The 70,474-nt window shown below is 47.3% G+C and overlaps 5 protein-coding genes across 16 annotated transcripts in view; 2 read left to right on the top strand and 3 right to left on the bottom strand.

Annotated features, from left to right (window-relative positions):
- Positions 1 to 7,983, top strand: part of btbd11a (BTB (POZ) domain containing 11a) — a 92,204-nt gene extending 84,221 nt beyond the window's left edge. For all 7 annotated transcript variants that reach the window (XM_028955346.1, XM_028955345.1, XM_028955347.1 and 4 more), the window contains 10 exons: positions 436 to 529; positions 1,632 to 1,767; positions 2,525 to 2,739; positions 3,229 to 3,407; positions 4,237 to 4,342; positions 4,569 to 4,671; positions 4,770 to 4,851; positions 5,228 to 5,296; positions 5,595 to 5,708; positions 6,053 to 7,983. In XM_028955346.1, coding sequence (XP_028811179.1) covers positions 436 to 529; positions 1,632 to 1,767; positions 2,525 to 2,739; positions 3,229 to 3,407; positions 4,237 to 4,342; positions 4,569 to 4,671; positions 4,770 to 4,851; positions 5,228 to 5,296; positions 5,595 to 5,708; positions 6,053 to 6,274 — 1,320 coding nt within the window. In that variant the 3' untranslated portion in view covers positions 6,275 to 7,983. The remainder of the gene's footprint in view (positions 1 to 435; positions 530 to 1,631; positions 1,768 to 2,524; positions 2,740 to 3,228; positions 3,408 to 4,236; positions 4,343 to 4,568; positions 4,672 to 4,769; positions 4,852 to 5,227; positions 5,297 to 5,594; positions 5,709 to 6,052) is intronic.
- Positions 7,984 to 12,895: 4,912 nt separating this feature from the next.
- Positions 12,896 to 21,669, bottom strand: LOC114764458 (endothelial PAS domain-containing protein 1-like). 4 transcript variants are annotated; one of them, XM_028954128.1, is made up of 14 exons: positions 21,565 to 21,669; positions 20,771 to 20,958; positions 20,261 to 20,406; positions 19,377 to 19,461; positions 18,952 to 19,049; positions 18,006 to 18,169; positions 17,728 to 17,834; positions 17,324 to 17,471; positions 16,129 to 16,304; positions 15,477 to 15,559; positions 14,746 to 14,990; positions 14,617 to 14,673; positions 13,576 to 13,647; positions 12,896 to 13,133 (listed from the first exon to the last, which is right to left on the bottom strand). In XM_028954128.1, exons 1-14 carry the CDS (start codon positions 21,588 to 21,590, stop codon positions 13,007 to 13,009), a joined length of 1,722 nt encoding a protein of 573 aa, XP_028809961.1. In that variant the 5' UTR covers positions 21,591 to 21,669; the 3' UTR covers positions 12,896 to 13,006. The 4 variants fall into 4 exon arrangements, with proteins under 4 accessions (XP_028809961.1, XP_028809962.1, XP_028809963.1 ...); XM_028954129.1 differs by lacking the exon at positions 12,896 to 13,133 and having other exon boundaries at positions 13,594 to 13,647; positions 14,771 to 14,990; XM_028954130.1 differs by lacking the exons at positions 12,896 to 13,133; positions 13,576 to 13,647 and having other exon boundaries at positions 14,523 to 14,673; positions 14,771 to 14,990.
- A 910-nt stretch (positions 21,670 to 22,579) lies between these two features.
- On the bottom strand, positions 22,580 to 44,418 carry LOC114764399 (protein kinase C epsilon type-like). 2 transcript variants are annotated; one of them, XM_028954015.1, is made up of 15 exons: positions 43,856 to 44,418; positions 36,780 to 36,843; positions 30,805 to 30,970; positions 30,610 to 30,644; positions 30,441 to 30,529; positions 29,493 to 29,622; positions 29,265 to 29,407; positions 28,773 to 28,869; positions 28,498 to 28,706; positions 28,237 to 28,410; positions 27,462 to 27,616; positions 25,259 to 25,397; positions 24,797 to 24,985; positions 24,568 to 24,714; positions 22,580 to 23,867 (listed from the first exon to the last, which is right to left on the bottom strand). In XM_028954015.1, exons 1-15 carry the CDS (start codon positions 44,201 to 44,203, stop codon positions 23,721 to 23,723), a joined length of 2,232 nt encoding a protein of 743 aa, XP_028809848.1. In that variant the 5' UTR covers positions 44,204 to 44,418; the 3' UTR covers positions 22,580 to 23,720. The 2 variants fall into 2 exon arrangements, with proteins under 2 accessions (XP_028809848.1, XP_028809847.1); XM_028954014.1 differs by having other exon boundaries at positions 28,498 to 28,869.
- Positions 44,419 to 55,595: 11,177 nt separating this feature from the next.
- On the top strand, positions 55,596 to 57,269 carry LOC114764904 (homeobox protein SIX2-like). Its single transcript, XM_028954874.1, has 2 exons — positions 55,596 to 56,746; positions 56,820 to 57,269. Exons 1-2 carry the CDS (start codon positions 56,187 to 56,189, stop codon positions 57,079 to 57,081), a joined length of 822 nt encoding a protein of 273 aa, XP_028810707.1. The 5' UTR covers positions 55,596 to 56,186; the 3' UTR covers positions 57,082 to 57,269.
- Positions 57,270 to 61,915: 4,646 nt separating this feature from the next.
- Positions 61,916 to 64,757, bottom strand: LOC114764759 (homeobox protein SIX6-like). Of its 2 annotated transcripts, none has more exons than XM_028954654.1 (2): positions 63,938 to 64,757; positions 61,916 to 62,318 (listed from the first exon to the last, which is right to left on the bottom strand). In XM_028954654.1, exons 1-2 carry the CDS (start codon positions 64,553 to 64,555, stop codon positions 62,034 to 62,036), a joined length of 903 nt encoding a protein of 300 aa, XP_028810487.1. In that variant the 5' UTR covers positions 64,556 to 64,757; the 3' UTR covers positions 61,916 to 62,033. The 2 variants fall into 2 exon arrangements, with proteins under 2 accessions (XP_028810487.1, XP_028810488.1); XM_028954655.1 differs by having other exon boundaries at positions 62,009 to 62,318; positions 63,879 to 64,757.
- Between the last annotated feature and the right edge of the window lie 5,717 nt (positions 64,758 to 70,474).

Below are 70,474 nucleotides of genomic sequence, written 5' to 3'. Positions count from 1 at the left end.
ACATGGTTTAGTCAGGTCGCTTAACCACATTAGAACCCGTTTATCCCCCAGATTTCTTCTTGTCAGCACTTTGGTTATTGGGAATAATGAGGGAGACGCCATGTTTTTTTGTTTTGAATTTTTTCCATATAAAAGGCATATCTTTCATATCAGATTAAAGCTCAACCGTTATGCCTATGCGGGTCACTCATCCATTTCCCATCGTTGCATCCACCATTACTCATCCTCCACATCCTGGTCAGAGATGAGTTTGTGCTTGAGGCATGGCTGAACCGAGCAGGCGCCGGCGCCCTCACGATCTCGTACGACTGAAGTACGGAAGAATTCTGGGGAATGTCGCGATGTTCGGAGGGACAGTTAGGCCGTAGGCTGGGCTCTCACGCCCCGCTACCTCGGATTGTAAGGCATCTTCTGTTCACGTCCACCCCGCCTCAGCTGCTGCTGGACGCCCGTGCCAACGTGGAGGGGGCGCTGCAGGAGGGCGTGGAGAACTACGCCGAGACGCCGCTGCAGCTGGCGTCTGCTGCAGGTGAGGCCACGCCCTGGGACTCTAATCTCTCCGCAGGGTCTCATCAAGTCATTAAAAATGTTCCGTAATTAAAAACTGTTAAGTGAGTGTTCAGTAATGAATGTAGTTTTTAAAACGCTCTTTATATGCAGCTCGCCGCCAGCAGCGTTACCCACAGTAATTGTTTCGGGACAATCAATCCGTATCGTAATTTATTCAAATGACGGGAGCAGCAGTTACGGAATGTGAAGCAAATTTATTTCGATAATCTTCACATCAGGACCATTCAGAAGCTCACGTGAGCTTTTATCTGAACATTGACCAGGGTGTCCACATGGCCCATATCGGACAATTTGACCATTTCTGAGTCATAAAAGGCGCTAATGATTAGATGAGACATTCAGGATCTGAGCCAATCAGAAGCTGAGTCTCTTAGTGGAGGGCGGAGTCTGATAGATAGTCTGATAAAGTTTGTTGGCGAGTGCTTTCGGTGGCCCTGCTAGTTTTAATATAAAACGACTGTCAGTTCTACTTCCGTGAGCAATTGGCTATGATAAATTATGCAATTATTTTGTTTTATGTCAGTTGAAAATAAATGACTTCAAATATTGAGGATGAATATTGAGTATGTAATATTTTCCCGAGACCATGGTCTAAGTTACGCTTTAACACATCTGGTGCGTCACCTTCCACTTGATATGACAATTGACAGCCTGCATATGAAAAAAATGAAAAAGAGCAGCACTGCAGGTCTATTCTACTGGTGTAGACCAGCACTGCTAGACACGGCCAGACCCCAACACAGGTCCACTTGGCATTCAGTGTAGGGAGAGTAAAGTTTTGGCTGAAGTCCTCCTCAGGGAACCTCATTATTGGGTCGAGCCAAGTGCTGTTTAACTCGGCCGAGCTTCCGGGAAAAGCGATCGGTGCTAATGTTCCGCCAGGGATTTAGACCCGGTGCACAATAATTATATGGTGTCGGATTTGATCCTGGAACTTGAAAGGTTTGCTCAGCATTTTGTTCATACCTAGAAGGTCCTGGCTGGTGGTAGAACACAGATTCATTCTGAGATTCATTCAGCCTGCATCGCCTTCAGCTTTACTTACAAGGGATGTTCCACAGGGAACTTCGAGCTGGTCAGCCTGTTGTTGGAGAGAGGCGCTGACCCCCTGATCGGCACCATGCACCGCAACGGCATCACCTCCACCCCTCTGGGAGAAATGAACTCCTATAGCCTTGCTGCAGCACATGGGCACAGGTAAGACAAATGCACATATGAAGGTCTGCACACATCATGGGCACGTGTTGATTGCGGTTGATGTCTTTTTCATGCTTGAATCAGGAACAGAAATTAGAAAAATGAAATATGAAATGTTTTATCTACACACATTCAGAGTCCCCAGTGTGTAACCAGTGTGTGTTACTCGTCGCTACTCACATCACATGCTTCATCGCTGGCACCATCCTGATGCATCTCTGGCCAATAAAGTCTAATAGGCCTTCAGTTTCCATCAGCAGCCAGCGCCACATAAGCTACTTCAAAACTGGATGTGGGTTCATGCAGGTTCCAGACTGGTTTACCGTAGTTAGAAAGCCTTATAAACCTTGCTGGTGTCACCGATCTTACAATGTTTTTTTTTTTCCATTTATGCATTTTTTTTATGATGCATTTGTCATTTGCCAACATAAGAATTCGTCAGAATCCGTTTGGCATATTTTTTTAACAAGGTGCAGATGCATGATGCTCTACTAACTTTGTAAATTGAACGATTATCATAATTTTCATGGACTTCTTGTATTAGCTTTTGATAATGAGGGCCATTGATCAATGTTTTACATTAATGATAGATGGCGATTGGGAATATTTCATCACTGGTTGTGCGAGATGAGGAAAAAATGCAATTGCAGCTTTTCATGATTATCATGTTGTGTGTGGCTGTATTTAGCTGCATTGTTCACCAAGTTATCATTCTGGTTTCGGTTGGAGATGATGTTTGTCTTTTCTGCTCCTCCAGAAACGTTTTCCGGAAGCTTCTGTCGCAGGTGGAGAAGGAGAAGGGTGACGTCCTGTCGCTGGAGGAGATCCTGGCTGAAGGCTCAGAGCCCGGAGAGAAGCGGGAAGGGGGGACGCTGCGGACGGGGAAGGTCAAGCTGCGCGCCCTTCGAGAAGCCATGTACCACAGTGCCGAACACGGACACGTGGACATCACCATCGACATCCGGAGCCTGGGTAGGTGACACCACGATGTGGAACCCTGAACACATTCGGTTTGTCTTAAGTAGTGAATTATATTCAAAAATGTTTTTTCTGTTCTGGGCCCTGACACATAAAATTCATATGTTGTTATTTTGCCTTTATGAAATGCTACTTGCTGCAGTAAAACCCCAGAAAATAGGCATGAAAGTCCAGGTTCCCCCAGAATTCAAACCCAACAGCAACTGTTATATGTCAAAATGAGATAAAAATATCCTGAAGATGTTAAAGAGGGAGAATACTCAGAAAAGACAGACAAGTGCCACGGAAAAACCAGTACGAGGCCTTCAGACTTTATATTACATGTCATTTTAATACCTGAGTGCCACAAAGAATGTTCGTAAATGTCAAAAAGAGATGGAAAATCCGACTGAATTCTGAGAAAAGACTATATTTCTTTCACACTGGACACTAGTCACTAATCCTACATTGTGTGTGTGTGTGTGTGTGTCCGCCCTCTGACAGGTGTCCCCTGGACGCTGCACACCTGGCTGGAGACCCTGCGGACCTGCTTCCGGCAGAACCGCAGGCCGCTGCTGCAGGGCCTTCTGAAGGACTTCAGCTGCATCGAGGAGGACGAGTACACCGAGGAGCTCATCAGCCACGGCCTGCCGCTGCTGTTCGACATCCTCCGAACCTGCAAGGTCTGGTTCATTAAGACCTCGTAACCTTGAGCTGTTGCAGGACGGGCGGTGAAGGAGTCGTCCCCTCCTCTCCTATTTCTAGTAATAATTAGTATCTGTCAACGGGGTCAGTTCCGCATTCATCCGCTTCAGATCAGAAAGTGAAGTGACGGTCATGGTGAAACACTGCAGCACAGCACACGGTGACACGGTGAAACGTGTCCACTGTATTTAACCCTTGGTGAGCAGTGGGCACCATGACAGGCGCCCGGGGGGAAGTGTGTGGGGACGGGACCTCAGTGGCACCTTGGCGGATCGGGATTCGGACCTGCAACCTTCCTTAACCGCTGGGCCACCGCTGCCTTGGAAGATGAATAGCTGCCATCGGAAGGAGCCTCAGCAAATCTAGGGCTGAATAAATGATAATATGTTTCCTTATTCATCGTGTGAAAAGGGGAGGAGCCTGTAGGCATGATTGACAGCTCTCGCACACCCTACTTCTTCATTCGGGGAGGACGTCCAGTCTTCACGTGACCAGAGTTAAAGATGAGTCGGGTGATTCTTTTTTTTTAGCAGGGACCACAAGAGTGCTGTTTTCCATTTTGACATTTGACTGACATTTCATTGTCTACCTGGGCAAAAATGCCCTCTGGCCTACTTGGTGTCTGAAGGAAATGGGTTCAGCACTGAGAAGGTGATGTTTGTCCTCAGGGGTGACATTTTCCTCGCTGATCGGCGTGTGTCCAGGTTTTAATGACAACTCTAGATTCATTTTAGATTAATTCAGGGCACTTGAGCGTCCTGGGTTGAAAAGAATGCTGGACCTCAGCTCTGACCTCTCACCCCGCAGAATGAGGTGGTCAGCCAGCAGATGTCGGTCATCTTCACCAAGTGCTACGGGCCCTTCCCCATCCCCAAGCTCACCGAGGTCAAGAGGAAGCAGTCCTCACGTCTGGGTTGGTCTTTTACTCTTTATCTCCACACTTTTGAACAGTATGCAAAATAACCAAAAGGTATATGTTCATGTTCATGACGTACTTCCATAATTTAGCTCAGTTCATATTTAATATTCAATGTTAACAGACAGCATCATCATTTGAAAAATGATATAATTATTATTGAGGCTAATTTGTGTATAATGTGTACAAGACTTATTAAACGTGCAGAATATGTGTCTCTCAGACCCGCACTTCCTGAACAATAAAGAGATGTCTGACGTGACGTTCCTGGTGGAGGGGAAGCCATTCTACGCCCACAAAGTGCTGCTGTACACGGCGTCGGCGCGGTGAGCACCACTGCCGTCCCCACGCAGCAGCGACCTCTACTGGCTGGTCTCCGCCACTGCCGGCTACACTCACGGCCTCTCTTTCTCCTCCCGCTCAGATTCAAGTCCCTGCTCTCCAACCGGCCGCCCGCTGAGAACACCTGCATCGAGATCAGCCACGTGAAATACGCCATTTTCCAGGTACACACAGGGTGGACATGGCGGAAACATCCAGCACCCCAGATTCCAAGTCGTAACCACGTTTAAACCGCGTTGGTCATGACCCGCAGTGTTAATAATTACTATTTAATATGTTCAGGCAGATGGAGTCGAATGAAATATTGCCAATTTGATTGACGAGTTGCTCGATCGGAAGAGTTCTGTTGTAGACCTGTACGGTGAAGAATTCCCTCAACTGTTAACCTTCACCGGAAGGCGGCGCTGGTTAAAATTCTTGCCACGTTTTATGATTAATGATCACAGTCTGAGCTTTCCCGCTGGTTACGTGTCCCCCGGATGCCTGTGTGCATTATGCGTCTGATGTGTGTGTGTGTGTGTGTGTGTGTGTGTGCCGCAGCTGGTGATGCAGTATCTGTATTGTGGGGGCGCCGAGTCTCTCCACATCAGGAACACGGAGATAATGGAGGTGAGTTGCCATTCTCACACCCAGGGGACTCGTTTTCACTTCATGGTTCAAGAGAACAGAGTGAGGACCGGATGTCCCCATTAGGCCTTATTTGCATGTATTGAAATATGTGTGTTACCGTGGTCCTCACAAAGATGTGAATGCCTGTCAGTCACACCCTATTCCAACATGATGAATGTAATAAAGGGCGTGGCTGGGGGACAGCTTTGTGCATGCGTGTGTTATCAGCTTCAGTTTGAATTTCCTCCTCTTGGCCCCTGTTTAACGTGCCTTAATGCTCGTCTTTGCGGCGCCAAAGCTCCTGTCTGCTGCCAAGTTCTTCCAACTCGAGGCTCTCCAACGACACTGTGAGATCATCTGTTCCAAGAACATCACCACCGAGACGTGTGTGGACATTTACAAGCACGCCAAGGTCAGCCATAACATGAAACCTCCTCTGATGGTGTTAAATACTTACTGATACGTCTCATAAACTTAATATATGGTAAGCGTTCATATATCGAATATTCATTAAAGATTGAGCTAAATCATTTTTGATTTTACGTTGATTACAGAAATGTAGAATATTTTAAAATGTGCTTGAATTTTGCACTGAATACTTTCATCTGTTTCATCTGCTGTGGATTCAATTCTGAAATTTGATGTGACCCTTACTTATGACCCTGCAAATTGACCATTTTGGAGAAGATGTACTCCAGTGATAATGTAGTAATAAATTAATAATTTTCACTGACAGGAAGTCTGCTTTGTCCTCAGTTCCTTGCTGCTAATGAGCTAGCAGCCTTCATCGAGGGCTACTTCTTGAAGAACATGGTGGTCCTGATCGAGCTGGAGGCCTTTAAGCAGCTGCTGTTCGAGGTTCCGGCCGAGAGCCCGACCTCCAGCCCCACCTACGATGTCCTGCGTGACCTGGAGAAGACGCTGGCCACCCGCATCCACTCCATCCACCTGTCCTCGTCCAAAGGCTCCGTCGTGTGATGCAAGCTCCTCCCCCCAGCCACAGTAACTGTAGCATTACCCCTGAACAGGCTCCGCCCCCCCACCACAGCACAGTAGCATTCCAGGGTTCCTCGGACCACCGCCGTCATTCCTGAGGGCTGATGATCTTTCGCTTTATCTTTCTAAACCTGGACTACTTTTAAACAGCCGATTTGAACAGAACTCTGCTTCACTGGCTCCGCCCACTAACAGGAGTCCCGCCCCCCTTTTCATTTCTTAACGACTTCGGTGTGACGTCTGCCTGTCTGCTACTCAGAAACTATGTGTTGGGGAAGTAAAATGAGCAATACCCTCACCATCGCTTAACCCGAACGCAACGAGCCAAGACCAAATTTTTACTGTGACCAAATCCTCGGCATTTCAATTATATGGAGCCTGCAGACAAATGATTCATTAAGAGCTCGAAAATTTAGGGAAAATTAATTTCTCCCATTTAGTTTTCGACTTTTTTAGCAAGCCCCCCCTTACCAACATGTTGAGGTTTCCATGGTGACGGGAGGAGCTCTTACTGTAAATGGTGTTTTGTAGCACAGCGTTGCCCTACTGAAAATGGCCAAAACCTCCTTCACACCTTGAACTGGTTCTGTCACGAAGACAGAATCCCAGATGGGACGTGGACGCTTCGTTCCTCCTGGCCTGCCGCTTCCGATTGTTATGGCACCCAAGATTTGAACCTTGTTACAGAGCTGCATGCGATGCTCGCGCTTTCCCTTTCCTCCGTGTTTTCGTCTGTTTGTACGTTTCGTCTCCACGTCCAACTTTGCCTGGTCGGTTGGTAGAATTTTTTTAATAGTTATTGTTATATTTTATCTGTAGTACTGCCAGCATGAGTCTGTAACAGACAAACAGGACAAGGCAGATCCTTCAGTCCCACTGTCCTCCCATCCTGACGTTACGGTGTTTCTGCGAAATTCAACACGAGTTTCGTTCGAGTTGACAAGCTGGGCTGTGATGGATCGTAGTGTTTAGGGAAGAGGAAACGGGTTCGATATGCATCAGGTAGAAAACTGTGAAAAAAATGCCGTTTTGGTCACCATCATGAATTTATTTTCTTACGCTATATACCATATTTTAGACGTGTTTTGAGTTGTCGGAGATATGCATTCACAGATATAGATTCTATGGCTGCAACAAAGGCCGTAAAACAAATATGAACATGGGGCCAAAAAAATAGGGTTTTTACAGGAAAACAGGAAGTTGATGTCGACTGTAGAGGGTCTGGCTTAAATGATTCTTTTTTATTATTTTACCAAAGAGAAAATGTCCATGTAACGTGGCTGCAGGTTTCCATTAATAATAGTTTTATTTTGGAATATTTGATTTGACGTGTAGTACAATAAGTGTCTGCTGTTGTGTGCGTCGTTTCGAATGCCTGGACTGCCTGAACACCCCCCCCCCAACAGTCAAGGATCTCCTGTGAAGATCACTGCCTACCGGGTCCAGACACTAAAAAAGAATATATGCATGATGATCCGTAGTCCTTTGCTACCTTTGCTACTCTATTTTAAACAATGTACATTGTACAAAAAGGTAAAACATATAAATATAAATATATATATATATAAATTTACCAGATGTAAATATGAGATGTAGCGGAAATGAACGATGGAAATATGAATAGTCTGTTACACTTGTGCTGCAGTGACATGCATATGTGTAAAATAAACTGGTCACCATGTAAGTCATGAGACAATGGTTTGCTTTTATTGGTCGTGGTCACTTTGGGGTTTTTTGGTGATGTTCTGGTTTCATTTTTTTTATGATACCTTGCTTTAAGAAAAAAACAACTATATAAATTTGTATGTTTTAATTTATTATGCTAGCCACTGAAATATCTGCATACATCCATATATGGTGCTGAAGGATCTACAATATCTTTCAGCTCACAGTCTTACATCTTACAGGACTTGCTACTGATACTACAACACACCTTCAGAGGTCTCGTGGAATTCATGCCTTGGACAAAAAAATGGGGACCTACTCTTACCGATGAATGTTCATGATGTTAGATCTGGAGGAGGCCAGGATGCAGATGAAGGCAGGAAAATTGGAGAAGTGAGTTGGTGGACTTGTTTCCAAGATGCATGAAGAATGGGAGATAAGTTCCACAAAAGTCAATTACTGATGTTAGAGTCATTACAACAGCACTGGAGCCCCCTGTTGGACCCATGCTGTCATTGCCATTGAGTTCTGTTGAGTTCTCCTTGGCCTTTTATTGAAGATTTTTATTTGTCACATGCATAGTTATAACAGTACAACACACAGTTAAATGCGTCCTGAATCCTGCAGGTCCTTCAGAGATGGAAGACATGACCTGCAGCAGCATTCCATCACACGGATCACCTTCTGTAATGTTCTGTGTCAGGATGCTCTCCATTGTCGTGGTTCCTTGTTCCTGGACCTTCACACAGTCATTGTTTCCTGTGTTACAGTGTTTTTCACCCATCATGCTTCACTGTCTCATTGCAAAAAATCATAATTATTCAGATAAAAAAGTTTCTTCATAGCTGCAGAAATTTCTGGACCTATTTTCTGGAACAGCTATGACAGCTGAGGAGCCGAAGAAGGAGCAAGACACCAGAGTTTGCCTGGAAACCATAATCATTTTCTTCTAGTGTTATTTAGTTTTTAAAAATAAGTGTCCTAGTCACATAAGTGTCACATACTGAACAAGTGTGTGGGGGACACAGGGGGAGTGTCCCTGTAACTTCTGATTGTAAGTTGCTCTGGAGACCAGGTGCTTCTGTCTTCAGACGACAACATAGATTCTACAGAAGCGGCCCCGTAATCTGGAGGTTGCAGGTTCGAATCCCGATCCGCCAAGGTGCCACTGTGGTCCCCTTGATGAAGGTCCCGTCCCCACACACTGCTCCCTGGGCGCCTGTCATGGTGCCCACTGCTCACCAAGGGTGATGGTTAAATACAGAGGACACGTTTCACCGTGACACCATGTGCTCTGCTGCTGTGTTTCACAATCACTTCACTTTCACATACAATCTATATAGCGCCACCCACTGATGGCAGGAAATTTTAGATTATCTCGCTTAGAGGCTTTTCGCCAGATTCTGGTTTTTAGGAGGTTTTAAGGAGGTTGTAATGTGAGGGTTTCCTAGTGGGTTAGACACTCGCCAGGTTCAAACCCCACTTACTACCGTCGTGTCCCTGAGCAGGACACTTAACCCTGAGTGTCTCCAGGGGGGGACTGTCCCTGTAACTACTGATTGTAAGTCGGATTAGGCCGTCTAGTAAATGCCGTAAATGTAAATGTTACGAAGTATATGAATATACTGTCATATTACAGGGCATAATTTCATTATGGGGCCACTCAGCATCACCATCTCATCAATGTTCATGCTAAGTTATATATTCATATAGTTTACAAAAGATAAGATAAGATAAGATAAGATAAGATGATCCTTTATTAGTGGGAAAATGACAGCAATCTGACATAAAATGGGCAATAAAACACAGTAAAATATCAGCATTAAGGATCTTCTGTCATTTCTGTCTGATTAAATGGCTCCCCTACTGGCGCAGCTCTGCTTGATGGAGGAAGCCGCGGGCTCCGCACGCCGTGGGCGGGGTGAGAGGTCAGAAGTTGAAGTTCCCACGAGAAAAGCTCAGTCGTGCGCCTCGCAGCGGAAGCTGCGGTTGCGGCTTTGCCTCAATCGGGGCCAGTGACCTACTGGCCTGGGATCAGTTTTTCACGCCTCTCGGCACACGTCGCGCCACTGGTCACATGACACTGTCAAGCGAATTTCCTGTCTGGTGCCAGGTGACCATGCTGACGCCACAAATGTCCCTCTAATACAACGTTGACTTATCGAAAAAGTCCCCGTGACAGTCAGGCCCCATGGCGAATCAGAACAGAAGCTGAGTTTTATTGCCTGGACAGGTTCTGGACAAGGTCGTCTGATAAATGCTGAAAATGTCCTCACCTTCGGGTGCTGAAACTTGGCCCCCATGATAAGACAACGTGTGGAGGTGTGGAAATAACTGGCTTGCGGTCTGTCCTGGAACATACATTTACGGTAGCAGGTCCGAGTTTCCCACGTCACGTGTCTGCTGGGTGGTATCAGGAGAGATGTCACCTTCTCGGCCAGACTCAGAGCATTGATCCCCAAGCTGATTGCTGAATTTCTTGCTCACATTTACATTTACATTAAATTACATTACATCTGTGCTCGTCTGGTTTGTAGATGTTTGTTTCACATGAGCTTGTCTTGAGATCAGTCTAGTCAGAATTCTGGGAAAGTCGGGGATTTCATTATCAGCCTGGAGGAACATCTGCAGGTAGATGTAGATTTCCAGCCTCTGTATGTCTGATTTCTCGCTCTGTGGGAATATGGATGGCTGAAGGTGGTGTGAACTGGGAAATTTATGAAAATGAAAGGCAATTTTTAAAAAATGAATATGCATGAACAGAGCAGAATAAATTCATGTGCTGCAGCATGTTTTCTTTTCATGCACAATTCCACAGTTGCGCAGCATGTGGGTTTGCAGCAGAGTCGTACAACTTGGTGGTGTGTTTGTGTGTGTGTGTGTGTGTGTGTGTGTGTTTGTGGGCAGGCTTCATCCAGTGAGACAAAGACAAAGTTTCTCACTAACCATTTGTCTGTTGCCATAGCTGCGGCAGGTTCATGGGATTTGGGGTTGAGAACAGAATGTTCTATTTAACGCTCCTTTTTATCGTGGGCTGGTTCCGTTTTTTTTTTTTACTCAGGATGTGGGATTCGGTACTTATCTCTCATCAGAGTTCATAAGCATTCTAATGAAGTGCAGTAATATTAGAACAAATAAATACACTATAAAATCTAATCAATACACTAATAATAATTACATCGTAAAAAAAGACATAAATATATTTGATATTAAAAGCATACTCAGGAAAGATTATTTGTGCAGTATAAAAATCTGTAATAAAAAAATTGTTATTGAAATAATTATGCCAAATGACTGTCATACACAGAAATAATGGATACATTTTTTTATTTTTGGTTATAAAACATTTGCATGTTAAAATGGCTCCAACAATGTAGACTTAAAGAACTAGAATGAAATCTTCAAATGAGGTTTAGACTCATGTTACAGCTGCTTGGCCATGACTGGGCAGGTCAGAAGGACCAAGTCACAGTATATTCACAAATAAATGTGCTTTAGAGAAGTGAAGAACAAAGATTTCATGGTGGTGCTGTTCTCAGGTCAGTTCTTTTGGGCTCATCAGGTCCAGTTTTGCCGCTCGTCTTTCTCTAAAGCTTCCAAATGATTCCTAAATCAAATGGTCAATCAATCAATTTTAATTTATATGGCACTTTCTTCCAATGTATAGAACAGTGCTCAAAGCCCCGAGTGAGCAAGAGGTAACACTGGCCAGGAAAAAGCTCCCTCTAACAGGAAGAAGACCTTGAGAGGAACGTAGACTCAGCAAGCGAACCCATCCTCCTCTAGTCAGCACTGGATTACAATAAAATAAATCCAAAAAATGACGGGACATGAAGGCTATTGCAGTCCACTTGTGTATAATGAATTAGCATAAAGTTTAAAGTTTACATTTACCAGACGCCCTTATCCAGAGCGACTTACAATCAGTAGTTACAGGGGACAGTCCCCCTTGAGTACCTGAGGGTTAAGTGTCTTGCTCAGGGACACAATGGTAGTAAGCGGGATTTGAACCTGGGACTTCTGGTTCATAAGCGAGTGTGTTACCACTAGGCTACTACCACCCATCCAGGTAGTGTGTTAGAGTCCCAGCAGGTGACAATCAGATAGGGTCAGCAGAGGGCCAAGTAGTTCAGCCCTGAAAATATTTTGAACGTGACAGTTAAATGACAAATCAGCATCACACCCAAATTCTTTACAGACGTACTAGGACCGGCTGAAGAACCAGCACGCTCCAATCTATATTCTGTCAATCCACATCCACAGATCACCAGGGAAACTACTGGTCATCCAGTCTCTGATGTCCTTCAGACAATTTTCTAGTTCAGGGAGGTGCTGAACTTCATCCGGCTTGACGGAGATGTACACTTGGGTGTCGTCTGCATATTACACTCTGGTTTTTGCAGAGTAATCACTGTCAATCAAGTCAAGTAGGTCAAGTATGTTTGACCTATAAAGCTCTAAAATGTCTCGCTCCACGTTACCAGAGTGGATGCGGGGTCACTCAAAGTACAGAAGGTCACAGCTGGGAGCAGATCCTTCTCCTATAAAGCTCCGCAGTTGTGGAACGGCTTGCCGGTCAGTGTTCGGAACTCAGACTCAGTCTCTGTGTTTAAATCTAAACTGAAAACACATCTAAATCCTGGTTCCTGGCAACTGCTAAACGAGGACTTAGCATGAAAGAAAAAACAGAGGGCCACCACAGCCACCACCACCATAACTCCTAAAGCTTCAGGGATCTTCAAATGGACCAGTAGCATCATAATGGACACATAACATACACCATGACACTCGACTACACCATGGACTTCTCCACCTGTACAACTGGACAAACCATCACCAGCCCTGCCCTGACACCTTTTGCAGGCTCACTCTACCCTGGAAGGGGGTCTCTGTATCACTCCTTCCCAACGTTTCTTCCCGCCTTTTTTCTCTCTCCTTGAGTTTTTTTTGTGTGGAGTTTTTCCTTGTGTGCAGAAGGGTCAAATGTGAATGTGTCAACCGTTGGGCCTGTCAAAGCCCATTGAGTCGTTCTGGATGTGATTATGGGCTTTATAAGGTTTGTAGGTTGTAGGTAGTAGCTCCTTCAGGCAAAGAAATCAAGTGATGGTGCTTATTACAGTTGTTGGCTCTTGGAGATTGTTCTTGTTTTCTTCTAGCAGATGACAGATGAGCAGCTCTGGCAAAAAGATAAGTATAAGTAAAAGGAAAAAGATATGAAATAAAGATAAGTAAAAGGAATTAGAGAAAAGAAACATTCTACAGTTAGAAAAAAGATGGAAGAAGAATCCATAATTTACAAGTGGATGCGTGAACCTGAGCTCCATATTCTCCATTTTAAATAATTCCATAATGGATGACCTGCATATCCAGTGTGAAAACGTTTAAAAGGAGTGTGGTCATCACTGTTCTGAATTAGAAGCTGGGCCACACCCCAGTGTTTAACCCACTTGCTGACTGGACAGAGTGCAGTAGTGAGTGTAATGGGACGCCTGTCCTGAACTGCAGCAGGCCGCCGTCTCCAACCGGAGACAATGATGTCTGGAAGAACCAAAAAAAAAAAAAAACAGAAATGCAGAGTGAAAGCAGGAGATCAGTGGGGATTTTTAAAAAATGAACACCTGAAACTTTGCTCATGGCGAGGCACTTCCTGTCTGAGAACACGCAGCCTTCCTTCGAACCTCGAGTCTGCACTGTTCACAGAAATACATGTTACAGGTTCAGAAAGTGAAAATTCAGACCGTCTCATCCATCCAATGTAATAATATCATATAGTAAAATACAAGGTGTAGAGTAGCCAAAAGTACAAATAGTACAAGTAAATAGTCATCCAAAAAATTACTGCAAAAGTATAAGTACTGAGTAACTGTTGCATCATTATATCTCATTTATGTTTTTAGAAATTATGTATTCAGACAGCAAACTATAAGTATTGTAATTCGGGGTAAATTTTAATAATCATCATCATCATAAAAATAATCATTATAACATATACATGTACGGTTTGTAGTAATGAATGGACTAAATCTGAGCAAACAAACTATCATATATACACTAATTATATGTGTTAGCATTGATATAATAAATAAATATACAGAAAATGTATACTGGTCTACCACTTTAGCTTAAGGCGCCATTTAACAAAATGTTTCCAAATGCAAAAAGTGTGGCTATGAAAGACTGGGATTCTGTATTCTTCCTGTAACCTTTGGTTCTAGCTCAGCATTGTACTGTCATGATCTGTCCAGAAGGGGTTACTCCGGGACTGTGATCCGGACCGGAGTTGGTCCTGTGTAATGTTTCCTGATGTGTTCACCTGTGTAAGAGTGTATAAAGCTGCCCTGTTCGTGTCTGTTCACCGTCGGATCGTTGTTACTGGACGTCTCCCCGGTCCTGTTCATCATGTATTAAACCCCTGTTTCGTGACGTTGCGTGTATGTGTCCTTATTCATTTTCACGTCCAGCCATCGTTCAAGATCAACTGCCTCGCCGTGTCAAACCAGCGTGACACTTATAAGGGACAGTCTACAAACTACTGCAGGCTGTTCAAGATGTGGACAGTTGGAAACTCATCTAATTTTCCTGTTGAGTCGGTCCTGGCCTTCCATAAATTTAATCCAACCAGAGTAATAATGCACACTGAAGAGATATTTGTTCTGCACCTGAGGGCTGAGCGTGAGAGGACCGGCCAGTCAGAGATCATAGAGTCCTCACAAGGCCTGCAACGCACACATACACACTCTGCTCACAAAATACACACCAAACGTCAACTCATCCCTCATAAACCGTACAATGTGATTGGACGCAGGATGCTACCAGTGCAGTGAGCTCGGTTCTGGTTTTCTTCTGGGTATGGAGCAGAGGGCTCAGGCAGCCCCAAAAGTTGCTGATTGGATGCTGGTCCGCTGAACATCTCTCGGCCAGACTGGGAGTCCGGTTTTGGACCCAGTGGCTCGAAGAGGCCAGCCATGCTGCTGAAGCTCCTCATCCTCCTCATCCGGGGATGTAGGGAGCCAAGGTCTCCAGGTCCACACTCCTGTCGTTATACACATACATTCACATCATGCCACAAACGATTATTTTCATAGTCAACTAGTCACCAATTATTTCAGTTTTTTATGATAATTGCAGCTTGTAGCAACAGTTTACAGTCCACATATTACCTGGATCCATGAACTCCTGCGTTATTATTGTAGCTTCGTTTGTGCTGAAAGCAAAAATACGAAACACTTTGGAACTATGGGGCGTGGTGGCCTAGTGGATAAGGAAGCGGCCCCGTAATCAGAAGGTTGCCGGTTCGAATCCCGATCCGCCAAGGTTCCACTGAGGTGCCACTGAGCAAAGCACCGTCCCCACACACACTGTCCCTTGGGCGCCTGTCATGGTGTCCACTGCTCACTCAGGGTGATGGGTTAAATGCAGAGGACAAATTTCACTGTGTGCACCGTGTGCTGTGCTTTACTTTACTTTAAGGAATGCACATAAGTTAACTTGGTTAAATTAAATTAACTAGTCGACTTACGATCAAGCAGCTGTCCTGGCTGAGCGTGGCACTGGACGTGTCACAAGGCAGGACGGAGTCGGCTGTGAAACGCTGAGATTGTCCTAGAGAGAAGAATTGCACAGTTTAGTACAAAGCAGGACAACTGAACAGCCAGGACAGCTAAATGTCTTCAAGGGGACGCCAGTGTAGAGGTTTACACAGTTCACGCACAAAACGTCTAATAAGCGTCCAGAACAGCGGCAGAAATGGAGATCAGAGGAGCGTCACCCGGAACGTGAGTAGCAACCCACCACTTTTTATGCCCCAGCAGATGTCAAGTCCCTGAACAGTAAAACAGAGCAATGTCCACAACGCACAGCCTTTCATCTGCCGTTTTTATTCACTCTTCTTGACGCGGGAGCCAGCAGAGCAGCCAATCAAGCGTTTGTAAAGCATTCAAATAAAAAAAAGACAGTGTTCCCATAATCCACCCTGATGCAGGTATATAGAACATTGTGGACATTAAAGGTGTGTGTGGGTTCAGGGGTAGAGGCGGAGTTAGTTGGGGCGCGGTGCTCAGGCATGCAGGACAGCTGTGCTCAGGTGAGGGTGGCCAGTGAGCAGAGGAATGGGCGTGGCCGCTGGTGCTGGTGGGGGAGGGGCATGGGGTGAGGCCGGTGGCTCTGCTGACCAAAATCCAGGGGAACGAAGGCGTCTCCGGCGGTGGGCGCCAACTGCGCCAGCTCCTCCGGCTCCGCCTTCATCCTGGCGAAGAAGAGGGACTCAGCCATGTCCACGGGGTAACGGGGCCTGAAGACGGCTTCCATCTGGGCCAGAGAGAACAGCACCGTCCTTTCCTCAACGTTGCTGCGACAGAGACGAGACAGACAGATTCTGGAACCTTCCCAACTGTACCTGCACTTGTCTAGTCTAGCCAAGTTTCAGGCGACTAAAAGTCTAGTTTGTTTACTTTTTGTCAGAATTATTATATTTCATATACAATATTATTCTATTTTAGTCTATTTTATTGTATTTTCTAGTAATGCAATTCTATTTAACCCAGTCAATATTCTTATTCAATATTCTTTTAGTCAAACTCATAATTAAAACAAGGTTATCTATTATTATTTTATTGATCCTCGACATCCACTCCAGTTTTCATTCGGTTTTCTTTTCCACTTCATTGTAAAGAAAGTGTCTTTTTCTCCCAGACATCTGGTGACCCACAGAAAGGATCCTGAAATATAATTAATGCTGCAAATGCATATTGAGGAAGTGACGTCATCTGTGTTACCGGATGTGAGACACAGAAAACTGAAATATTGCATAATAATAATAACAACGTGAAAGAAAACGAGAGGAAATGACGTCTTCTCTCTTCTTCTTCATCAATTTTAGTCTAGTTTTTATTTTGTAAAATTTGTCTCGTCTTTAGTCGTCAACACTAGTACATGATATATTTTGATACATCGTCACTGTTGCGTCCCGTGGTCATGTGATGTGTTTCCTTTTTGTAGGAGGGGCCTGCAATTTACGGAACTCCTCCCATACCTGACCCCTGACCCCATACCTGACTCCCGTCGGGGCGAGGCCGTTAAAGATGGCGTGGGTCTGCAGCGACGAGAGAGGGAAAAGGAAGAAGGGGGAAACCCGCTGCTTTTTCGTGGCCTGACTGTAGTTTTGTTTCAAGGCTTAATTTGTACTGTTTCGGCTTATTAAAATGACCGTTTCTGATTGTTCACGTTCCTGTCCGGGACGTAACAGTCACATGACCTGCATTTACGCCTCGTCTCCTTTCTGTCACGTCACTACGGTTTCTTTAGGGAAGTATTCCGTTGTGAATTCCGTAGTGTTCGGCACCAGGCCGGATTTGTACGTGGTCGTACCTCAGGACTTGGTTGATGCAGATGATGCCCTGTGGCTGCGAGGAACGCGTGGCGAAGATGACGGTGCCCTGTGTCTTCACCCACACGTAGCCGCCGCGCTTGGCCAACATCCGATACAGCGGACTCTCCACCTGTCCTTTACTGCACACTGGGCGGAGAAGGAAGATCAGGCCACAGAGTTCTACAAGAACCCGCTTCGTACGCTGGAATCGGGTCCAGGACCACAACTGAACAGGAACCTGACGGGCCAGATCAACCGATCATGGATAACTAAGGAACATCAGCGTTGGGAGATTAAAATGGTTACGTGTTGCCAGTTCAGACAGGAAGAACCCCGACGGGTGTTGTTACCAGCTAGGATACGAGTGTACGGGTGTGGCATGAGACTGCGTGTGTGTTCTTACTTGTGTGGTGACTCTTTATCATGCTACTGGTGTCCAGCGCGTGGTAAAGTTCGTAAGCTGAGCGCCCATGGAGGTCTTCTGGTTGATAGCCAATCAGGTCCCTCACACTAAGGAAAGGGACAACATCATCCAATCACGCGCAAATGACACAAATGACATCCTAAAATGACACAAACTCACCTGTGTGGCACTGCAGTCACCCTGAACAACATTCATGGCCGTCCTACACACACACACACACTGACGCACAAACACACCAACAAGCAACGAAACCACACCTGTCCTCGCAGTACACAAACTTCATGTCCATGCCGTGCTTGCTGATGAAGGCGTGTCCAGGAGGGTGTGGGTGGGGCTGAGGGAGGGGTTCGCACAACAGCACCGCCCACGGGAGGGTGGGGCATGAGCTGCACACCTTCAGCCGACCCCTGCAGTGCAGCACCTGCCAGTCATACGCGAGCGTTTTAAATATCCGTTCCACCTGTGTGTGTGTGGGTGTGTGTGTGTGTATGCGTGTGTGTATGTGTGTGTGTGTGCATGCGTGTGTGTATGTGTGTTTGTGTGTGTGTATGTATGTGTGTGTGTATATGAGTGTATGTGTGTGCGTGTGTGTGTATGCGTGTGTGTTTGTGTGTATGCGTGTGTGTGTGTATATGAGTGTATGTGTGTGCGTGTGTGTGTATGCGTGTGTATTTGCGTGTGCGTGTGTGTGTATGCGTGTGTGTGTGTGTATGTGTGTGTGTGTGTGTGTGTGTATATGAGTGTATGTGTGTGTGTGTGTATGCGTGTGTGTATGTGTGTTTGTGTGTGTGTATGTGTGTGCATATGTGTGTATGCGTGTGTGTATGTGTGTGTGTGTGTGTATATGAGTGTATGTGTGTACGTGTGTGTGTATGTGTGTGTGTGTGTATATGAGTGTATGTGTGTGCATATGTGTGTATGCGTGTGTGTTTGTGTGTGTGTGTGTGTGTGTATGTGTGTGCATATGTGTGTATGCGTGTGTGTATGTGTGTTTGTGTGTGTATATGAGTGTGTGTGTATGCGTGTGTGTGTATGTGTGTGTGTATGTGTGTGCATATGTGTGTATGCGTGTGTGTATGTGTGTTTGTGTGTGTATATGAGTGTATGTGTGTGCGTGTGTGTGTATGCGTGTGTGTGTGTATGTGAGTGTATGTGTGTAATTTTTTGTGTATGTGTGTGTGTATGCGTGTGTGTGTGTGTTACCTTCCAGCTGGCTGATTTCAGGTTGACTGTACGTCCTTTGTTTGTAACCGTACTCTTCATCCGCATGAAGAAGTTTCTCTCTGACCGGGTCTGGACGCCTGAGAGAAAGAAATCTGTGTTTTATATCAGAAACAACTGGTGAAAACCGCAGTATTACCCGAATTACCACCAAACCAGGCTGTCAATCACCCCGTCACACATGCATCGCCATTCATTCTGAAGACCAACCAGGGTGTCTAAAACAGAGATGTTTTTATAACCGGATTCAATGTATAATTTTTATATAAAGACTAAAACAAACCTGCAATTGTTGCACTATATAATGCATACTGTGCAATTACAAAAACAATCCCCTATTAATATTTTTTATAAATCTCTTATCAGTCTGGGATTATTTGCTTATAGGATGGAGTCCACACTCTCACCTGCTTTGACGCTGAGCATCTCTCGGATCTCCTCATGGTCACATGGGTGTGTGAAGTCGAAGATGCTGTGACCCATCAGCTCCACCTGTAAGAATGAATGAAGTCGCCGTACAGACCATAACAGCGACCAAAAGTGCTCCAGGACATCTACAGACCGGCCTGTCCATCACCATAACCACTGAAGAGTCTGTCCTCCTTGGACTCTATCCCCCCAGAATCTTGCACAAATATTTTACTTTGTACTTTCACTTGACTCATTTGCACACCCTCACCCTACACATATTTTGTGTTAAAAACATAAAAAAAATGTAATATTTGGTTATGTTTGCAATATTTTCATATTGGTTCACTGTATACTTGCAATTTTTGCTATACTGTGGTCTATATCAGTTGCTAAAGCATTTCACTGCATATCATACCGTGTATGACTGTGTATGTGGACATTTTTTGAACCGTGTCGGACTATTTGAAATCAACCCTGCTCTGACCCTATTGGACTGTTTTCTTGGACCAACCCCGCAGACCCTCACTCCACCCTGGAAGGAGTCCCTCTCCCACTCACTCCTTCAGAAGAAAGAGTCAAGGTGTGCTGGGTGTCAACTGTAGGGCTTGTCAAAGTGAAAGTGATTGTCATGGTGAGACACAGCAGCACAGCACACGGTGACAGTGTGAAACGTGTCCTCTGTATTTAGCCGTCACCCTTGGTGAGCAGCGTGTGGGGACGGTACCTTCATCAAGGGGTCCTCAGTGGATTCGAACCCACAACCTTACGATTACAACCTTCCCGTATTGACAGGAGGGTTTAAATCGTCCAGAATGAGGAAGTGGGCGGAGTTATTGTGTTCATTCTGGGTGTCCGTGTTGGTAGGTAGTTCCTGCTCTACCTGTGTGAGCCCCATGAAGCCGCTGATGTTGTCTGACAGGTAGATCATGGCTCCAGCTGAGGTTATAATGGCAACAAACCCTTCCAGGGATGGGAGGTAGAGATCCTCCATCAGCCGGTCGTCCTTCTTCAGCCTGGCGCCGCCCCCTGTGAGACGCGAGAAGGGACATTACGGTACAGCACCGGAGAACCGTAACGTGTGGGCCGGATGTCTGTTTCCTCTCTGATAAGATGCCGGGGCCACGCCCCGCCCCGCCCCGCCCACAGCCCGACTCCGACATCCAATCAGGAGCGGCTCACTGATGCACCGCCTGTCCGCCGCCGAGTGATCAAACCATCACCATCACGCTGTCAGACGGCGTCACTTCTAGAAATCACATATCGAATTCTCATAATAATTATTTACATAGCAAGTAATATCTAGTATTATTAGAACTGATATCAGTACGAGTTGCTTTTTAGTGCGTTTATCGCATTATTAAGTGTGGCGAAGTCGTGCCCGTGCGCACACCTGAGAGGAGTCTGCGAGTGCGCAGCAGGCTGAGGGACAGTCTCATGATGGACGCCTTGTCCAGGTGGACGCTGACGCCGCCGGGGACGGGCAGCTGCTGGGCCAGCTCCTGGAACACCTCCGTCTCCCTGCTGCGCCGGAAGCGGGCCGCGTCCCGGGATCTCTCCTTCCGCCGCTCAGAGGGGTGCCTGGGGGTCAGGGGTCAGCAGGAGAGGCACGTGAGGTTTGTGGCCTGTCACTCATCTGACCTCATTTTTTAACGCATGGATTTTTATTCAGCAAATGAATGAAGTTCTTTTAAGGGGGCAGCATAACGACGAGGAACTGTGAGCTCGAACTTCATGATGGTGCCAGAATCTGCGTCTTTTCTGTCCCTGTCTGATCTTTGGCTCTCGGAGGATGGAAGACGTTACATGAAGTCAGCCTGCGTTGTATTGAGCTTTTGCGACTTTTGGACCCCTGTCCTGATGTTCTCGGGGACACGGTGGAGTAAGACGAGCATGAAGTTCCAGTCTAATCATGCAGGACCGCACAAACCTTCCAGGGACCAGGCAATTCTTACAGTTACATTCACAAAATAGATGCACAATTCCATCAGTTATTACTGCTTCAAGGCTGCAGTGATGAATGAAATCAGAATAAATGTAAAAATCTGACTCTGGAAATATAAGCAGCCCGCGGTTCCCAGGAACGAAGATAAGTTCCATTATACAGATACTGAGATATCAGGACAGATATGATGATGATGATGATATTTTTTATACAATTTACTCGCCGGATGATCATTTTCTCACCTCCGTTTCTCCTTCTCCGCCGTCATTTTATTCCGCTGCAGGGATCAATTCTCTCAGCTTGTGTCTGCGGGGTCTCCGTTAGTGTCGGTGGGACGGAGGTCCGCACGCGCACTGCCACGCCCTCCCCGCGACCAGCCACGCCCTCTCCGTGACGTCCGCCCGCCCCGCCACGCCCTCTCCGTGACGTCCGTCCGCCCTGTCACGCCCTCCCCGCGACCAGCCACGCCCTCTCCGTGACGTCCGCCCGCCACGCCCTCTCCGTGACGTCCGCCCGCCCCGCCCTCTCCGTGACGTCCGTCCGCCCTGTCACGCCCTCCCCGCGACCAGCCACGCCCTCTCCGTGACGTCCGCCCGCCCTGCCACGCCCTCCCCGCGATCCGCCACGCCCTCCCGATACCTGCGTCTGCTCTGCCACGCCTTCCCTCGACGCGCGTCTGCTCTGCCACGCCCATGCTTATTCTGTCAATGTTAAACAATGTTAAAATAGAAACAAAAAAAATGTACGTATTAATAATATTTGGTTTAGCTCAGAGGAGCTAAACCGGAAAAACGTGTTTTTATCGTCGTTCCTTCAGCATCTCACCTCACCTCGAATCCAGCGGAGCTTCATCCTACAGACATCTGCTCCACACCTTCCACATCTTGAGACTCTTATCCAGAGACAAATTTATCAAGTGCATGCAGATCAAATATACATTTTTATATTATATTAATAATAATGCTCCTTATGAGGGGCTGGGAGTGGCCTAACACCAAGTCCCAGGTTCAAACCCCACTTACAACATTGTGTCCCTGAGCAAGACACTTAACCCTGTGTGTCTCCAGGGGGGACTGTCCCTGTCACTACTGATTGTAAGTCACTCTGAATAAGGGTGTCTGGTAAATGCTGTAAATGTAAATGTAAGCAGGAGAGGACCTACCAGACCCCTGTAAAGGTCTGGAGCAGACGTGTCAGACTGTGAAGTGGACCTGCATATGAAACTGTGGCCCACACAAAGACCAGGAGGACTTCTGATGCTGGAGATATTATTTAATGGGACCCATAACGTTCACATCACTTTCCATTCAGTACATTTGGCACATAAAATCCTCATAAAGAATAAACGCATGCCTCTGTGCACAGAAAGTGTCACCATACGAAACAAAAAATAAAATGAGTTCCATGGCAGAGATAAAGCACATCATCATTCGTACAGCATGATCATACAGAAAAGGAACGTTTAACACTGTACGCACTCAAGGTTTTATGTACAGCGCTCACACGTTTGCACTCAAAAGAGGTCAATTATTTCAGCAACTGTTGCTGTTGACTTTCTTAGCTTCATATTCACAATGATCATAAAAACCCTTCATGAAAAACAGAAACAATAATAATAACTATACAACATCTTTTGGCACTGGTGCTCGGGGCTGGGCTGTGATTGGCTACATGCATTGAGCGAGTACCAACGGGGCGGGGCTGGGGCTTATAAATAAATTAAATGCAATACTTCATGCTGTAACACTCCAACCTGTAATCACATGACTGTAATTGGTTCAGTGAGTCTCCTCGCTCACTTAAACACGGACAACGTGGAAAATGCTCGAACAACAGAATTACACATACTCACAGATTACACACAGTGTAAAAATGACATTATCGTAAATCCAGAAATGCAGGAGAGATAAATAACGTTGCTGCTCCTGGCCCAAACATGCAAAATTCATTCACAGGTTTTCAGGAGAGAGGGTAAAGATTATGTACAAATTCTGGTACACCGTAGTGTGTACTCTAGCACCCTAACTCGACCCCTGACCCCTGACCCACTGCTCTGTCGAAATGTCCAGAAAAAGAGAAACAGGAAATAAAAACATCAACCATGAAAAAGTGCAATAAATATGAGAAACATCCATGCAGAGTGTCCAGCTCACACCGATGCATCTACAGTCCATCCGATTCAGGGCGTGGTCTAATTAATTATGCGCGTGAGGTTGACAGCTTCTTTAGATCTGGACAATGGAGAGTCACTTGGTCGCCCCTGTCCCATGACGAATTCTGCAGAATTTAGTTTTAATTTTCCGGACGGAGTGTCGCCTCCCGCTCTCCTACTGTCTAGAAACACTGCGGTGGGAAGGACGAGGAAAGGGAGGAACCAGAAGAGTTCAACGGTGGTGTTTTACGGGCGAATCTCCTCGCCGAAGTAGGAGAAGCCCCGGAACTCGTCCTGGTTGATCTGCTTGACGATGGCGTCGTCGACCGGCGTGAGCAGCGGCTCCTCCCGCGTGAAGTCCTGGTCGAAATTATTCACGTCCCGCTTGGTTTTCTGCAGATAAAGGAGACGCCATTTACACACGCGCGTGCGGTGGCGGGCGAAGCCTCGAAACCAACCGCTGTGGTGGCACTCTAGGGGCGGTTAACAAGAGGGCACAAACGATGACCTTTCTGTCACCTTTCAGTGACACAGACACACACTCACACACACACAGCTCGTGGGAAAGCAGAAGAAGCCTAAACCACAGGCCAGATCAGACACAGGAAGAGGGAGCCAGCGTCTGCCGGGCTGCGGTTTGCGGTGTCCCTGTTCTGCGCATGTGTGTATATGTGTAAGTAATTGTGTATGTGTGTATATGTGTATGTGTGTGTATGTGTGTATATGTGTAAATGTATATGTGTGTAAATATGTATAAATGTGTGTATATGTGTGTAAATGTATATGTGTGTAAATGTGTGTATATGTGTGTATGTGTAAGTGTGTGTATGTGTGTATATGTGTGTAAATGTATATGTGTGTAAATGTGTGTATATGTGTAAGTAATTGTGTATGTGTAAGTGTGTATATGTGTATAAATCTGTGTAAATGTGTGTATATGTGTGTAAATGTATATGTGTGTAAATGTGTGTATATGTGTGTAAATGTATATGTGTGTAAATGTGTGTATATGTGTGTATATGTGTGTAAATGTGTGTATATGTGTGTAAATTTATATGTGTGTAAATGTGTGTGTGGGTGTGTGTTCCCTCACAATGCGAGGCTTGAATGGGGGTTTGACCCTTCGTTGCTCCAGCAGGTCCCAGTCGATGTCTCTGAAGAAGGGGTGGAGTTTGATGGCCTCCTCCAGACCCTGCATCACCACGCAGCCCAGACGCTTGCTGGGGTTCTTCGCCATGAACTGGGGACCGTGCGTGAAAGTGGACGTTAGAACTGTTCTAGAGATGCGGAACACGTTACTGGTTGGCTGGAAGCGTTCTCACCGACTTCAGGATGTTGACGGCCTCCTTGCTGAGCCACACGGGGTAGAGAACGTCATCGTGCAGGATGGACTCAAAAAGGTCGTCTTCGTTGTCCGCCTCGAACGGCGGCTGGCCGGCCATCATCTCGTACATGAGGACCCCCAGAGCCCACCAGTCCACCGAGGGTCCATACTCCAGCTCCTGCAGGATCTGGAGGAGGAAACGAGACGCCGAGACGTGAAGACGAATGGGAAACGCAGACAGGAAGAGAAAAAGACAAACGGAAGACTCAACGGGTCCCCAGCAAGCACATTTCTTCAAGCTCAATTCTTCATACAACCCCCCACTCCACCAACGTTCCAACGTTCTTCCATAAAAGACAAATACAGCCGATCAAGGAGGGACTCCTTTTTCTCCTGGAAGGTCCCGCTCGAGATGTCTTTTCCTGTAATGGTGTCAGTGTGAGAGTGGCCGTGCAGTCACCTCGGGGGCGATGTAGTCAGGAGTCCCGCAGAACGTGGTGGTGGTCACCCCGTCCAAAATGCCCTCTTTGCACATCCCGAAGTCGGCCAGTTTACAGTGGCCTTCAGCATCCAGAAGAATGTTGTCCAGCTTCAGGTCTCTGGAGGTGGACACAAACACAGAAGAGCGTTGAGTGCACACTGCCGACATGGACACAGGGTCACCTTTCACCGCAGGTCTGGATGGACGTCAGAGAACGTCTGCCACCGTCCCTCACTACCGGATCTCGGCACGTCGCCGGATGAAATACGTTTGCCGGTGGCGTCGTGCGTCAGCTTTATTCAAAATGGATTCATGTCAACGGTGAAGTTCTGAGAAGTTCTGAGAAGAAGCATTTAACACCGTCAACTTCAACATATAAACTGTTATAAAATGGCCTTTGAAATGCTGAAAATCAAGATCCCGTTCCGAGAGCTACGAACTACGGGAAATTCACGTAATCTATATATATACATATAATTACAGGTCTCCATAAGAGACGGTTGACGGTTGATTGCGTCTCCAGCAGCACCGTTCAGTGAAAGTGAAGTGATTGTCCCTTGTGAGACACAGCAGCACAGCACACAGTGCACACAGTGAAATGTGTCCTCTGCATTTAACCCGTCACCCTGAGTGAGCAGTGGGCGGCCATGACAGGCACCCGGGGAGCAGTGTGTGGGGACGGTGCTTTGCTCAGCGGCACCTTGGCGGGTCGGGATTCGAACTGATTACGGGGCCACTTCCTTAACCGCTAGGCCACCACTGGCCCAGAAGTACCAAGCAGTAGGTGTCCCTGTAACTACTGATTGTAAGACGATAATGGATAAGGGCTGATGGCCACTGTCTGGTAAATAATGTAAATGTAAATGTAAGCAGGACAGGGCGTACCAGACCCCTGTCATCCCAGTGGAGAGAGTGGACAGCTTCCGTTACCTCGGTGTTAACATCACACAGGACCCATCATGGTCCTGTCATATCAACACCATAAGGAAGCGGCCCCGTAATCAGAAGGTTGCCGGTTCGTATCCCGACCCGCAAAGGTTCCACTGAGCAAAAGCACCGTCCCCACACACTGCTCCCCGGGCGCCTGTCATGGTGCCCACTGCTCACCAAGGGTGATGGTTAAATGCAGAGGACAATTTTCACTGTGTGCACTGTGTGCTGTGCTGATGTGTATCACATGTGACAATCACTTCACTTAAATTTTTTAATTTTAAATGCTACCTCCTCAGACGCCTGAGAGACTTCAAACTGCCCTCCAAGGTGCTCAGGAACTTCTACTCCTGCACCATGGAGAGCATTCTGACGGGAAACATCTCGACCTGGTTCAGGAACAGCACCATGCAGGACAGGCGAGTCCTACAGAGGGTGGTTCCATCAGCTGAACGCATCATCTGAACCAAGCTCCCTGACCTTCAATCCATCTACAACAAACGGTGCTGGACCAGGACCAGGAAGATCGTGAAGGACCTCAGCCACCCCAACAATGGACTGTTCTCTCTGCTGCGATCAGGGAAGTCCAACACAGAGAGGATGAGGAGGAGCTTCTTCCCGCAGGTTATACGAGCTTCAACAACCACAAAACTACATAGAACTCCAGCACTTTCAATCACAACTTCACTTTACACATTTGCACACCTTCAACCTACCTGTTACACATACACATTAAAGACATGAAAGTGTAATATTTGGTTATGGTTGCAATATTTGCATATTGGTTCGTTGTATACTTGCAATATTTGCAACACTGTGGCCTGTACAGTCGCAAAAAGCATTTCAGTGCATATCACACCGCGTATGACTGTGTACGTGACAAATAAAATTTAAATTTGAATTTGAATTCGGAAGGAGGGAGTGGGCCGAGTTTCTCACCTAAAAATGGAATTTTCATTCTGTGGTCTTGGAAATCACCTTTCCGACAGACGTGTGTACTTGGTGGACTGTTTACACACACACACACACACACACACACACATCAAAGCTTCCTGTGTCGCGAGTGTTGCACACACACGTTTTAGTCCGTCAGACGCCAGTCAGGCTTTTTATTATTCGTTTCGTCTTTTGTAAATGTGTTTTTAGTCTTTACATCTACGGCCGCCACCTTGTTCAACTGCTGCTGCTTTTAACCAATGAATTCAACTTAAACTACAACTAAAAACTGGAAGTGGGAGCGGCGGTTTCGTACCTGTAGATGACACCATGGCGATGCAGGAACATGAGCGCCGACGTGACCTCGGCGGCATAGAAGCGGGAGCGTGGCTCGTCGAATTTCCGCGAACGCTGAATCTGGAACATCAGGTCGCCTCCATTTACATACTCCATTACGAAGAAGAGCCGATCCTGTAGACAGACAGCAGGCATGGAGCATGAAGCATGAAAATGATTTATAAACCACTTCCACTGCCAGAAGGCCCAGAATTCCACATAAACCTCCTGTCATTCTTCATATCACGTGGCCACCAAATAGGAAGCAGTCACAAAGACTTCTTACATAATTGCTCAGAACGTGTCCTCTGTATTGAACCGTCACCCTTGGTGGGCAGTGGGCACCATGACAGGCGCCCGGGGAGCAGTGTGTGGGGACGGGACCTTCATCACGGGGACCTCAGTGGCACCTCGGGATTCGAAACCCACAACCTTCTGATTACGGGGCCTTACCCGCTAGGCCACCGCTGCCCTGCAGGATCAGGTGACCGCTTTAAAGTTTGATGAATAAATACTGAAGTGCAGATTCTCTCATGTTCTCCACCAGCTGTTCCAGTTACATTACAGCACCACCTGCTGGCCAGTCGTAGCCTTTCTCATTCACTCTTTCTCACTTTCTCGCCCCCTGCAGGCACCTGGTTTTGTTGAATTATTATTAATAATGACAATATAGCAATTAGTACGTCTGTGTTGTATGTCTGTACATAAATTATATAATATAAATGATATAATAATAAGACGTAGAAAGAGATTACCTTGGTCTGGAAGCAGCAGAACATCTGGGTCAGGTAGGGGTGTTTCCTGGCGAGGGCCAGGATCCGTTTCTCCGTCATGGTGCAGTCTACGTCATCGTCCTGCTGGATCACATCCTTCTTCAGCACCTTCACGGCGAACACCTGGTCTGTACCCCTCACCTCGGCTAGCATCACCTGCGGAGGGGACGGACAACAGAGTCTAAAATCACTGGGCCAATGAGAGCCACTCCTCACAACAACCAATCGGAGAGACTCCTTCACCTTGCCAAAGCTGCCCTTGCCCAGGACTTTGAGGAAGGTGAAGTCTACCAGACTCATCCTCGTGGTCTGGAGAGTTCTGATGTCACCATTCTCACGGTTCTCCGTCTTTGCTCTTGGATCCATGAAACCCGGTGGGGATGAAGGGTTCTGCCCCGGGACCTCATGGTCAAACATCAGTGCTTTACGGAACCTCTCCAGTTCTGCCAGTTCTGGGAGACAGAAGAATGACTGTTTATGTCCTGTGTGTGTGTGTGTGTGTGTGTGTGTGCTCATACCCTGTTCACATGGAGATGCAGGTGCTGATCTTCCACCGTCTTCCTCAGATGGTGGACCTTCTGCAGAAGGCAGCTGAGGATCCTGTCCGGGATTCAGCTGTGAAACCAGCCAGTAACAGGAAAACTTTAACACTCGTTTCGTTGAGACTTTTTGGGGGCGGGGCATTAACCATGGCAGCAAGGTAAACCCCTCCCCCCGAATCGGGCAGGATGGAGCGTCACCTCTTTTCAGCTCATAGCTGATATATGAGGGTCTAACGTTTAGGCCTGATTAAGGTCTCTCTTCGTCTGACTACATCACGCCCACTTTCAAACGGCGGGCCCCGCCCTTCACCACCTCTGATTGGATTAGAATATGACATGGACCTAACGTGTGCGTTTGCATGTAGAGCCCCGGTTTCAGAGCACAGAACCCTGCAAACATCTCCAACATTCGGACCAATACAGACTTCATCAGTGCAGCATTGAAAGAGAAGAACCCTGGTCTCCTGCCTTTTTCCTCCTCTGCGTGCTGCTGGAGATCTTGTCCGGCGTGACCCCGAGGTCAGACAGCACCTTGGCGATGCCCCTGGCGTCCACCCCACAGTTGGGCGCCACGTTGCTCTCGCACCGCCGGTGTACGTTCATCTTACAGACTGAGGGGAGGAGAAGAGGCAGGACTGGTGAGAGCAGGAGCGGCCAGGGAGGCCGGCAGATGCGGAATTCCCGCGAAATTCCCACCTTTACACTGGAGCCCCTGTCGCATCAGACCCCACAGCAGCGAGCCGCAGTGGTCGCAGAAGGTGGGGACCTTGTAGTTGTGGATGGCGAACTTGTGCGGCATGTTGACGCTGAAGCGCTGCGAGCCCACCTGTACACGCCCGTCCACAGAGAGCCACACCCGTCACATGACTCAGACATTTACCAGCTGCCGTGAACGGATCCACTTTCAAACAAAGCTGATCAGTTTTACACAATTATTACATGGCTGATCGCATTCAAGGCAGAGAAGGTTGAGAGAATCTTCCTTGAAGCTTCTGAGCTTCATGTCATTTTTCCTATTTGGAGACCAGAAATTCAGGCCGTATTTTCCTGGGGCTAATGGGGCGTGGTCACTAGTTCACCCATCCTAATACCTGAATTAAAGCGCTGATAATCTGCATGTTGGTTGTGGGCGTGGTCACTGACACAACCTGTGTACAAGGGAGGGAAAGGAAAGCTGTCAATCATGTCTACAGGCCCCACCCCTTTAAAATATAATTCAGGTTCATCTTCTGCGCGTCAGAAACAAAAAGTTCTGGGCGGAGTTAGAGCCTCCACACCAACATACAGATAACCAGCCGGCAGTGAAAGTGACCTGATTGTCATTGTGAGACACTGCAGCACAGCACACGGTGACACAGGGAAATTTGTCCTCTGTATTTAACCCGTCACCCTGAGTGAGCAGTGGGCGGCCATGACAGGCGCCCGGGGAGCAGTGTGTGGGGACGGTGCTTTGCTCAGTGGCACCTTGGCGGACCGGGATTCGAACCGGCAACCTTCTGATTATGGGGGCGCTTCCTTAACCGCTAGCTGTTTGTTTTTATAAAGCCTGAAGAAGAAGATGGACATCAGTGACCACGCCCCGTATTACACTTGAGAGATCATCGCTGGAGAATTTGTCGGGTTCGACGTATGGCTCCAACTCACCTCCTCTGCGGTCTCGTCCTGCTTCTTCATGCCAGCACACTTTGTGATGATGAGTTCATGGCAGCGCTTGTGGACGACGCACGTGCACACTGGTGACCAGAGACCGTTCTTAAACAAACATGATGCCGTTCGGACTGATTTCTGGGTCCAGGGAATATGTAGGACTCACCTTGACACTGATACCCCTGCTTTCCTAACACCCCCCTGCAGAACCGCAAACACACACACACATGCAAGAAGAAGAAGAAGAAGGAGTCACAATGAAGCAAGACACTTATTTTTGGGAGGTGGCCAGACCCGCTGCAACTCCAATTACGTCCACAAGGGGGCAGACGTTTCAGGCGCCTCCCAGTAAAACACCCACCAGATGAAATCCCTGCAGTGAGAGCAGTAGGTCGGCTGCCGCAGGTACGTGGCCATGAACTTGTGGCCGTTGACCTGGTGAACCCTCCTCCGGACCGCCCCCTGCCGCTTCCTGGGCTGCATGCGCTCACGGAACACCCTCTCCTCATTTTCACCAGAAACGGCCGCTGCGGACAGACGGAGAGACACCGGCGGCTTGGTGAGACGGGGGGCTCAAGGCCAGGTGTGTGAGCGCATGGCGACCGTGTCCATAGTGATGAGTCCATCCAGACGCCGCAACATAAAGATCAAGCGTCGCCGCTCCTGAGAGAGAAATTAATTCTCCTCATCAGCACTGCACTCATTTACGTACAAATAAACTGTGTATGTGAGTGTGTGTATGTGTGCGTGTGTGAGTGTGCGTGTATGTGAGTGTGTGTGTGTGTGTGTGTGTGTGTGTGTATGTGTGCGTGATGGTGTGTATGTATGTAAGCGTATGTGGTAGTGGCCTAGTGGGTAACACACTCGCCTGTGAACCAGAAGACCCAGGATCAAACCCCACTTACTACCATTGTGTCCCTGAGCAAGACTAAACCCTGAGTGTCTCCAGGGGGGGACTGTCCCTGTAACTACTGACTGTCGCTCTGGTGATAAATGCTGTAAATGTAAAATGTATGTGTGTGTATGTGTGCATGATGGTGTGTGTATGTAAGTGTGTATGTAAGTGTGTATGTGTGCGTGATGGTGTGTGTGTATGTAAGTGTGTATGTTTGTGTATGTAAGTGTATATGTGTGCGTTATGGTGTATGTGTGTGTTATGGTGTGTGTGTATGTAAGTGTGTATGTGTGCGTGAAGGTGTGGGTGTATGTAAGTGTGTATGTGTGCGTGAAGGTGTGGGTGTATGTAAGTGTGTATGTGTGCGTGACGGTGTGTGTATGTAAGTGTGTATGTGTGCGTGATGGTGTGTGTGTATGTAAGTGTATGTGTGTATATGTGTGTGTGATGGTGTATGTGTGTGTGATGGTGTGTGTGTGTGTATGTGTGTATATGTGTGTGTGTGATGGTGTTTGTGTGTGTATGTGTGTGTGTGTATGTAAGTGTATATGTGTGTGTGATGGTGTGTGTGTATGTAAGTGTGTGTGTGTATATGTGTGTGTGATGGTGTGTGTGTATGTGTGTGTATGTAAGTGTGTGTGTGTATGTAAGTGTATATGTGTGTGTGATGGTGTGTGTGTATGTAAGTGTATATGTGTGTGTGATGGTGTGTGTGTATGTGTATGTGTGTGTGATGGTGTGTGTGTATGTAAGTGTGTGTGTGTGTGTGTGGAGACACGGGCAGCTTGAGTGTGGGAGAGCGTGTGAGGATGTTACTGAGCGTTGTGGGAACGTTATCTAACTGACCATCTGGCGCCCGGCGCTCCTCACATCCGAGTCTGATCTTCATCCTCGCAGATATTTATATTTCAGTTTCACCTTCATATATATACAGCGCTCAGTATAAACCAGTCCACCGCACCACATTCATCAGGAAACCTTCAGTTTCCTTTCAGAATCTACCATCATACAAAATACTCCCACAAATGTGGACCATCCACAAGATTTGTTCATTTGCGCACACAAAAAAAGTGACAAGTCCATTCAAACCCATGTTGCAAAAATGAGTACACCCCAGTTATAGTCTTAGGAGTAAATACTACAAAATTCGAATTAACAGGCATTCAACCACCGATGAGTCTAATTTTTTATTTAAGAGGTGTCCAGCAGACAGGTGACTATAAAACAAAGAAATTACTTATCAAAGAAAAGCCCTTCAAAGTTCATGCTGTCAGCAATGGCTCTACATGGAAGAGAAATGTCACAAAAAGTAGAGGGCTACAAGAAGATCAGCAAAGATGGAAGTGCAACCATCTTACAGAGACGTCCAGGCCGTCCACGGACGTTAACATCTCGACAGGAGCGTCTTCTTCAAGAGAAATGCATGGTGCCTACAGTGCTGCGTGGTGTCCTTATGTGGGGCTGCTTGAGTGCTGCTGGGGTTGATGGTATCATGAACTCAACAACGTACAGCTCTATACTGAAGGAGAAGTTGCACTTGGGCACTTTTCCAACGCGACAGTGACCCAAAACCCACATCTAAACCATCTGGTGCATTTCTGAAGAAGAACAGGGTGAAGGTGCACGTCTCCTGATCTGAACCCAATGGAAGACCTGTGGAGAATGCTGAAGCGGCAAGTTGAGCATCACTCTCCATCCAGCATCCAGGCTCTAAAAGAGGTTCTTCTTGAAGGATGGAGAAAGATAGATAGATAGAGGACTTGATTGTCCATACAATACTGGATACTAGTAGTGGGTTCATTTTTCAATGGGTTCAACCAATTTTAGTAAAAGTGGAGATTATTAAGCGTAATGAAACCATGGACGTTATGCTGAGCGCTGTATATTCGCCACAGGTAGCAGGAGTGTAGAAGAACAGTTCTGCATATGAATGTGATCTCTAGGAGGACGGGAGAGTGGAGAGTCTGCAGCCCACGGTGCAGCAGAACAGATTGAGGGACTCGGGAGGGAGAGAAACGGCTAAAAATACCCCGACCTCCCTCTCCAGCCTCTGAATTCATTTGCATGGCAAGTGCACGGCGAGGAAACAGCTCGCCAGCGCCGGCTTCTACGGCTTCAGCAGCGCATCATCTAGAAGCTCCTGCAAGGCGTCCAACGCGGAACCCGGAGGGTTTATCTGACCTATTAGATAAGAGGCCTGGCAAAGACTACAGATCCTAATAATTCCAGTATTGAGTGACACCAGGAACGGAGCAGCAGAAGCTACAGACCTCCATAAGCTAATCTAGTTACTAATATTCTACTCATCTGCATGGGAAGTATGGCTGGGATGTGATGCGTCTAGCAGAGTCTGTAAGGAAATATGGAAAATATGGAAAAGCACTCTCTCCTTGGCCAGATCTGCACATCTGGGAGACGAGAGGAGACACCTTCACTCGAGAACAGCACTTTCATGGATTACTTTACAACATAACTCCGCAAAACTTTCATGCTGATAACTAGCGTTATTGTATTATTATCTATTATTTCCCATTATTAAGTGAAGTGATTGTCATTGTGATGCACAGCAGCACAGCACACGGTGCACACAGTGAAATTTGTCCTCTGCATTTAACCCATCACCCTGAGTGAGCAGTGGAGCAGTGTGTGGGGACGGTGCTTTGCTCAGTGGCACCTCAGTGGCACCTTGGCGGCTCGTGATTCGAACCGGCAACCTTCTGATTACGGGGCCGCTTCCTTAACCGCTAGGCCACCACTGCCCCTTGATATTGCGTTGATATTATATCAACCAGACACCACGAGTGACCGTGTAGAAGCACGTGGAGTTATACTACACCTGTAACAATATATGGTACCATGTACATATTGTACAAATGTGATGTGTACAGTTAATCGAATAAAAAAATAGCATTTTATTTATTTGCGTGTCAGAAGCAGGGACAGAACAGGCGATGAACACAAAACAGGGACCCAAAACAGCCCCACATATGGGAACTCAATACAGGGACACATACAGTGCTTCCGTAAAGTATTCTCAGCGCATCACTCTATCTACATTTTATGTTGCACTCATTTGGTATCTTGGCTGTGTGCTGAGGGTTGAACCGTCGCCCCAGTCTGAGTTCAAGAGCGCTCTGGAGCAGGTTTTCATCCAGGAGGTCTCTGTAGGTCGCTGCATCCTGACTTGTCTCCCAGGTCCTGCAGCTGTAAAACATCCCACAGCGTGATGCTGCCACCACCATGCTCCACTGCCTGGTGATGACCGCCGCCTGGTCTCCTCCAAAGGCAGCAGAAATGTTTCGTGCCTGGAGACAATCCCGTCTCGGAGGTCTTCAGACAATTCCTTGGTTTGTGCTCTGACATGAACTGTCAGCTGTAGGACCTTACATAGACAGATTTGTGTCTTTCCAAATCAGGTCCAACCCACGCTTTTTCCACAAGTGGACTACCATTAAGCTGCAGAAACATCTCAAGGATGATCATGGGAAGCAGGAGGCCCCTTCAGCATTTCAAGATGTATGGTTTACTGTGGGTACAACAGTATACACAGTATACCGTGTACACATTATCTATACAAGAGAAAAGTACAATGAACTGGACAAACTGGACAACATCATGTAGACGCTTGAAAGTGGATCTGTTGGACATTTCAAACAGGACACACAGGACCAACGTGTAAAAATGAGCAGAAATGTGAAAAATGGTCAGTCTGTAATCAGGTACATGAGGCTGGAAGTCTATTGATGTTGAGCTGATCAGTTTTTTTGGCGACGTCATTATGGCGTCTTTTTGACGTTGTCATTATGGGGTGTTGTGTGCAGAATTCTGAGGAAAAATAATCCGTCTTGGAATAAGGCCGTAACATAACAATATGTGGAAAAGTGATGCGCTGGGAATACTTTCCGGATGCACTGTGTGTCTGAAAATGAAAGGGGTGCCAATCTTTTTAAGGTCACCAGAAGCAGGGAGAGCGGGAACGGGGCAGTGATGGCTGAAGGGGTGACATTTTTAATAAAATATCAGGAAATAAACTTTTGTGGTGAGGTGATCAGCAAGCTGCCATTACAACAGCGGGGAGCTGGAAACGACATAATACCAGCAGATACAAGGCTGGATCCTGGAGGAGGAAGAAGAAGAAGATGATGATGATGATGATGATGTAGAACAATGCTCCCTGTGTGCACGGCGTACAGTACATTGTTTAAAGATACGGGCTGCCACTTACTTATTGCACGTTTTGCAAATAATTAGTTATGATTATTTACTTAGAAGGAACAATAATCTGAAAACATGCTGAGATTAAGGTCTTTGCATTCAGAATTTGTCCGAACACATTTGTTCCCATGCTGACGACAGTCAAGGTCATGTGGTCCAGCCCTAGCCTCGGGGGTTAAGTGGTCACATGACAAAGCGTGTTTCTTTCTACATGCAAATGGTGCATCAGCTGCAGAGGAGCATGCACCAGGCCGGTCATGCAGCAGCGTGCGGTTTTGAGGCCTGTTCTGCTGCGGGGACGCGGGGGAACTAATTACATCAGGAAAACGAAGCCAACAAGCCACGCAAAGTCATTCAGAATCTGATTATTCCAATTCGGAAAGGACAGGCGTGGAATTGATCGGTTGCATGGGGGCTCGACTGTTTAGAACGTCGTGTACGATGATGAATGCTGAATATGATCTACAACGCAGCGACAGCGGAAAGAACACAATACCAGCAGATCCTGGAGGATGAACATGAACACCACCTCTCTGTCTGCATGTCCCTACAAACTGACATGCTCTACATTCCTTCATGATAAGGGCTGCTACTGATTAATTGCACATTTTACAACGAATTAATTGTGATTGTGATTAATATAAGCTAGATATAATATTTAAAAATATATATATGTATTCATATATAATATATATAATAATATACATTCATGTTTAGTCATCAGTCACCCCTGATTTCAAGGTCACTGCATTATGCCGGAAAATGAAGCAGCGCTGGAACAAAATTCAAATAATTTGTCATTTGTGTAAATCGGAGAACAACGAGCTGAAGGCATGAAGAGACATTTAAGGAACCCCATATGGAGACATATCGCTTTGGGGACATTATTCTGGGCCGTTCCACAAACTTCTGAGTGAATTCAGATCTTTAGATCTGTGGAGGAAGCTGCTCTCTGTGGGACGGGTCCTCCATGCTTCTAAAACCGCACCTTCTAAAGTCAACTTCTGCTGAACCAGGTGTAGAAAAGCACACGTGAAGCTGTTCTGCTGGAAATATCAGGATCAGGATATACAATTTCACACAAGCCTCAATTCAAACAGAAACAATTGACATTCGCCATCTTTCACATGAGGTGGAGAACTGGTGGAACAATAAAATACTGAAGAATGTTCAGGTAAAGATTCCCATGTGTGCAGATGTTCTTACAGTAGTCCGTCGTGTCTTACCTTCACTCGAGGATCCAGAGAGGTCAATTACGACGAACACCCTCCCCTCCGGCTCCAAGTCAATCTAATGGGTTCATCAAGAGAAAGAGAGAAGAATTAAACCAAGAGAGAAGAATGGTTTGACCCATCTGCTCCAACTGTTGTTCCAACACAGAGCTTCAGAAACCAGCAGGCATCACACAAGCCAAAAATGAACCAATAAATCCAGTTGTCGACATCTTGAACATGGCAGCGAGTTACACATCAACATTGATGCTTTTCGGAACCCCTGCTTGTCCTTCATATGTTGTGGGTGATCTCTCCTCTTCCAGGAGTAAACGCTTCCAGGACGCTCAAGCTCGAGCTCAAAAACCTGAAGAAGGACCTGCGAAGGATCATGAGCGACGCTCAACAAAGCAAAATTCATTTGATGCGCGACTACACGTATCTTCTCCAACGTTTCCTCCTGGTTTCCTGGTCATCAAACTCGGCTCAACACAACACTCGCTCTGCCGGGCAACCAAATTTCCAACAGGTTCCATTTACTTCTGATGGGGAGGGTGAACACCGTACCGCGACACACACGATCAAGCTGCCATTCAGAAGCACCGCTAGGTGGCGCTGACGTGTCTTTCAGAGTTAATCTGTAAAAAGTGTTAATAGGGGAACAGCAGTAAATCATACAGAATCATACACAATGATGTTACCAGATTTGGAGAATAAAGTCACTTTAACTGAATAACGGAATGAAATGAGGATTCATTCCTCGATGCTACTTCACTTTAACAAGACAAATTCATCTAAAATATGAATGAAAAGGATTTCTTGAAAATATTTTGGTGTGTCACTATTTTAATTTTCTCACCAGGTAAATGATAAATGAGGTGTGATGACATGACGCTTCTCTGGAATATCATTTCGCTTGTCCCCTTACAAGCGAGCTGGGAGAAGCACCCACACACCACACGCTTTCAGACGCTCTCAGCTCGAAAATAGGGAACCCACACAGAACCCCGAGCCGAGAGGAACATTAAAACGCCCACCTGCTCATCCGCTCAGCGAGGGGAAGCCTGGATAAGACACCGTGCACACAAATGCACACTCGCCCACACCCATTCGCACGCTCGTCCATACACATGGAGCACCTCCAACCTACACCACACGCAGACTGGAAATGGACACTTGGCAGGAAGTGGAGCGAGAGAGGAAATTCACTAAATTCGCCATGCTGTGTGTGAATATGAGAGCAGAAGTGTGTGTGTGCATGCACTTTCATTTGAATCATTATTATCACCATATTGTATCGTTTTTATTGTTTTCTTGCATATAAAAACCATATTTTGGCCACAGTTCTGACTTTGGGGGATACTCCAGCCTCGTTTTATGGTGCTTGTAGTCTTTTTAATTTCTGTATTTTGTGCTTTGTTCTTAGTAAAACCCTCGTCTCTGTCAACTCCTGCAATTGTGTCCTGTTTCCATGCCAAATGGCAGCCATGACAATTATATACAAGACCATGAACATGTTTTCTACATAGAATATTGTATCATACATATTTCTGGAAATATTTCTGAAAGTATCAGAAAATATTTAGTTTTTTAGGCATATCAACAATGGATAAAATTGAATGGAATGGAAGATAAAAAATGATTTAAGGTGTTTAACTTTGAAAACTTCTTCTAAGGAAGGGTCTGCACTACTACTGAAAATCCCCACTAAGACCTAACTACAAACACACACACGCCCAAAATATGACTTTCCTTCCTGCTCTATATTTAGAGGGGGGTCACACCTCTGGGACGAGTCTGGGAAGACGGCCTTTTGAATGGAATTCTGTGACATCACAGGGAAAGGTGACATCATCAGTCTCTCGCTGAGACAAGTAACTCCGCCCACCTTGCAGGGCAGCCAATTGGGCTCTGCTGTAATGTCTGTGTTAATAATCAACCTTTGCTGAAGATACATTCTAATGTGTGTGTGTTTACCATCGGACAAAGTTTGGCAGGAACCGACAGGAACCCCGAAAACAATATCGTCCCCAAGTGGGTACGTGCATCTTAGTGCGCAAGACATTTTTCTAACTGGATGCACGTGTAACAGTGAGCTGAACAATGTGTGTGTGTGTGTGTGTGTGTGCGTTTAAGACAGGGGTCATTTTTGGCAGATCTGCTGTGCATAACGTCTCTGTCTGTCACCAAGGAAACTAGTCGGACGGACTGTAGAGAGGAGTCACACCCCAACAACATACATTCAGGCTCTCTCTCTCTCTCTCTCTCTCTCTCTCTCTCTCTCTCACACACACACACTCACAAGCAGGCATGATAATGAGCAGTAGCTGTAATGGAACGGACGGTTCTTTCCTTGTTTACCCTGTTCCCCGTCCCTCCTTTCAGGGGTTCGGAGCCAATGGCGTCACTGTTTACTCACGGCTCCACGTCCTGCATGCAGCAACACACTTCTCTCCCTTATCAGTTCTGAACGAAGCGTGAAACGTCAGAGGTTCTGAACACGCTGGGCCGGACACCATGTTCCAGGATTCCTCTGGACGTCTGAGGACTTGCACACACTATTCACTTCACCGATAAACACATGAAACCAGACTTTTCTGCAAAACTGCTGCTCGTTCACTCACGCACACGTTCACATACTAGTGAGTCACAAAAAAAATGCGAAGATTTTCTTCTGAGAATTGGTGAGGTCCAAAGATATTCTCATTAGCAATGTTTTGATGTTTGATCGCTTTTAGAATCTTTATTACATATTCAATAAAGGACATGTGACTAATTGAAGGAGAAAATCCTCGTATCTCGACCAGCGACCAGCAGCCTGAAGTAAAGGGACCATAATAATTAGTCATATTTCGTGTGATATAAACAGAATTTTCGTTCTGATCAGCCAATCAGAGACGTTCATGACCTGACGTTGATTATTTGCACTGTAAAGGTCGCTTCATCCTATCAGGTAAAAGGTCCCCAAGACGTGATCCTTCATCTTCGGTACATCATGTAATGAGGATGTTGGATGCAGGAGGCAGACAGAAGGGAGGCGGATGGATTACGGGAGCGATGGAGCGATTGGGACGGACGAGAGCGAAACATGAGGGATGAAGTCCAGAGATAATCTGAAACAGAAGATCTTTATGTAACGTCATACACCCCCAACGTCCAGTCAATCAGGCTTCTGACCACTGGGAAGCCAGAAATACACGTGCTCTGAGCTACGTACACGTATCCGTACACAGTTGCGTTGTTAACGTTATACTTGCATCCGTACTGTGCTGTGTAATATGAACTCCTTACCACCAGGGGTCAGTGTCAAGGCCGCAAGTCAAATACTTAAATGAATACTTGTACCGTAAATCCTCATCTGTTGGGTGCAGATCTCGCTACGCTGAGCCTATAAAATTACCCCGGTATTACATACCTATTACATCCACATCCGTATATGTTCCGCAGGATGGTCTTTATATGCGTACGTACGTACATACGGAGAAAAGCATCAAATATGACAGAAAAGCAGACATGAGGATGCAGTTTATAGGGTAATTAGGCCCCCCCGCACACTGAACCCCCATCAGTGAAACATCACAGATACTAATTGCACCTAATTAACGGGGTGACGAACACTGAAACCCTTTGAAGCTGTATTCACTACGGGGGAGTAAATCCTGTCTTATGGGGACTCTGGGGACACCGCACCCCGACAGCGACCCCCGATCCCGGGAACTCGGAACACAGGCCGACTAACCCGCACTTCAACCGTCACGTCAACTGTGTGTCACACACACACACAGGCTGCGTGTAGGAGGACGTGAGATGAAGAGTCAGGAAGATCACACTTATACACCGAGCACACATGACCACAATCTGTCATCTAGACACTGACACACGTGACACAAATCTTTCTTCTAGAGGTGGATGACGAATGAAAGCGATACGCAGCACAGCACACAGTGACAAACCGTGAAATGTGTCCTCAGCATGTAACAACATGACCGGTGCCCGGGGAGCAGTGTGTGGGGACGGTCCCGAGATCAAAGGGACCTCAGTGGTACCTTGGCGGTTTAGGAGTTGAATCCGCAGCCTTCTACGGGGCCACTAACTAGGACACCACTGCCACCAACTAACTTCAAACCCACACGTCTTTTATACACACTGTCTGGCACTCAATGAGACGGCCCATGGTACAGTGTGGGCGGGTCATTTTGTGAATGAGACTCCAATGAGACGGCCCATGGTACAGTGTGGGCGGGTCATTTTGTGAATGAGACTCCAATGAGACGGCCCATGGTACAGTGTGGGCGGGTCATTTTGTGAATGAGACTCCAATGAGACGGCCCATGGTACAGTGTGGGCGGGTCATTTTGTGATTGAGACTCCAATGAGACGGCCCATGGTACAGTGTGGGCGGGTCATTTTGTGAATAAGACTCCAATGAGACGGCCCATGGTACAGTGTGGGCGGGTCATTTTGTGACTGAGACTCTAATGAGACGGCCCTTGGTACAGTGTGGGCGGGGCATTTTGTGATTTAGACTCCAATGAGACGGCCCATGGTACAGTGTGGGCGGGTCATTTTGTGATTGAGACTCCAATGAGACGGCCCATGGTACAGTGTGGGCGGATCATTTTGTGATTGAGACTCCAATGAGACGGCCCATGGTACAGTGTGGGCGGGTCATTTTGTGAATGAGACGGCCCATGGTACAGTGTGGGCGGGTCATTTTGTGATTGAGACTCCAATGAGACGGCCCATGGTACAGTGTGGGCGGGTCATTTTGTGATTGAGACTCCAATGAGACGGCCCATGGTACAGTGTGGGCGGGTCATTTTGTGATTGAGACTCCAATGAGACGGCCCATGGTACAGTGTGGGCGGGTCATTTTGTGATTGAGACTCCAATGAGACGGCCCATGGTACAGTGTGGGCGGGTCATTTTGTGACTGAGACTCTAATGAGACGGCCCTTGGTACAGTGTGGGCGGGGCATTTTGTGAATGAGACTATTGCTGCCCACGACTCCTCAGAACCGATGATACGGGTCCTGATTGGGCTCAGCGTGGTGCGCCACAGTGGAACAGGGCAAGATAATCCTATTCTCCACCCGCCTCCTCGCATGGTCATTTTGGTTTTGTGAGAGCAGTGAACACTACAAGCAAAGTCTGCTGGTGCTCAGAAGACGGCTGTCAATCACACAGAATCGAAGAAGTTGACATTTTATTTCTCTGTGGGCTTCTGGTTATGTATTCCACAACATTCATCTCTTTAAATAACCTTCCTTTTCTTGTGGTCTCAATGCAACATGCCCGTACGCTGCCTGAATGATGTTGCCTAGCAACAACACTAGCAGCTGGATCATACATAGAAATATTTCCTCACAGAAGCTACATCTAAAGTTTCTCAACAAGTCCCAATAGGGCCACGCCCTCCAACGGGATCTGATGGACCGACCGATCTGTGACTTGTAGGCACGCTGATGTTTTATGTAAAAGAAGGGAGGAGGTGGGCGTGCCACAGGGAGGGAGAAGGCCATGTGAGAGCTGTCAATCATGCCTACAGGCTCCACCCCTTTTAAACATTATTTACAACAACATCACGCCACGTGTGATCTATGGTTGTAACATACGCCGTGTTGCCACCACCTGGCTCTGAGTGACAGGTGTTCTGGCTGTGGGCGGGGCTGAGGAAGGTTGGACTTCCTGTACAGATGTTGCATAACGGTCCCCGTCGTCACTCGGCAACTGACCTTCAACACGGGTCATGGCCGGGGGGCGGGGCGCCTCGTCACATTCCCATTCCCGACTATCCGGAGAGAATCTATCAATACGGGCGTTGCAGTCGATAAGCTGTGACCTTTCTCTGCACGCCAGAGGACAGACGGGGACTCGCTTCTCCGTCTCGGCCTTTATGTAGCATGTGGCTTATAAATAAAAGTCCAGCAGGTCCCTGTCTCCAGCCTCATCATGTCTTCATCGTTTCATCACCTTACACCAACGGGGACTCCCCGTCCCCAAAAGCCACTAACTGAGAAGTGAGCAGAGACGAGCGCAGATCACGTAAAAGCTGCGACCACAGAGACACATTTAAAAAGGACCGAACCCGACTGAACACTGTCACTGTCCCCAAAATAATGACAAGTAGCTGCGACTTAATGTGGCAGCGCAGGGAGGGGATGCCGAACAGAAACTTTCAAGAGTCCACGCCCACCTGCACATAATTCACACGCCTGCATACAACACACACAGACACACACACGCAGAGACACACACACACTCAGACACTCACACACTCACCTGCATACAACACACACACACACACACACACAGAGACACACACTCACCTGCATACAACACACACAGACACACACACGCAGAGACACACACACTCATACACACTTACCTGCATACAACACACACTCAGACACTCACACACACTGACACACACACTCACCTGCATACAACACACACAGACACACACACGCAGAGACACACACACACTCATACACACACTCAGACACTCACACACAGAGACACACACTCACACACTCACCTGCATACAACACACACACACACACACACAGAGACACACACTCACCTGCATACAACACACACAGACACACACACGCAGAGACACACACACACTCATACACACTTACCTGCATACAACACACACTTACAGACATACACACTTACCTGCATACAACACACTGACACACGCAGAGACACACACTCACACACTCACCTGCATACAACACACACACACAGAGACACACAATCACAGACATACACACAACACACACACACACTCACTCACAGACACACACACTCACCTGCATACAACACACACACGCAGAGACACACAATCACAGACATACACACAACACACACACACTCACTCACTCACAGACACACACACTCACCTGCATACAACACACTCAGACACTCACACACACACACACACTCATACTCACTCACAGACACACACTCACCTGCATACAACACACACCCAGAGACACACACACTGACACACGTGCGTTTTGCAGCTTCAGCTCCCGCTACATGGCGGGAAAGCCCCTGCATGCTGGCGGGAACCGGGGACGTACCCAGTCCTCGAAGTGTCTGCTGCCGTTCTGCAGCAGGTCCTCGAAGCGGATGGTGCAGTTGGCCACGAAGTCGTCGTATCCGATCGGCGCGTCGTGGAAGACGGACAGCTCGATCCTCCGGCCGTCGCGGACCTCCGTGACGAACTCGTCGTTCCAGGCGGGGCTGTTGGTCTTCTGCCTGGTGGAGGTCTGGCCCACGCGTGAGTCGTCCACGTTGAGGGCTATGTAGGTGTCCAGCAGGAAGGTCTGGGTCTTCAGCCCCACCGCGTGTCTCAGGGAGTAGGCGGTGGGCTTCAGGTCCAGAGCCTCGCACACCTTCATCTTCAGCACGCCGTTGAAGACCACCATGACGGGCTTTCAAACCAGGATCCCGAGGAGGAAAAGTCCGGTCCGCTGTTTATTTACGTCGCTTCCGGAACAATCCGTCCCCCAAAAGACGGGTCGCGGTCGCCGGGGACCATGCAGCTCGGCGACAAGCCGCTCCGGAGCCCGTTGGTGGAGCCGAGTCCGTCTGATGGCTCCGCAACTCCTGCAACTCGCTTCCTGATCCCTTCCTCCTCCTCCTCCTCCCCCTCCTCTTCCTCCTCCTCCTCCTCCTCCTCCTCTCCCGCTCTGCGCCGCGCAGGAAATGCGCAAAACGAGTCGAGGAAAACTGCATTTCATCTTTTTATTTTCCTCACACGACCGTGGAGTTGAAGTTAAAATTGAACATTTAAACAACGTTTCTCCAGAACCTGGTGTTACATGTAACATTTAAACAACGTTTTTCCAGAACCTGGTGCTACATATAACATTTAAACAACGTTTCTCCAGAACCTGGTGTTACATGTAACATTTAAACAACATTACTCCGGAATCTGGTGTTACATGTAACGTTTAAACAACGTTTCTCCAGAACCTGGTGCTACATATAACATTTAAACAACATTACTCCGGAACCTGGTGCTACATGTAACGTTTAAACAACGTTACTCTGGAACCTGGTGCTACATATAACATTTAAACAACATTTCTCCATAACCTGGTGCTACATGTAACGTTTAAACAACGTTACTCTGGAACATGGTGTTACATGTAACATTTAAACCACGTTACTCCGGAATCTGGTGCTACATGTAACGTTTAAACAACGTTACTCCAGAACCTGGTGCTACATGTAACATTTAAACAACGTTTCTCCGGAACCTGGTGCTACATGTAACATTTAAACAACGTTACTCTGGACCTGGGTGTTACATATAACCTTTAAAACAACGTACTCTCCAGAACCTGGTGCTACATATAACATTTACAACGTTACTCCGGAACCTGGTGCTACATGTAACATTTAAACAACGTTTCTCCAGAACCTGGTGCTACATGTAACATTTAAACAACTTTACTCCGGAACCTGGTGCTACATGTAACATTTAAACAACGTTACTCCCGAACCCGGTGCTACATGTAACATTTAAACAACGTTACTCCGGAACCCCGTGTTACATATAACATTTAATACAACGTTTCTCGAGAACCGTGGTGTTACTATAACATTTAAACAACGTTACTCCAGAACCTGGTGCTACATGTAACATTTAAACAACGTTACTCCGGAACCTGGTGTTACATGTAATATTTAAACAACGTTTCTCCGGAACCTGGTGCTACATGTAACATTTAAACAACGTTACTCCCGAACCCGGTGCTACATGTAACATTTAAAACACGTTAACTAACTGCCTACTCCGGAACCCGGTATTACATGTAACATTTAAACAACATTACTCCGGAACCCGGTGCTACATGTAACGTTTAAACAACGTTACTCCGGAACCTGGTGCTACATGTAATGTTTAAACAATGTTACTCCGGAACCTGGTGCTACATGTAACGTTTAAACAACGTTACTACTCCGGAACCTGGTGCTACATGTAACATTTAAACAACATTTCTCCATGCTTTTAAAATGAATTTGTATGTAGATGTGGAATATCATTCTGATGGATGGATTTGTTGGAGTTGATAGAAAAACTCTCTTTCAGCTGCAAAGCCAGATCCCCACTAGAAGTGCAGTGGGCCAGAGTGTCCTGTAGGTGCCGCTGTGTGTCCAGGCTGCAGTTCAGCAGGAACTTCACCCAACCAGGCGTTTCTCAGGTGTATTTAGAATCATCACCAGATGACTTTATTGATATCTGAGGAAATAATTTGGTACACGTGAAGACAACACTGGAACTAAAGAAAAATAATAAAGCTAGAACAGGACGGGGCAGCATTTCCACAGAACTTCTGGAGGAGGATCTGCACGGGGTCTGTTTCTCTAGGAGAACCCAATACCGTCTTTCTCTACAAGGTGTTAAAGGTGTCCAACACACACGCATACACACACACACACACACACACACACACACACACACACAAGCACAAAGATGTATACATGCACACACACTCACATACATGCACACACACAAACACACACACATGCATGCACACACTCACTCACACATACACACACTCAAGCACAAACACGCATACATGCACACACATGCATGCACACACACACAAACACACACTCACTCACACAAACACACACTCAAGCACAAACACACATGTATGCACACACACTCACTCACGCACACACACACACACACACATACATGCACGCACACAGTCTGGTTATAAATAGCAAACAGGAAGCTGTAATAGATGCCTACTAGTGGAGATGGTCGGATTGTGGAAGTGTTACAAAATCTGTTTCTGTTCAGCACAACAGATATTTTTATGTTTACTTCTCACCAAAACGTAGACAGGAGACGGCTGGGGTGGTGATGCCGGCGTCCACGTGAGGGAATGACTGATGTGCAGGAACATGCCCAGACAGGCCCCGGGTGACCTCTGACCCGATATGTACCCTTTTTAAAATAAATCAATATAGCCACAGCCAAACATCAGCATCAGTCAGTTTACTTGTAAATTTCCCACATGTGGGACTAATAAAGGATCATCTCATATTATCTCATATCATCCCTTAAAGACCAAGTGATGGTTGGTTTGTCTGTTTCAATGCGTATTTGCCTGGAATAAATGTGAAAACATGTTAACTTCAGTGCATGGTTGTAGAGGGCGGCGGCCACACGGGAACGCCGGCCCACCGATTGATAAAGGTCCCATTTCTTTGGCCAGAACATCTGTCTGTGCATGAGTATGACATTTTGACTTAATGAATTTCTAAAAATCCACTGCCATCAATATGCCAGCTTGGGTACAGGCGGTGGAGAACTGATAGTTAAAGCTTTTCTGGTGGCTCGTTGTAGACCAGCACCATGGTACGTGCCATAAAAAATTATTTATGGTAGAATAATTATGTGAAATAAACAGTAAAATCACGTATTTACATGTATTAAATTCCATCAGCGGAATGATCATTTCAAGCCCCGACTTCAAATAATCCGATTGCTGCAGTGAATTCCAATGTCTGAGATGAAGCATTCAGCTCAGGTCAGGACTCATCTGCATTAGTTCCTCACGGCTTGAGAAGCACAAAGCTCCATTGACTTAAATGTGATTGAAACAGGATGCATTCTGGGAAAAAAATGCTACTTGTTTTCAGCTCAAATTAAACGTGTGTGTGTGTGTGTGTGTGTGTGTGTGTGTGTGTGTGTGGTCCCCAAATGACCTGTGGCTTGACATCATTCCTGGCCTGTCCTAGTTGAGTAGCCCCATAGAGTCCCTGTCACACAGGTGTCCACTGTGAAGGTCCGGGGTTACAGCCAGAGGGCAGGAAGGGGAGAGATGAGGAGATGAACTGGTTCAGCATGACCAGTTGACTGCTCACAGGTCAACTCTTCATCATCACCTGGCCCAAGTCACTCCACCTATATTCTACAATATAGGTGGAGTTGGCTGCTGAGGAACTGACTTCTAAAGACCACTGGACCTACACCACAGCCACAAGACTGTCATGGACATGAAAAACTGCAGGGGCTCGATCTTGAGGAACACCTGCCCAGTACATATCACAGATGCTTCTTTAGATTGATATATGGATAACTGGGAGGCCAGAGCAACACCTCAAACTATATGTTGTGTTCCTCAAACCATTCCTAATCCACTTTTGAAGTGTTGTAGATACCAGATGTAAATGTTGTTCATTTGACTATAACTATAACGAAATACAGTACAGACCAAAAGTTTGGAGACACCTTCTCATTCGACGTGTTTTCTTTATCTTCATGACCATTTACGTTGGTAGATTCTCACTGAAGGCATCAAAACTATGAATGAACACGTGTGGAGTTCTGTACTTAACAAAAAAAGGTGAAATAAGCGAAAACATGTTTTATATTCTAGTTTCTTTGCTCTGGTTACTGCTTTGTACACTCTTGGCATTCTCTCGATGAGCTTCAAGAGGTCGTCACCTGAAATGCTTCTCCAACAGTCTTGAAGGAGCTCCCAGAGGTGTTTAGCACTTGTTGGTCCAGCTCACCCCAAACCATCTGGACTGGGTTCAGGTCCGGTAACTGTGAAGTGAAGTGATTGTCGTTGTGATACTCAGCAGCACAGCACTCAGCACACAGTGAAATGTGTCCTCTGCATTTAACCCATCACCCATGGTGAGCAGTGGGCGGCCATGACAGGCGCCCGGGGAGCAGTGTGTGGGGACGGTACTTTGTTCAGTGACACCTTGACGGATCGGGATTCAAACCAGCAACCTTCTGATTACGGGGCCACTTCCTTAACCGCTAGGCCACCACTGCCCCAGTCTGACTGTTTTTTTTGTTAAGTACAGTACATGATGAACGAGAGTAAACACGAGAAGTTATCGCCTGTTGTTCAATTGCATTATTGTATCGCGGTTTCCTGTATCTCCCATCCGGGCGCCCAGATGATGTCACTTCCGCAATGCGCAATTGTGGAATTAATACGATTTCAGGATACTTGTGATTGGTGAGCAGATGGCTGGGAGAAATTTTCATTTCAATGAAATGGAAAAGAAACGCAGTGTCGAAAAACACAAAGTCTTCCGTGTCTGGAATAGATGTCGAGTATTCTTGAGTCTAAGGTAACATGATATAATGATAATATAACCTTGTTTTAATTATAAAAATGGGTTTGACTGCTCTACTATATTTACTGGGTTAAATAGAATTGCATTACTAAAAAAGAGACTAAAATACAAATTTTCTAGACTAAAACTAGACTAAAATGTTCATAGACGTAGAATATAATGAGTCTGGACGTGACTAAGATTAATAAAGACTAAAACGACAGCCGGATGCAAAGACTCGACTAAAACTAAAATTATGACCAGCGGCAAAAGCAACGGTAGTACTTGGCCAGGAACAATATTTAGCAGCGTGGGACGAGTCAAAGTCAAATTCAAGAGCCGAGGTTGGCTTGCAGAAAAGCGTCCTTCCCGTGACACCAAAGTTAAAATACAGATGTTAAAGTGCTGGTGGTGATGTGTGGTTGGCAGCGCTTTCTCCATATTGAGTAACCGCGTACTTTACTGATTAGTCAGGCAGCACAGAGGACAAGGTGACAGCGGCAGCTGCGGCAGCAGAGACCTGAGACTGGAGCGAGGTGGACGTTTGAGTAGAGTTGTGGAGTCTGCCTGACTTTCAGTATTTACGCTCCTTATATGTTTTAAACAGGCTGATTCCTCTAGTTTTATTCAGAGTGGAATCCAACATTTACATTTACTGCATTTACCAGACGCCCTTATCCAGAGCGACTTACAATCAGTAGTTACAGGGACAGTCCCCACCTGGAGCAATTTAGAGTTAAGTGTCCTGCTCAGGGACACGATGGTAGTAAGTGGGATTTGAACCTGGGTCTTCTGGTTCATAGGTGTGTGTGTTACCAACTAGGTTACTAACCACCCCTAACACATCTAACATATAACACGTGTATAAATACACATATAACACATATAGACACACGTCAGCTCGTCCTCCCAGCCCTCAGTCCCAGCTCATGAATGGAGAGAGAGGGTGTGAGAAAACCGCCTGCCTCCCCTTCTCCACTCAAATGTGGTGTGGGAGCATGTTGGGGTAGGGGTAGGGGTGTGGAAAAAAATTCACAGGGATCCGCAGGGACATTAGGCCCCTCCAGACTGGGATCTTTTACATCCAGCCAAAGCTCATCTAGGGGGTAGGTTTTAACCACCCCAACCCTAAGTTGCAAAAGAAGACGGGGTCAACACTCAGAACATCAGATCATTCTTTTGTAATGCCTGCCTGTTGATCTGATTAATTGGCCACGTGTTTCACCTACCACCTTCTGTACTTTGGTACCTGAATGTCCACAAACCTTTTGTCCTGCCACCACAGTCCTGCACCGACCCCTCACCCCCGGACTGTACTCTGTCCTTCTGCGGCCACCCAAATCTCACATCCCTCAACCCCGGTCCCAACACTCACCACACGCAGCGGAGCATCCCGTCTTTCCCACCTGTTCCCACTGACCTGCAACCTCCCTCCGCCGAGCCCAGCGCCTGCCAGTCACTTCTCCAGCCTCCCTGGAGCTCCCTGGAGGACTGGAGATTTGAAGTAGTTTATCGAACAGCCTGATATTCTTCAGAAAGTGTTTATTAACGTAACTACCTCAGTGAGGCTGGTTTGTGAATGCTGGAAAAAAGACAGTTTTTTTCAGAGAAGCTACATGTGGCCAGCTCAGCAAAACTCTCATCTGTTCTTATTCTCCCCGACCTCTCTGCAGCATTTGATACAGTTAACCACAAGACTCTCCTGTCCATCTTGAAGAGACTTGGAATTTGGGGCTCAGCATTGCAATGCTTCCTACCGTGCTCCCTTGCTTCCTACCTTCATGAGTGGTCTTACCAAGTGACAAAGGATCCACATCTGCTTCACGCAGACCCTTCACTGGTGTCCCTCAGGGCTCAGTACTTAGTCCTCTCCTTTTCTCCTTCAAGATCACTTGGTGACGTAATTTCCTCACATGGGGTGATCCTACCACTGCTATGCCGACAACACACAACTCATCTTCTCTTTCCCTCCCTTAGATGCACATGCCGCTTCCAAAATCCTCCAGTACTGCTTCCCTGGCTCATCCACCGCTGAAGGTACGAGGAAGACCCTCATCTAGACTTTTCTCAGTCTTGGCCCCTCGGTGGTGAAATGAACTTCCCCTTGAGGTCAGAACATCTCAGTGGCTGAGAATTTTCAAACGGCAGCTCAAGACCTTCCTCTTCAGAGAATATTTAGACCAACTTGTAACTTGTGTTCGTGGACACACAGTCACCGGACCTGAACCCAATCCAGATGGTTTGGGGTGAGCTGGACCAACAAGTGCTAAACACCTCTGGGAACTCCTTTAAGACTGTTGGAGAAGCATTTCAGGTGACGACCTCTTGAAGCTCATCGAGAGAATGCCAAGAGTGTGTAAGCAGTAACCAGAGCAAAGAAACTAGAATATAAAACATATTTTCACTTATTTCACCTTTTTTTGTTAAGTACAGAACTCCACATGTGTTCATTCATAGTTTTGATGCCTTCAGTGAGAATCTACCAACGTAAATGGTCATGAAGATAAAGAAAACACATTGAATGAGAAGGTGTCCAGACTTTTGGCCTGTACTGTATATAAACACATGTATAACACATAACATATAAACAAGTGTATAAATGTACATATAATACACATGTATAAAATGTATCATATATATAAAATATATAATATAAATACACATAAATACATGTTTACCACATATAATGCACATTAACAAATGTATATTAACAGAATAGAAACGCATATATATTGCATAGGAACACATGCATAAAAAATGCATTTTAACACGTGTACATGACATATAAACACATTAACACACGTCCACACATGTACATGAAAAGCAAGATCAAAAGTTAAAAAGAAGAAGGCTAGCGTCTCTGACAATAAAAGTCGCCAAAGAGCGGGCAGCATCCCACCTGGCCAGGTCATCTGGACGCTGACCCCCCACACCTCCGCTTCTGGGTCCCTGGCAGGTCTTGCTCCCTCTGGGTTCTGGAGGTGGTTCGTTGGCCGTGACAAAGATATATAAACATGAAGATAGACATGTAAGAAACAACATGGTTATGAAAAGACACACAACAGAACACATAACACATTTCAACACGACCAGAAAGGACTATTCCGTCGACGTATCCATGCATCCCAGCATCTTAATGCAGAAAATGTCAAACTGAGCTTCATTTATTCATCTGCACTTTCTCTGCATGTGCTCTATGCCACATTTGTTCATCAGTTAGCAAGTTATTCATCTACATTTACCTTTTTGGATAAACTTGTATGGGAATCAAGGTCATTTTTTTTTACATTTAAATTAAAGATTGAATTCAAAGTTTACTTTGGGTAGGACTTCAACTTTAATTCTTTTTGTAACACAAATATCTGTGCTCGTGACTTCTGCCACCTCTGGTGAAGAACGGACAGTTTAATCCACCGAGATTTGCAGGATCACCTTTCAAACGGTGAAACAGATACAGGTTGAGAAGCCTTGATGCAAAGTGTCATAGCACAGCAAGTGGAAACCCCCCCTCAAACACACCACACCCACACACACACACACACACACCACAACACACACTCACACAATCACACACACAACACACACACACACACACACACACTCACACCAATCACCACACAAACACACACACAACACAACACACACAATCACACACAATCACACACACCACACACACACACACACCTCACACACAATCACACACACAAACCACACACACTCACACAATCACACACAAACACACACACACTCACACACCAACACACACACATACACATACACTAACACACACTCACACACACAAACACACACTCACACACAATCACACACACAGACACACACACACATACACTAACACGCACACACACTCACACACACAATCACACACACAAACACACACACACACACACTCATACACAATCACACACACAAACACACACACACACACATACACTAACACACACTCACACACACACACTAACACACACTCACACAATCACACACACAAACACACACACTCACTAATACACACTCACACACACACACACATACACTCACACAGAAAACACACACTCACACACACTCCACACACTCACGACCACTAACACACACTCACACCACACCACACGCACACACACACCACACACACACACATTCTCACACACACTCACACACACACACACACTAACACACACTCACACACACACCCAACACACACACACACACTCACTCTCACACACGCACACTCACACACACTCACGCACACACACTAACACTCACAACACTCACTCACACTCACACACACACGTACTCACCACACTAACACACACTCACGCACACACACACTCTCACACACCACACACACACACCACACACTCACTCTCACACACACACACACTCACGCACACACACACACACTCACACACACATACTCACACACACCCACAGGGCCGCAGTAAAAAGTGGAGGTGAGCTGAGGGCGGCGTGGCCTGTAAACTGATGTTCCTGCCCCGGGGGAAGTGGCACGTCCCGAGGAAGACAACATGGGGGTGTAGCATTGCGCTGTAACACTAGTGAGAGGATGTGCCTGCGGCGGGAGCTGAAAGCCAATCCACCCTCATCTCTCAGGCCCGTCTGGAGCTGGAGACGCGCTTGTCAACGCTCACGTCTCATTTTATTCCACTTACAAAGTCAGAAGGTTGGTTTGTTTGGGGGGTTTTTTTACATTTAAATTAAAGTTCAACTCAAATGATTGTGGGTAATATTCTAATAATCTGAGATTATTCCAGCAGATTAAAACAACCGAGATAATCAGGACGGGGACACATGAATTTAACATGCATGGTGCGTGATGGGACGTGTCTGGATACACAGATGATATAGAAATGGCATATAGCGTGGTGTGTACGGAATGTGTGTGTGTGTGTGTGTGTGTGTGTGTGTGTGTGTGTGTTTTAGGGCTTTTTGAATGATGTAGCCTGAACCGGACCGTACGGAACCAGTTCGGCGTTGGGGGCGTGGGTCGGGTGGGGCCGGGGGCGCCAGGACGGACACACGCCGGGTGGGAGTGGGTTTGGGTGTCACAGGGAAGCCGGTGACCCGCTGACACCCGTCATTAGTTCAGCGTGGGTCGTCACCGCTGGCCTGTAACCCGACCCTGGCGGCACCGCACGTTACTGAGATTCATTTATCTCGTAATGAACACGTCTCCCAGTAAAGTACCGTATGAACAATGACGTTTATTTATATGTTAAATTAATAATCTTCGTATTTGGTTTAAAATAGCGTAAACCAGCAAGCAAAACCAGAATCTGGTTTACTGTATATACAGTCAGGATATTAACTACAAAATATAACACAATCTACACAATGTGTACGAGATCAAAATATAGAAGGCGGGGTTATAGGTCATGCGGGTGATGGCGTGAGGGAGGAAACTGGATAATATTGGGTAATATATACATAATAAAATCTACCATAAATTGCAGCACCATGTCCAGATGTAAAATCATTTATTTCTTCATGTCTGACCTTGTCATATGACCTTCACATGATCTTTTTTTATTACGAATGGCGACAGTTCTTGCTGTTTTTGTGTTATGATGTTGTTGGAATTGTCCAACTGAAGGTGGTGGAGAAAAGACGAGAAGGTGAAGTGCTGCCATCACAGAACAATCTTCATCTTTTTATTTATTACGTAACCTGACGTGGGTTATTTGTGAAAAGTGACTTTTGACTGGTCGTGTATATTGTAACAGGCTGAAGGTTCTGCATGATGCTGGGACTGAAGGTGGAGGTGGAGCAGGAATGGAGGATGAGAGGATGAGAGACGCTGCCTTGATTACCGTCTGAATCTCGTGCCCAGACAGCGATGGTGTCGCTTCCCTCCAAACGGACATCTTATCCCCCGAGCATGCCAGGAGGAAACCTGACCGTGCACACACACACACACACACACACACATACAGTATATATACAGTACACGTGCATGGAGGGGAGAAGAGTTTGAATTGAATAATTTAGTGTTGTAACTAAATACACGCGTTCTATCAATAAAGATGTTGCGCATGGAAGTTGAATTATTAAATTAGCGGGAGTAGCTGTGAGATATTTCAGGAAGGGGAAATGATTAAAGAGCGAGAGTGTGGAGACGTTCTCTCTCCCCCCTGTAGAAGGTTGAGAAGAAAGTGCCGAATTTCCAGTAGAAACGTCCAGCGTGCAGCTCGGGTGGACGTGGTGTGTTGTGAAGCGTTCACCTTCCTGTCGCTCTCCGGCACGCCGGCTGGGACACCGGACACGGCCTGCGCCCCGGCCCCCTCCCGCCCGCTAAATGATTAATGAAGCCGCCTCGCCTTTCCTCTCCAGAGGCACCAGAAACTGGATACCACTGGGAGACTTGCTGCAGGTGTGTGTGTGTGTGTGTGTGTGTGTGTCTTTTGGAAGATGTTCTCCATCGTAGTTTGGTAAAGGGAAGGTGGTGGCGGGGGGGTCATGTGACACGCTGGCTAAAATAAGAGAAGGAGGGACCAACTTCGCCAACAAATCTGCTCATCTGGGGGAGAGAAAGAGAAAGAAACACGATCACGTTGTTTTTTCAACAATTATGAAGATTATACAATCAAGTTATTATTGAACAATAGCATATAGAGTATCTGCCAGTGTGTGTGTGTGTGTGTGTGTTAATCCTTTATTCAGGATGGGACTGTGCACCCTGTCACCCTAAACCCTGCGATCCGGGGCCAAACCTCTGACCTTGGTGACGGAGACAGTGGAGGATGGAGGGAGGACCAACACACACACACACACACACACACACACACACAAAAACCAATAAAACCCAAATATCCGAGCAACCATTCATCAGACATGAGTTCTGATGAATGAATGAACGCGTGAACTGGGCGTGTCCCTCGTCCCACACCAGGGACCTTCAGTGCGCCCTGAGGAGACGGTCACCGGGTGGCCAGGTCTGCAGAAAACCGCGCAACTTCTCCACAGCCACGAAACCAACAGAAACGACGCAAAGGAATGTACAACAGACGAGGAGGTCACCGCCTATTCAGGAAAATGGGGTTTGGGTGAGAAGGGGGGTGTGGCTGAGCGCGGGACGCCGGCGCGTTTCTCTCGCGAGATCTGGCAACCCCGCCAATTACTGCGTCGCGGGGGCGCGCTTCCCATCCATCACACCCGGCGCAAAACTGCAGGAGGTGCGGACGCAGGGGACAGCCGGGGACATCAGGGGACACCAAACTTTTTTCACCTCTACTTTGGAATGAAGGCGGTCGGGAGCACGTCCCCCGCTCCGGCTTGATGTCCGTCCCGCAGGCGTTCGGCTTCACGCAGGACCAGGTGTCCTGCGTGTGCGAGGTGCTGCAGCAGAGCGGCAGCGTGGAGCGCCTCGGCCGCTTCCTCTGGTCCCTGCCCGCCTGCGAGCACCTCCACCGGAACGAGAGCGTCCTGAAGGCCAAGGCGGCGGTGGCCTTCCACCGGGGCAACTTCCGGGAGCTCTACAAGGTCCTGGAGGGCCACCAGTTCTCCGCGCACAACCACGCCAAGCTGCAGCAGCTGTGGCTGAAGGCGCACTACGTGGAGGCCGAGAAGCTGCGCGGACGGCCGCTGGGCGCCGTGGGCAAGTACCGCGTCCGCAGGAAGTTCCCGCTGCCCCGGACCATCTGGGACGGCGAGGAGACCAGCTACTGCTTCAAGGAGAAGAGCCGCTGCGTCCTGAAGGAGTGGTACACGCACAACCCCTACCCGTCCCCCCGGGAGAAGCGGGAGCTGGCCGAGGCCACGGGGCTGACCACCACGCAGGTCAGCAACTGGTTCAAGAACCGGAGGCAGCGGGACCGGGCGGCCGAGGCCAAGGAGAGGTGAGGTCAGGGGTCACGGCGGGGGACCAGGGTGCATGTGTTGTTGGGTAAAGCCAAAGTGCTTCATGTGCAGGGAAAGCGAGGTCACGACCCCTGGGAGCGGCGACAAGTCGCCCTGCGACAGCTCGGACGAGGACAAGTCTCCGGCCGGGACCCCGGACCCCGGCCTGCCGCCCCTGCACAGCTTCGCGCCGCTGCCGCCGCCGGGCCCCAGCGCCGTCCCCGTCCCCGGGGCGGACGCCGGCCTGCTGGCCCACGCCCACTACCACCCCCTGTCCATGCACGACGCCCTGCTCGCCCCCATGTCCGCCGGCCTGGTCAACCTGGCGTCCTGAGACGGGCGTGGACGTTAAACACCGGACTCGTCTTCTTATTCTTCGTTCCGTGTAACTCAGCAAGGATCGTATTCCTGCGCGTGGGGAAATTTTGTCTTTTACGGTCAAATTCAGAACGATTAAAAGCATGTAAGCAGCAATCCGGGTATTTTTAATGATGACATTTATTATACTGAGAGGAGAGTAAAAGGTGCTTCTTATTAATAAACAGCATATTAAACCTATAAGCTGGTTTACTGGTGGCCATTTATTTCTTGTAAAGCCCATAATCACGTGCAGGACCTACAGATGCCACCTTTCTGCACACAAGGTAAAAGTCGGGTAAAAAGTCGGAGCAGAGCGAGCCTGCGGTTGGTGTCGGTGAGTATTTGTCCAGGTGTCTCTGGTCCATATGAAGATCCCTGGGGCTGTAGCCGTTACGGAGTTGGTGACCGTCCGGTACGTTTCGTGCTGGCTCGTCACCAGGATCTACAGAAGCTCAGAGAGAGACGGATTAAACAGGGTGGTTGTGGTAGATGCCGGTGAAAAAGAAACCTTGAATTGATTTAAATGTGTACGTCAGTCCCACATCGACATAAATCTTCTTTCTTTCTAAATGTTTAATTCATGTAAGGTGGATTTAAAGAATCATGTTAAGGCAACGTGATATTCAGTTCCCTAAATCCACTTTATTCTGTTATTCCAACACAATTTTCAACTGTAAGGCCAGTCTGATGTATTCCATCTTTACGAAGAGTGAGAACAGAGAAGCTGCAGTTCTCCCATCAGAACCCCAGTAGGCGGGGACATGCAAATTAGCCCGCCACACGATCCAATCAGGCTTCATCCAAGCATGATCACGTTCATATCACTTTTTAAATCCAGCCACTTTCAGTCCATGTGGAAGTTTATTCGACGTTCTTGTCTACAGCAGTAACGCGTGTGAATTGTGTTACGTTGGACCGCGTAGGACAGTTCTAACCGTTCTGGAACACTGACTCCGAACCTGAGCAGGAAGGGGGGTTCTGAAGAAGCTGAGAAGCAGTTTTTACAGTGAACCCCCCTCTTCCTCCGAACCCACATTTTCACATTTTACTGATTTGCATTATAATTCATCCGGGTTACAGAATGTATTCGCGGGAAACCGCGGGTGTCGTTAATTGGTCGATGGTTAAAAGTGAGCCGGTGCTGCCCTCTGGTGGCCGCCAGGTCGTTCCGCGGAACAGCGGACCAAAAGGTAAAATAACAGAGGAGAAATGATGGAAGAAGCTGCCTTGAGAAGCTCGTACTGTTTCTGAGAATCGTTTTTTAATTCTGGCCTTTCTGATAAATTCTGATATTTTTTAGTTCATCCCAGATCCCTCACACCCTGGTCACCCTGGACATTCTGACCTGCTGCCCTCTGGCAGCCTGCAGACCAGGACCAGCCGTCTCACCATCTCCCCCCTAAACCGCTGAATCTGTCCCACTGCGAATCACCTTCACGTTGCACTGCACTTTATGTGCATTCTTATGTACACTGTTTATAAGATGTAGATTTTTTGTCTGTTATATTGTACCGTTCATTGTTCATCTTTATACGCTTTTACTTTACTTTACTTCACTTTACTTTACTCAGCAGACGCTTTTATCCAAAGCACCTTACAAGACACCAGCAATTCTCATTCGGTTTCTATAGATTTTGACTTTACAAAACTAAGAGCCCTGATAAGGCCGAAAAAGAACATGCTCGGAAATTGTTGAGTGCCAGACGAAGAAATGTTTTAATTTTGTGCGTGTGTTAGATTCGTCTGAAATACTTTTTGAATAAGTGGGTTTTCAGCTGCTTCTTAAAGGTGGTAGTAGTCTCGGCTAGTCGAATGCAATGAGAACGTCACCCAGGTAAGCGTAGAATTTGTATGGTGTATTAATATCGTGTTACCGCCTATAATAAAGTTTAATAAAGATCAATTTTTTTTATTTTTACTTTTGGTGATCTAATTCTGTGGGGTTCCTCAGGAGAATTAAATAAGAGTCCATCACATGTATCTGTGTGAGTGTTTCATATGTGTGTGTGTGTGTGTGTGTGTGTGTGTGTGAGTTTTCAGTAGTATAAATTCATGCTTGTCAGTTTCACATGTGTTTGTGTAACAAAAGTCTGAAATATTTCATAAACGGCCCCTCATAAACATGCAGGGAATTGTTAAGTGTTAGACGCAGATTTTTTTTTTTATTTTGTGAGTGTGTGTGTGCATGTGTGGGTGTGTGTGCATAGGGTGGTAATAGCCTAGCGGGTAACACACTCGCCTGTGAACCAGAAGTCCCAGGTTCAAATCCCACTTACTACCCACTTAACCCTGAGTGTCTCCAGGGGGGAACTGTCCCTGTCACTACTGATTGTAAGTCCCTCTGGATAAGGACGTCTGATAAATGCCATAAATGTAAATGTGTGTGTGTGTTAGACTCATGTTAAATACTTTTTGATCAAGTGGGTTTTCAACTACTTCTTAAAGGTGGTGATAGTCTCGGCTAGTCGAATGGAGCAGGACAAGTTGTCCCACCAGCCAGGGACAACGAAGGAGAACGGAGTCGGTTGGGACCGGAGACCCTGTGAAGGGGGGATTTTCAGTCTCGTTTCGTTTGCAGATCTGAGAGGGCGTGCAGGAGTGTATCTGGTAGTGTGCTGGTGTATTATGGACCTGTGTACATTCATACATATATTTATATTCAGTATGTATATGTATAAACAGTATAAACATATTCTACAACTTGTACAAATAACACACGTCCTTACACGCTGTTTTCTTCTACTCTGTACTTGAGGGACCGAAACCAAGAAACTTGGCCAATAAACACGATTCTGATTCTGATTCATTCCAGTTACATACATCACAAGACCTTCTAAAGTTTAAAAACGAATAAACTCAGCTGCATCCAGATATATGAACGGTGTATAAATTATTATTAAGTTCTTCTTGTTGTTTTTACGTGACATTCTGTCGTCGTCACATCGGTCATTTCTAATCAGCAAATAGTAATTCAGCCCCAGCCATACCAAACGAAAAAATATTGCCATTATTATGCTGGGGCAGTGGGGGCCTAGTGGTTAAGGGAGCGGCCCCGTAATCCCGAATCCGGTTCGAATCCCGAACTGCCGACGTGCCACTTCTTTTCCAGTTATAAACTGGCTGGATCATTACAGCTCTGACGGTTTTAGGGTTATTTTGCGTACTGTAAATATTTCTCGTGTTGCCACTCTTGTCCTGTACCATCAGCCCATGTCTGACTGATATTTCAAGCATGCAGTACCGCATGAGTCCAGCAGAGGGAGGGAAAAGCCCACAAAGGAGCGGAAGAAAGTTAAAAAAATAAAGCGAAGTGATTGTCACATGTGACACACTGCAGCACAGCACACGGTGCTCACAGTGAAATTTGTCCTCTGCATTTAACCATCACCCTGAGGGAGCAGTGGGCACCATGACAGGCGCCCGGGGAGCAGTGTGTGGGGACCTCAGTGGCACCTTGGCAGATCGGGATTCGAACCGGCAACCTTGTGATTACGGGGCCGCCACTGACCCAAAAAGATTTCTTTCTCTGGCAGCGGTGGGATTCGAACCCACGCCCCCGAAGAGACTGGAGCCTTAATCCCGCGCCTTAGATCACTCGGCCACGCTACCAATACTAGCAGTGGCAGCGGCCGCGGTTTCACCTGGAGCGAGGGGGTTGTCGGTTCGAGTCCTGGTCCGCCAAGGTGCCACTGAGGTCCCCTTGATGAAGGTCCCGTCCCCACACGCTGCTCCCCGGGCACCTGTCATGGAGCCCACTGTCACCAAGGGTGATGGTTAAATACAGAGGACACGTTTCACCGTGTCACCGTGTGCTGCGCTGCAGTGTCTCACCATGACAAACTTCACTTCCAGAATTCCCATCTTCCCTTCCATTCAGTGGATGGAAATGAACGCAGGAAGACACCAGGATCTAATCTACAGTCCGTTTTTGTAATTATGCATGAACATCGTTTTTTTTTTGCACATTTCCGGGTGTGAAGAGATCCAAATTCTGCTTGAGAGATTTGAACCCGGGTCCCACAGTGACGGTGACGAGCCTCGGCCACACGATGTCGCCAGAGGGCAGGACAGCAGAGACGTTCTTAATTCGCGGTTAGTCCACGTCCCGGCGATCATCATTTTATACTCCATTTAACCAAACAATCGATCTGGAAATGAGTGTAAAAAGACGTTAAAATCCCGTATATTCAACAGAAATGTGTAATTAATTTGATTATTATTGTTTCACGTCCGATATTATCTGCATTATTTTGTCCGGTGGTGATGATGATGAGGAGGAGGAAGAACGGGAAACTGTGTGGAAATCCAGGTCAGGATCTGCCGCGTGAATAAACCTGAATGGAAAGTTGTGGCCACCAGACCGAGAGGAGCGGAGTGAAGGAGGAGGAGGAGGAGGAGGAGGAAGGAGACCCGCGCTCTTCAAAAATTCTTTATTCTCTCTCGTTCGAGTTTGTTTTTTACGCGTGTTTTTTTTTTTTATAATCTGCTTTAATTATACATTATCATTATTATTATTATCATTATTATTATTTTAACTGGATGCTGTGAATAGCGGCTACTAAATTACAGGATTAAATTAATTCTATGAATGAACCTAAAATGCAACAACAATAATGAACAATTGTTTCGTGCGTTATTATTACTGTTGCTATTATTAATATTGTGAAATGAGGAGTAATAATCCGTGGATTATTAACAGCTATTATTACACCCTGAAAAATCACTCAAAGAAACAAACGAAATGCACAAATAATTTTTTTTTGCAATTGAAAAAAAAAAAAACAAAACTCGCAAAGTCCGGGGCAAAATCCTCATATATTAAATATTATTTATTTGCATAAAAGTGACCCATAACACTGCGTTCCGGAGCCATAAACTCATTAAGAATATAAAAACGGACAAATACAATAAAAATCTCGAGCACATTTACAGACATGAAGAAGAGGAGGAGGTGGAAGGTGCTTCCGCATAAAACGATTGTTCGATCATAACGACCAGAGTTCCGTTCGCGTCCCGCCTCATACGTCGAAGTCCGAGTCGCTGTCCGTCACCGACAGCACGGTGCCGCGCTCCGCCCGGTCCCCCAGGCTGCAGACGCTGGCGGCGGGGCTGGCGGCCGCGGACGGGGACTCGCCGGAGCTGCGCGGGGTGCAGCCGGCCTCGGACCGGGAGCCGCGCAGGCCGTGGTGGTGGTGGTGGTGGTGCTGGAGCCTGCGTGGACACACACGTTCGTTAGGGTTCGGCCAGGATTTTTGTTCCCCTAAAGTGCTTCATTATTAACAATAAAAACAAAAAAGAAAAACGTGAAATTGATCATTTTAATGAGGCGAAATAGCGATGAGCAGAAATCTGTACATCGAACCTGAAAGCAGAATTCCAGTTATTTCCGTTTACGAAACGCAGCATCTGAAACTCTTATTTCAGTAGTTCGTATGAAGCTCGTAAACTTCAAACAACTATTTACAAACAATAAAAAAAACCAAACAACTATTTACAAACAATTAAAAAAACAAACAACAATTTACAAACAAATGTTTTAAAAACAAACGATTATTTACAAATATTTGGTCAATATTAGAATAATTTCTAGTCGCTGAAGGCTCTTTGCTTAAATAATATTTATGAAAAGTTCCTGACTGGATTAGACGGTTCATGTCTGGAATAGCGGACGGGTGACGAGTTTTGGATAAATTCTGTGTGGAATTTCGGATTCTGGTCGGAATATCAGGCGGGTGACGAGTGTTTGCGTCGGTTCTTTCTGGAACCCTGGACGCGTTAGGAGTGTTTGGATCGGTTCCGTGTGGAATTTCGTGTTTTGTCTGAAATACCGGATGCGGAATGAGAGCTTGGATCGGTTACGTCTGGAACCCCGAACGCGTCAGGAGCGTTTGGATCGATTCTGTGTGGCATTTTGGGTTCTGATTGGAATATCAGATGGGTGACGAGTGCTTGGATCGGTTCTGTCTGGAACCCTGGACGCGTTAGGATTATTTGGATCGGTTCTGTGATGAACCCCGGACGCGTCAGGAGCATTTGGATCGGTTCTGCGTGGAACCGACCCGGACGCGTTAGGATTGTTTGGATACGTTCTGTGTGGAATTTCGTGTTCTGTGTGGAACCCGGGACGCGTTAGGAGCGTTTGGATCGGTTCTAAGTAGAATTTCGGGTTCTCCGTGGAACCCCGGACGCGTCAGAAGCGTTTGAATCGGTTCTTTGTGGAACCCCGGACGCGTCAGGAGCGTTTGGATCGGTTCTAAGTAGAATTTCGGGTTCTGTGTGGAACCCCGGACGCGTCAGAAGCGTTTGGATGGGTTCTCCGTGGAACCCCGGACGCGTCAGGAGCGTTCGGATCGGTTCCGTGTGGAATTTCGGGTTCTGTGTGGAACCCCGGACGCCTCAGGAGCGTTTGGATCGGTTCTAAGTAGAATTTCGGGTTCTGTGTGGAACCCCGGACGCGTCAGAAGCGTTTGGATGGGTTCTCCGTGGAACCCCGGACGCGTCAGGAGCGTTCGGATCGGTTCCGTGTGGAATTTCGGGTTCTGTGTGGAACCCCGGACGCCTCAGGAGCGTTTGGATCGGTTCTAAGTAGAATTTCGGGTTCTGTGTGGAACCCCGGACGCCTCAGGAGCGTTTGGATGGGTTCTCCGTGGAACCCCGGACGCGTCAGGAGCGTTCGGATCGGTTCCGTGTGGAATTTCGGGTTCTGTGTGGAACCCCGGACGCGTTCCGATCGGTTCTGTGTGCAATCTCTGGTTCCTTCTGGCCGGTTACCTGTTCTTCGCGGCCGCGGCTCTGTCCCGTTGCCGCCGGTTTTTGAACCAGTTGCCCACCTGCGTGGGCGTGAGTCCCGTGGCCTGCGCCAGCTCCCGCTTCTTGCTGGGGTTCGGGTAGGGGTCCTGGAGGTACCACTCCCTCAGCAGGCCGCGGGTGCGCTCCTTGAAGCAGTGCGTCTTCTGCTCTCCGTCCCAGATGGTCCTGGGCAGCGGGAACTTCTTGCGGACGCGGTACTTGTCCACCGGGCCGAGCGGGCGGCCGCGCAGCTTCTCGGCCTCCTGGTAATGCGCCTCCAGCCACATGGCCTGCAGCTTGCCGTGCGAGTCCTTGGTGAAGCGGTGGTTCTCCAGGATGTGGTAGAGCTCCCGGAAGCTGCCGGTGTGGTAGGCGACCACGGCGCGGGCCCGCTGGATGGACTCGTGCTTGTTGATGGCGTCGCAGGATCCCGGCGCCACCGGCAGCGACCAGAGGAACCGGCCGAGGCGCTCGATGTCGCCGGTCTCCTCCAGCGTCTCGCACACGCCGGCCACCTGCTCCGGGGAGAAGCTCAGCGAGGGCAGCTGGAACATGGGCGAGTCGTCCGGGGAGCGGGGCCCGGGGAGCAGGGGCCGCTCCGGGAGGCTGGGGAGCAGGAGGTGCGGCGGGAACAGCTCCAGCGGGGACCGGAACACCATGGAGGACCGGAGGACCGAGATCGCAGCGACAGAGAAAGGAGGAAAGTTCCTCAGGCGACGTCCATCCGCGCCGTCAGTCTGCGCGCCGGCGGTTATTTAGGGCCATATGTGGGCAGGTGGGCGTGGCCTGTCATACCCATACATGGAAGACGGGGGCGTGTCTCCCACGCAGGTCTGGCAGTTTATGTTTCTGCTCATTTTATGACTGCGATGTTGAAATAACATATATTCTGTTTTTATGTTGTTTTTGTGTAGCATTGTGGTCCCGGCCACGCCCATCAGAGAAGTCTAGGGAACGCCCACTGCCCCCCCGCTGTACTGTGCAGCTGGATCCCCTCGTCATTGGTTCATTTTTGCTTCTGCACAGGATTTGGACCAATGGGAGACCCGTGTTTGTGCGCGCGTGTAAAAACGTGCGTATTTATTTAAATTCGAGGCAGTTTGCACGCGACCAACGCGCGTCGTAATGAACGTTAATAAGCGGCCTTTAATACACAACTTAATGAACTGAGCAAACACCCCCCCACACGCGGCACAAAAGCCCGTAATTAACGCCGCAAACAAGTTGATTGATTTGGGGCTAATTGTCTCCGCCCCCAGGCGCCATACATCACACGTCACCATCATCACCATCATCATCATCATCACTGTTTTAACCAGGCAGATATGCAGGAGCGTTTCTTTTCGATTTCAGATCGAAATGCGCGGGGTTTTGTGGGAGATTCGTGGTTAGAGTCGATTATGTAAAGCAGTCGAAAAATAATTAGCAGGATTAAAGGTCAATTTTTCATTATTTCTCAGTGACCACGTCCTATAACACGGAAATGAAAATATATGATGAACCGTGTAGCGAAGAAACTTTTCATGTTCGAATTAAGATGCTTTTTTATTTTTTCCATTCATGCTTTTATTTTATTTGAAATATCACGATGACAAACCGCAATAAAATACGTAACTAATTAAAATATCAGGTCATGGCAATGTCACAAGTCGCATTTCAGAGCACCGAAATTTAAAAGACATTCACAACCTTACATGAGCTTGTGGGGAAATAAAGTTCCCCGTTCTGTCCTAAATCCCAGCTCATTCATTCCAGAGAGTTGACACGAAGTCCAGTCTGGATGTGCTAGAATATAAAAAACACCTCAATAAATAACTTATAATGTAAATTATAACAATGTACATTGTACATTTTCATTGGTTTCATTGGATTGAAATGAGACATAAATTCATGATCACTTCATGATCGATCACTCGTCCTTCCATATAAGACATCTGTGTTTAGTCCATCGTCCCCACAGCGAGACAGTCACGTGGGAGTGACGTGGCCACGCCCACACGTCAGCGTTCACGCCCACTGTTCCCACAATGCTCTTTTTTATATTGTGGATTTAACTTGACTGTTTCAGCGCAAAGTTATAGGGTGCCTTGTTGTCCACTTTACAAAAGGAAACAAGTCATGTGACTTCCCAGAATGCTCCGGGCGATGCTACACGTGTTCTCAGTTCTGGAGGATTTTTAATCTGGTCGTAGATTATTATTAGTGTTTTATTTTTAAGGCTGTTAGCCACCATCTAGCAGGAGACTTTTAGTGACCTCCTCCAATGTAATACTTCTGTTTAAATGGTTCTGGCCTTTAAATAATTTATTTTTGCTATGCTTATAAATCACAATATAGTTCATTAATGTTTCATCCCATGTGAAAACATTATTGTGAAAAACACGCTATAATACTAATATTATAATAAATGTATACATATACATATATAATTAATACATTTAGCAACGAATGGCAGCAAGATTAACGTTTTGTTGAACCTTGATACTTGGGAAAGTAAAACTGGACTCTTCCACTCAGGTATAATACACTTGTATAATATAATAATTCATGTCAGCAGAACTTTAGTAGGTGACTAACTTATTTTAAGTTTTTTCACAGCGCAGGAGGAGTTTGCTGAACCCTGTCCTCCCTGTGACCTCTTCTGAATCGTAACGTGGCACAACGTACATAACACGTTGTTGTACAGCGTATTCCGCATCGTTTAGGGTTTATTAGGCTTCCCGGAGGCCTGAAAAGTGCTGCTCTTTTATCCACAGTGTGTATGGATGCAGTGGCTTTTCACTCTGTTAACTTAAACACTTGAAAAGATGTGCGGCTCGAAGCCCGGAAGAACATTTACTGAGGCAAGATAACAAGGTCACTAAACAGCAGTCATATGCTTCTTGTGATGGATCACATTCATCGATGAATCCGGTGGTCTTCGACCTGAGTTGAGGTAGACGGGTCGATTTGAATTTGAATCGGGCAGCCAGTGCAGTGGGGCAACGTGGTCCCCCGTAAGGGTCTCACCGCAACGCTAGGAGGACCGTGAGGTGACAGAAGTACCTGGGTTGTCACGTGGAGTCAGGGAGGACCAAGGTGCCCACTGATGCCTCCTGCATCTATTTTCAATTTAGTCTCTGCCTTGTTGCCAGCGCAGCTACGTTTAAGTAATACATGCTGTGTATAACTTCATAAAACTCTAGTAGCAGCTCAGCACAGGCCCCGAAGACATAGCTTCTGCATGTCACCAGGAGGAGCACGACTCTAAATGGCCATTAAACGCATGAGAAAGTTGGCGGAGCTGGAATAAGCCCGCCGTTCTGCAGACTCAGTCCCTCGAAGTGCTTATCTCGCAAAGTTTGCCCGAGCTTACCGAATATTCGAGGGGCACATGACATGCAAATGGGGATTAGCTGCAGGGCATGTGGCGAGGGCCTGATAAACCGAGTAATGAATCGGGGCGAAGAAATTACACTCAGAGAAGGAACCAGACCAGCAGCATGAAGTTCCGAACCTGCAACCCCACAGGCTTCCTGTGGCCGCTGAACTGCTTGCTCCAAAATGCTTGTAAATCAGGCATCAGTTGAGTGAAAGTGGCGTGACTGTCATTGTGAGCACAGCACACGGTGCACACGGTGAAACGTGTCCTCTGCATTTAACCGACACCCTTGGTGAGCAGTGGGCACCATGACGGTGCTTTGCTCAGTGGCACCTTGGCGGATCGGGATTCGAACCTTCTGATTACGGGGCCGCTTCCTTAACCGCCTGGCAACCACTGACCCAATATTGACATAAAATATTTCATTTGTTAAATATTGCTGATATTTTAGCCTTGAAATCCATGCATTTATCATCCATTTTCACAGCGATCATTGATACACACACACACACACACACAGAAATAGGTGTAAATATACGGAAAGAAACCGTAAAGCAGCGTCTGATCCTTCAATGACGGTGACCAGATACTGTACGTCTCATGTCTACTAGCTACTATCAGCTACTGTAGCTACTGTACTTATCCATGACATCCGGAGGACATTCTGCAACAAGAGACATCTTCATGATATGAAAGTGGTCCTCAAGCTCGTCCTTCTTCCTATATTGTGGACGCCGAACACTGAATCAACAGCCAAGAGAAGATGGAGGAGAAGCGGCCAATCCGCCATGTTTCTATGCAGGCGCGCCAGCTCCCATCCTGGTGACAGGGGGACCAGATGACGCGTGGACGGTAAGCCTGACCCCCATCTCGCTCGGTGAGATGGCCGTGAACCTCAGCAGAAGCGCGCGGCGCCGATGAATAGGACGCCATGAAATGTCCCCTTTGTACTCGGCATGTTGGCGCGCCTGCAGATGGAAGGTGCCGCGGGTCACATGGGTGCCTCTCTCCTGCGTAGGCTGAATCCGGTAAACATCCCCGGCTGTCAACAAACCCACTTCTGCACTACTGACCTGATCACAAGCGGCCCAGGGTGCACGAAATTGCTTATTCGGGGACACGGGCGCCCCGACCTGCTGGACCCCTGTGGGGTGACGGTGGCCGCTGTGGGCGTCGCAGGGCGGGCCGGCGAGTAAATTAATTCGCCGTTTGGGTGGGCGAGTGGCTGAGCCTATTTAGGGTCTCTGTGGGAATGAAACGCGTGGAAGGTCCTGCTTAACGGGCGGAAAATCGCGCTTGTGGTTCCTTCTTATTCATATTTCATGCTTTGATGATGAAAATGTCTATTCAAATTTGACAACACAACGGGCTTGTAGACTTGCGGTAGACTTGTAGGTGCTCTTGTTGACAGGTGAGAACAAATAATACAGGAAATCATGCAAATATGCAGATGAATGTGCCTCATGAGCAAGAATGTTCATCTCGGACATGGCAGATATTTAGTCAGCCTGGACTTGTGATTCCGGATGATGGAACTGAACCAGCTACGGTGGGGGGGGGGGGGTCATGAAATATTCATCCAGGCCGGGGAGCGGCGTAATTTGGGCCGGGCGGCCGGGCGGCAGCGGCGAGCCCCTGTGCCGGTGTAATTAATGCACCCGGCGATAAAAGTCCTCGCTTCTGTGGCTCTTTTTGGCAATTTGGGAGGAAAAAAAAAAATCTATTACTTCCACAGAACGGCTGCGAGTCCATCAGCGGGCCGCCGCCTCTCGTCGCTGCGTGGAGTCATCGCTCCTTCATGACTTAAACGGCTTCTTCCCCAACCGGATGACAATTTGCCCGCCACTCGCCGTCCCACCGGGCCAACCGGGCCGGCGGCCTGATTGACTTATTTAAGGAGTGAATATGGAAGCCGTGCGGAGAGCAGAAAATTGTGACGATGGCAGAGATCGGGGAGTTTAGAGGATCCAGCCGAGTCCTCACACTGCTTACATCTGTAAACATTAATCATACACCACTGGGCATCACGTGTCTTAAAGTGACGTCTATGGCCATGAAGAGGTGACAGGCTGCCCCATTTGATGACGTGCTCGTAGCACCCAAATACTACCTGCGTTTTTTAGTATGTCCCATAAAACAAAAACCCTCTTCAGACGTTTTAGACACATCTGTATGGGCTGGGAGCGGCCTAGCGGGTAAAAAGTCCCAGGACACCCCGGGGGGGACGACTGTCTCCGTCACTTCTGACTGTAAGGCGCTCTGGATAAGGCCGTCTGGTGAATGTATTACTTTGTCGTTTTTTTGGGGGGGGGGGCATTTTCAGGTGGGACACCTCCTTGCGCACCGGCATATGATCTGGCATATGAGCAGGAGGGGAAATGAAATATTAAATGAAATATTAAAATGCACACGGCACACGGCACGCAGCGCCAACGCTCCCGCTCTGCCGGTTAATTACCGCCTCTCACGTTCACTTCTAGGTCACAATGTTCCGCTTTAAGAAGCATCAATAATTCACGGCAGGAATTAACCAGCCGAGCCTGCACCGCTGGACCTGAAAAGTGCTCACCGGGCCCAGAAAAAAGCAATAACCAGCGGCGAGAGGCAACCGACATGGACACGCGGACACGCTCCGGGACGAAGTCTCGATGGAGACATTTCCCTGAGAGAAAGAGGCGAGGCCGAGCTCGCGGCTCCACCGCTGACGGTGTTCAATAACGTACAAGAAGAGGCGCCATTGTGCCGCAGGAGCAGTAAATCTTTACTACAATGAGGCCGGTAATTACGGCCGGTCTTATTACCGAGAGGCAAAATCTATTTGGGTAAAAAACAAAATGGCTTCTCAGTGGGTCAAGGGAGGTCGCGGAAGGGCCGACGGAACCGCCGGCTTCACGGTGCGTTCTGGCGCGGTTAACCACAGCCCTGACTCCCCGTAACGAATAAAATAAGTCCCTTCATTTGCATATCAAATCGAGGTGCAACCAAAATCAATCAGCACCCCATTTGGGCCACGATAATGACAACAAAACCAAAAAATGTGGGTGGTAGTAGCCTAGTGAGTAACACACTCGCCTATGAACCAAAAGTCCCAGGTTCATATCCCGCTTATTTGGGGCAGCGGTGGCCTAGCGGTTAAGGAAGCGGCCCCGTAATCAGAAGGTTGCCGGTTCGAATCCCGAGCCGCCAAGGTGCCACTGAGCAAAGCACCGTCCCCACC

This window comes from Denticeps clupeoides, chromosome 15 (genome assembly GCF_900700375.1).
Source record: "Denticeps clupeoides chromosome 15, fDenClu1.1, whole genome shotgun sequence".
Taxonomy (NCBI): Eukaryota; Metazoa; Chordata; class Actinopteri; order Clupeiformes; family Denticipitidae; genus Denticeps; species Denticeps clupeoides.
Note: the sequence above shows the minus strand (reverse complement) of the source record. Positions and strands in the feature narration are given on the sequence as shown.

What these genes read in the sequence shown, in the direction of transcription:
- LOC114764458 (XM_028954128.1), bottom strand. Translation starts at nt 21,590, where the DNA reads ATGACGGCGGAGAAGGAGAAACGGAG. An exon ending in GCCAGGACAGCTGCTTGATC is followed by an intron (nt 14,991 to 15,476) that starts GTAAGTCGACTA and finishes GTATAACGACAG; the next exon opens with GAGTGTGGACCTGGAGACCT. An exon ending in CGCCATGAGCAAAGTTTCAG is followed by an intron (nt 13,134 to 13,575) that starts GTGTTCATTTTT and finishes TCTTTTTGCCAG; the next exon opens with AGCTGCTCATCTGTCATCTG.
- LOC114764399 (XM_028954014.1), bottom strand. Translation starts at nt 44,203, where the DNA reads ATGGTGGTCTTCAACGGCGTGCTGAAGATGAAGGTGTGCGAGGCTCTG. An exon ending in ACAGGGGCTCCAGTGTAAAG is followed by an intron (nt 29,408 to 29,492) that starts GTGGGAATTTCG and finishes TCCTCCCCTCAG; the next exon opens with TCTGTAAGATGAACGTACAC. An exon ending in GCACGCAGAGGAGGAAAAAG is followed by an intron (nt 28,870 to 29,264) that starts GCAGGAGACCAG and finishes CTGGTTTCACAG; the next exon opens with CTGAATCCCGGACAGGATCC.
- LOC114764904 (XM_028954874.1), top strand. Translation starts at nt 56,187, where the DNA reads ATGTCCGTCCCGCAGGCGTTCGGCTTCACGCAGGACCAGGTGTCCTGC. An exon ending in GCGGCCGAGGCCAAGGAGAG is followed by an intron (nt 56,747 to 56,819) that starts GTGAGGTCAGGG and finishes CTTCATGTGCAG; the next exon opens with GGAAAGCGAGGTCACGACCC.
- LOC114764759 (XM_028954654.1), bottom strand. Translation starts at nt 64,555, where the DNA reads ATGGTGTTCCGGTCCCCGCTGGAGCTGTTCCCGCCGCACCTCCTGCTC. An exon ending in CGGGACTCACGCCCACGCAG is followed by an intron (nt 62,319 to 63,937) that starts GTGGGCAACTGG and finishes GTGTCCACGCAG; the next exon opens with GCTCCAGCACCACCACCACC.